The 68,543-nt window shown below is 44.9% G+C and overlaps 1 protein-coding gene across 1 annotated transcript; it reads right to left on the reverse strand.

Annotated features, from left to right (window-relative positions):
* Positions 1-18,419: 18,419 nt before the first annotated feature.
* LOC134582581 (butyrophilin subfamily 1 member A1-like) lies at positions 18,420-52,342 on the reverse strand. The gene is made up of 10 exons (XM_063439255.1): positions 51,913-52,342; positions 46,078-46,139; positions 40,101-40,171; positions 37,337-37,681; positions 35,558-35,833; positions 33,459-33,590; positions 31,570-31,587; positions 21,717-21,734; positions 18,811-18,828; positions 18,420-18,445 (listed from the first exon to the last, which is right to left on the reverse strand). Exons 2-10 carry the CDS (start codon positions 46,101-46,103, stop codon positions 18,420-18,422), a joined length of 930 nt encoding a protein of 309 aa, XP_063295325.1. The 5' UTR covers positions 46,104-46,139; positions 51,913-52,342.
* Between the last annotated feature and the right edge of the window lie 16,201 nt (positions 52,343-68,543).

Below are 68,543 nucleotides of genomic sequence, written 5' to 3' on the forward strand. Positions count from 1 at the left end.
ACAGTAACCCTGCCCGATTCTAACCTGAGGGGGCTTTTGGACTGTACACCATTGGGAGCGTTGAGTTTCGTCCTTCCTCCCCAACCACCAAGCCCATCATCAGTAGACCTGGAGTCTGTACCATCTACTCCCCAACCAGCCCCAGAAATGAGGGACCTCATAGACTGGTCCTGGGAAGACCCACAGAGGGCAGGTGGAGATGGTACCAAGGTCACTCTACCGGCCCTTCAGGGATGCTGGGCAGTCGTCCCAGATCCCCAGCGGCAGTGTGTGTTACAGGGGGCTGAAGGTGCCGTCCTTGCTCCCCAGCAGCAGTCTAGCACACCAAGGGGAGACAGTAAGCCCCACAACAGTGCAGATGGGACCACAGTCTCTGTACCTACACCACCGGGGATAAGGACAGTCTGTCCTGATCCCCAACAGCAAGACAAGGTATTGGAAGGGGAGGCAGTCGGTTTCCCCCTCCAGCAGAGAGAGCGTCAGGGAGAGGAGCCTGTTAACCCCTCTCCCCAGCGGCAGTTTACAGTGCAGAGAGAGGAGCTTGGTACACCCTCTCTCCAGCGGCAGCATAACCCACTAAGGGGAGATGTTAAGCCCCACAACAGTGTAGATGGGACCGTAGTTTCTGCATCTGCACCACCGGGGAGAGGGACAGTCTGTCCTGTTTCCCAACAGCAAGCCAAGGCATTGGAAGGGGAGGCAGTCGGTTTTCCCCTCCAGCAGAGAGAGTGTCAGGGAGAGGAGCCTGTTACCCCCTCTCCCCAGTGGCAGTTTACAGTGCAGAGAGAGAAGCTTGTTACACCCTCTTCTCCAGCGGCAGCCTAACCCACCAAGGGGAGATGTTAAGCCCCACAACCAGGCAGATGGGACCGTAGTCTCTGTACTCGCAGCACCAGGGGTAAGGACAGTCGGTCCTGTTCCCCAACCACAGAACGGTGTAGCCAGAGGGAAGACAGTCGGTCTTCCCCTCCCACAAGCAGGCTCCAACCGGGCCACTTCCGGGGTAGCGCTGGAACCAGGGCAGTCTAGTAACACTAGTACCACTAGTCTCTGTCCACTCAGCAACCCACCAAGGCAGCATACCAGTCCCCCACACAGCCGTGGTGAGGCACCTGGACATGGACCAGTTTCTACTTCATCCAGGTGCAGTAACTATTTATTGTGGGTGGGCTGTACTGCTGTTTGTGTGTCGTGGGTGGGTTGCTGGGCTAACCAGGGCACTGACCGGCAGGAGGTCAGGTACCCTGTTAGTCTAGTTGGTAAAGGGGAGAAATGTGGCAGAACTACCCTCGCCACTGTGAACTGGAGAAGCCTGATTGCCCGCCTGCTCCCTTTGGATTATGGCCCTGCAGTTCAAACCTTTATGTTCCCTGCAGAAAGGCTTATTCGTGCCTTTCTGCCAGAGTGTTCGGTAGATCTAATCTACCGAACAAAGTACCGATCTAAGGACCACCTGAGAACTGGAGTGTGCCATCAATTGACCACCCAGCAGCTGCGGTTAATCGCAGCTTAATTGACGAGCGCTGGGTGGCCTTTGTTCGTAAAACAAACACGTGGCGGCGGCCATCTTTGACTCCCGAACAGCGGTATTTTGCCACCGAGTTTCTGGAACTAAAATCGGACACTCAACTAGGCAAACACCGCTGAGACTTCCATGGATTCGTGCCACAAATACCGAACGAGCCGCCGTTCGGTAGAAAGACTAATGTACATATGGGGATTCGTCCGGACTTCGGTATAACTCTGGATGGCAATCCGTTCAGGACTTTTAACGCACGATCTGGGACCGACCGCAAAGCCAAACCTCATGGAACTATTTTCGGTTACTTTGCCTGTGCGGTCGGTCAAAACATTAAAGTCCCATGGCTCCCGAACCCTTTATCCGAATGGGCTGATTTTCACATAGGTTGTTCCTCCAGACTAGGGCTATCTGGAGATACTGGATTTGTGGATGTACCCCAAGTTTTTAGGGTACATCCAAAACTCGGGTAAAACTATGTCCATGTTAATTATGTTAACTGGTTATCTGAGGGGAGGGAATCTGTGGGTTGTAACTGTTATGCTATTAGTATACTGTAAATCCCTCCCTTGCATGGGAGAATGTCTTAAAAGGAGGTGATGTGAATAATCTTGAGTTCCTGCTTAACCCTCAAAGTGAAGTGTCGTCTCATTGTTGGGGGAGGATTTATTGTAGGCTGTTCCAGTTTGACTGCTAGGAGTGCAAACCTATTTGTAAGGTTCCTATTCAACTGTCTACAGCATTCAGAGGCTTGAGAGGATTCATATGCTTCTCCGATATGGTGATTGTGGTGTCTGCCAGAGTGCTTGGAGTCCTCAGGAAACGCTAGGAGCATCCTTTAACAGAGGTACCCAGTCGGGGTGCCCGTCGATCCGTTACATTGGTGGCAGCGGTGGGATGGCGTCCTGGTGTGAGAGGAACAACACCCTGGAGACACAGGAATTATTATGGAGCGGCATAGAACCAGTGAGTCCCTGGACAGTGCTCCTGGTGGAAGAGGAGTTTAACTGGAGATTACAGAGCATCTTGGCCACACTGGATAAGCCGATAGCAGAGGCATCCAGGTTGGCATGCAGAGAGGACGTCCGACAGGGGATGTGGGAAGAAACCCTGGGGGGTGTCCAGCGTTGGCGAGGTGAGCCTCTTCCCAACAAGGAGCAGCGATTACAAACCAGAGTGGCCCTACGGATACCTATGCTGGGAGAACAGCCCCAGGAGGAATTAGTGATACAACTTAATTCACTGGCATGGAGGGAACTGGGTCTCGATGATGCGTACCAAGCACTACGTTGGTACGCGGTTCAGCGGGTCCCTGAAATGTCCAAGTTCGACAAACCGGAGGGCCAGGAGTACAATGGCCCTGGTTTATTATGGGGGGCCTTTGCGGAACCGGACTTTGGGTGTGCAGCAGAATCCCGGTTCTGGGACATTTTTAACTATAGAGGGGCCATGCTGGATCTCCCTATGGCTGGAGACCTGGAGCCAGACTTGATGGAATTGGCCGTCCAGGAATGGGAGCTTGAACAGGATTACCAGCACCTGATCAGTTCCAGCCAGTCATCTTATACTTTGCAGGTACCACCAGAGCAGGGGGAGTTCGAACAGGATTATACCCTTTTATTTGATACAGTAACCCTGCCCGATTCTAACCTGAGGGGGCTTTTGGACTGTACACCATTGGGAGCGTTGAGTTTCGTCCTTCCTCCCCAACCACCAAGCCCATCATCAGTAGACCTGGAGTCTGTACCATCTACTCCCCAACCAGCCCCAGAAATGAGGGACCTCATAGACTGGTCCTGGGAAGACCCACAGAGGGCAGGTGGAGATGGTACCGAGGTCACTCTACCGGCCCTACAGGGATGCAGGGCAGTCGTCCCAGATCCCCAGCGGCAGTGTGTGTTACAGGGGGCTGAAGGTGCCGTCCTTGCTCCCCAGCAGCAGTCTAGCACACCAAGGGGAGACAGTAAGCCCCACAACAGTGCAGATGGGACCACAGTCTCTGTACCTACACCACCGGGGATAAGGACAGTCTGTCCTGATCCCCAACAGCAAGACAAGGTATTGGAAGGGGAGGCAGTCGGTTTCCCCCTCCAGCAGAGAGAGCGTCAGGGAGAGGAGCCTGTTAACCCCTCTCCCCAGCGGCAGTTTACAGTGCAGAGAGAGGAGCTTGGTACACCCTCTCTCCAGCGGCAGCATAACCCACTAAGGGGAGATGTTAAGCCCCACAACAGTGTAGATGGGACCGTAGTTTCTGCATCTGCACCACCGGGGAGAGGGACAGTCTGTCCTGTTTCCCAACAGCAAGCCAAGGCATTGGAAGGGGAGGCAGTCGGTTTTCCCCTCCAGCAGAGAGAGCGTCAGGGAGAGGAGCCTGTTACCCCCTCTCCCCAGTGGCAGTTTACAGTGCAGAGAGAGAAGCTTGTTACACCCTCTTCTCCAGCGGCAGCCTAACCCACCAAGGGGAGATGTTAAGCCCCACAACCAGGCAGATGGGACCGTAGTCTCTGTACTCGCAGCACCAGGGGTAAGGACAGTCGGTCCTGTTCCCCAACCACAGAACGGTGTAGCCAGAGGGAAGACAGTCGGTCTTCCCCTCCCACAAGCAGGCTCCAACCGGGCCACTTCCGGGGTAGCGCTGGAACCAGGGCAGTCTAGTAACACTAGTACCACTAGTCTCTGTCCACTCAGCAACCCACCAAGGCAGCATACCAGTCCCCCACACAGCCGTGGTGAGGCACCTGGACATGGACCAGTTTCTACTTCATCCAGGTGCAGTAACTATTTATTGTGGGTGGGCTGTACTGCTGTTTGTGTGTCGTGGGTGGGTTGCTGGGCTAACCAGGGCACTGACCGGCAGGAGGTCAGGTACCCTGTTAGTCTAGTTGGTAAAGGGGAGAAATGTGGCAGAACTACCCTCGCCACTGTGAACTGGAGAAGCCTGATTGCCCGCCTGCTCCCTTTGGATTATGGCCCTGCAGTTCAAACCTTTATGTTCCCTGCAGAAAGGCTTATTCGTGCCTTTCTGCCAGAGTGTTCGGTAGATCTAATCTACCGAACAAAGTACCGATCTAAGGACCACCTGGGAACTGGAGTGTGCCATCAATTGACCACCCAGCAGCTGCGGTTAATCGCAGCTTAATTGACGAGCGCTGGGTGGCCTTTGTTCGTAAAACAAACACGTGGCGGCGGCCATCTTTGACTCCCGAACAGCGGTATTTTGCCACCGAGTTTCTGGAACTAAAATCGGACACTCAACTAGGCAAACACCGCTGAGACTTCCATGGATTCGTGCCACAAATACCGAACGAGCCGCCGTTCGGTAGAAAGACTAATGTACATATGGGGATTCGTCCGGACTTCGGTATAACTCTGGATGGCAATCCGTTCAGGACTTTTAACGCACGATCTGGGACCGACCGCAAAGCCAAACCTCATGGAACTATTTTCGGTTACTTTGCCTGTGCGGTCGGTCAAAACATTAAAGTCCCATGGCTCCCGAACCCTTTATCCGAATGGGCTGATTTTCACATAGGTTGTTCCTCCAGACTAGGGCTATCTGGAGATACTGGATTTGTGGATGTACCCCAAGTTTTTAGGGTACATCCAAAACTCGGGTAAAACTATGTCCATGTTAATTATGTTAACTGGTTATCTGAGGGGAGGGAATCTGTGGGTTGTAACTGTTATGCTATTAGTATACTGTAAATCCCTCCCTTGCATGGGAGAATGTCTTAAAAGGAGGTGATGTGAATAATCTTGAGTTCCTGCTTAACCCTCAAAGTGAAGTGTCGTCTCATTGTTGGGGGAGGATTTATTGTAGGCTGTTCCAGTTTGACTGCTAGGAGTGCAAACCTATTTGTAAGGTTCCTATTCAACTGTCTACAGCATTCAGAGGCTTGAGAGGATTCATATGCTTCTCCGATATGGTGATTGTGGTGTCTGCCAGAGTGCTTGGAGTCCTCAGGAAACGCTAGGAGCATCCTTTAACAGAGGTACCCAGTCGGGGTGCCCGTCGATCCGTTACATTGGTGGCAGCGGTGGGATGGCGTCCTGGTGTGAGAGGAACAACACCCTGGAGACACAGGAATTATTATGGAGCGGCATAGAACCAGTGAGTCCCTGGACAGTGCTCCTGGTGGAAGAGGAGTTTAACTGGAGATTACAGAGCATCTTGGCCACACTGGATAAGCCGATAGCAGAGGCATCCAGGTTGGCATGCAGAGAGGACGTCCGACAGGGGATGTGGGAAGAAACCCTGGGGGGTGTCCAGCGTTGGCGAGGTGAGCCTCTTCCCAACAAGGAGCAGCGATTACAAACCAGAGTGGCCCTACGGATACCTATGCTGGGAGAACAGCCCCAGGAGGAATTAGTGATACAACTTAATTCACTGGCATGGAGGGAACTGGGTCTCGATGATGCGTACCAAGCACTACGTTGGTACGCGGTTCAGCGGGTCCCTGAAATGTCCAAGTTCGACAAACCGGAGGGCCAGGAGTACAATGGCCCTGGTTTATTATGGGGGGCCTTTGCGGAACCGGACTTTGGGTGTGCAGCAGAATCCCGGTTTTGGGACATTTTTAACTATAGAGGGGCCATGCTGGATCTCCCTATGGCTGGAGACCTGGAGCCAGACTTGATGGAATTGGCCGTCCAGGAATGGGAGCTTGAACAGGATTACCAGCACCTGATCAGTTCCAGCCAGTCATCTTATACTTTGCAGGTACCACCAGAGCAGGGGGAGTTCGAACAGGATTATACCCTTTTATTTGATACAGTAACCCTGCCCGATTCTAACCTGAGGGGGCTTTTGGACTGTACACCATTGGGAGCGTTGAGTTTCGTCCTTCCTCCCCAACCACCAAGCCCATCATCAGTAGACCTGGAGTCTGTACCATCTACTCCCCAACCAGCCCCAGAAATGAGGGACCTCATAGACTGGTCCTGGGAAGACCCACAGAGGGCAGGTGGAGATGGTACCGAGGTCACTCTACCGGCCCTACAGGGATGCTGGGCAGTCGTCCCAGATCCCCAGCGGCAGTGTGTGTCACAGGGGGCTGAAGGTGCCGTCCTTGCTCCCCAGCAGCAGTCTAGCACACCAAGGGGAGACAGTAAGCCCCACAACAGTGCAGATGGGACCACAGTCTCTGTACCTACACCACCGGGGATAAGGACAGTCTGTCCTGATCCCCAACAGCAAGACAAGGTATTGGAAGGGGAGGCAGTCGGTTTCCCCCTCCAGCAGAGAGAGCGTCAGGGAGAGGAGCCTGTTAACCCCTCTCCCCAGCGGCAGTTTACAGTGCAGAGAGAGGAGCTTGGTACACCCTCTCTCCAGCGGCAGCATAACCCACTAAGGGGAGATGTTAAGCCCCACAACAGTGTAGATGGGACCGTAGTTTCTGCATCTGCACCACCGGGGAGAGGGACAGTCTGTCCTGTTTCCCAACAGCAAGCCAAGGCATTGGAAGGGGAGGCAGTCGGTTTTCCCCTCCAGCAGAGAGAGCGTCAGGGAGAGGAACCTGTTACCCCCTCTCCCCAGTGGCAGTTTACAGTGCAGAGAGAGAAGCTTGTTACACCCTCTTCTCCAGCGGCAGCCTAACCCACCAAGGGGAGATGTTAAGCCCCACAACCAGGCAGATGGGACCGTAGTCTCTGTACTCGCAGCACCAGGGGTAAGGACAGTCGGTCCTGTTCCCCAACCACAGAACGGTGTAGCCAGAGGGAAGACAGTCGGTCTTCCCCTCCCACAAGCAGGCTCCAACCGGGCCACTTCCGGGGTAGCGCTGGAACCAGGGCAGTCTAGTAACACTAGTACCACTAGTCTCTGTCCACTCAGCAACCCACCAAGGCAGCATACCAGTCCCCCACACAGCCGTGGTGAGGCACCTGGACATGGACCAGTTTCTACTTCATCCAGGTGCAGTAACTATTTATTGTGGGTGGGCTGTACTGCTGTTTGTGTGTCGTGGGTGGGTTGCTGGGCTAACCAGGGCACTGACCGGCAGGAGGTCAGGTACCCTGTTAGTCTAGTTGGTAAAGGGGAGAAATGTGGCAGAACTACCCTCGCCACTGTGAACTGGAGAAGCCTGATTGCCCGCCTGCTCCCTTTGGATTATGGCCCTGCAGTTCAAACCTTTATGTTCCCTGCAGAAAGGCTTATTCGTGCCTTTCTGCCAGAGTGTTCGGTAGATCTAATCTACCGAACAAAGTACCGATCTAAGGACCACCTGGGAACTGGAGTGTGCCATCAATTGACCACCCAGCAGCTGCGGTTAATCGCAGCTTAATTGACGAGCGCTGGGTGGCCTTTGTTCGTAAAACAAACACGTGGCGGCGGCCATCTTTGACTCCCGAACAGCGGTATTTTGCCACCGAGTTTCTGGAACTAAAATCGGACACTCAACTAGGCAAACACCGCTGAGACTTCCATGGATTCGTGCCACAAATACCGAACGAGCCGCCGTTCAGTAGAAAGACTAATGTACATATGGGGATTCGTCCGGACTTCGGTATAACTCTGGATGGCAATCCGTTCAGGACTTTTAACGCACGATCTGGGACCGACCGCAAAGCCAAACCTCATGGAACTATTTTCGGTTACTTTGCCTGTGCGGTCGGTCAAAACATTAAAGTCCCATGGCTCCCGAACCCTTTATCCGAATGGGCTGATTTTCACATAGGTTGTTCCTCCAGACTAGGGCTATCTGGAGATACTGGATTTGTGGATGTACCCCAAGTTTTTAGGGTACATCCAAAACTCGGGTAAAACTATGTCCATGTTAATTATGTTAACTGGTTATCTGAGGGGAGGGAATCTGTGGGTTGTAACTGTTATGCTATTAGTATACTGTAAATCCCTCCCTTGCATGGGAGAATGTCTTAAAAGGAGGTGATGTGAATAATCTTGAGTTCCTGCTTAACCCTCAAAGTGAAGTGTCGTCTCATTGTGGGGGAAGAATTTATTGTAGGCTGTTCCAGTTTGACTGCTAGGAGTGCAAACCTATTTGTAAGGTTCCTATTCAACTGTCTACAGCATTCAGAGGCTTGAGAGGATTCATATGCTTCTCCGATATGGTGATTGTGGTGTCTGCCAGAGTGCTTGGAGTCCTCAGGAAACGCTAGGAGCATCCTTTAACAGAGGTACCCAGTCGGGGTGCCCGTCGATCCGTTACATTGGAGGCAGCAGTGGGATGGCGTCCTGGTGTGAGAGGAACAACACCCTGGAGACACAGGAATTATTATGGAGCGGCATAGAACCAGTGAGTCCCTGGACAGTGCTCCTGGTGGAAGAGGAGTTTAACTGGAGATTACAGAGCATCTTGGCCACACTGGATAAGCCGATAGCAGAGGCATCCAGGTTGGCATGCAGAGAGGACGTCCGACAGGGGATGTGGGAAGAAACCCTGGAGGGTGTCCAGCGTTGGCGAGGTGAGCCTCTTCCCAACAAGGAGCAGCGATTACAAACCAGAGTGGCCCTACGGATACCTATGCTGGGAGAACAGCCCCAGGAGGAATTAGTGATACAACTTAATTCACTGGCATGGAGGGAACTGGGTCTCGATGATGCGTACCAAGCACTACGTTGGTACGCGGTTCAGCGGGTCCCTGAAATGTCCAAGTTCGGCAAACCGGAGGGCCAGGAGTACAATGGCCCTGGTTTATTATGGGGGGCCTTTGCGGAACCGGACTTTGGGAGTGCAGCAGAATCCTGGTTTTGGGACATTTTTAACTATAGAGGGGCCATGCTGGATCTCCCTATGGCTGGAGACCTGGAGCCAGACTTGATGGAATTGGCCGTCCAGGAATGGGAGCTTGAACAGGATTACCAGCACCTGATCAGTTCCAGCCAGTCATCTTATACTTTGCAGGTACCACCAGAGCAGGGGGAGTTCGAACAGGATTATACCCTTTTATTTGATACAGTAACCCTGCCCGATTCTAACCTGAGGGGGCTTTTGGACTGTACACCATTGGGAGCGTTGAGTTTCGTCCTTCCTCCCCAACCACCAAGCCCATCATCAGTAGACCTGGAGTCTGTACCATCTACTCCCCAACCAGCCCCAGAAATGAGGGACCTCATAGACTGGTCCTGGGAAGACCCACAGAGGGCAGGTGGAGATGGTACCGAGGTCTCTCTACTGGCCCTACAGGGATGCTGGGCAGTCGTCCCAGATCCCCAGCGGCAGTGTGTGTTACAGGGGGCTGAAGGTGCCGTCCTTGCTCCCCAGCAGCAGTCTAGCACACCAAGGGGAGACAGTAAGCCCCACAACAGTGCAGATGGGACCACAGTCTCTGTACCTACACCACCGGGGATAAGGACAGTCTGTCCTGATCCCCAACAGCAAGACAAGGTATTGGAAGGGGAGGCAGTCGGTTTCCCCCTCCAGCAGAGAGAGCGTCAGGGAGAGGAGCCTGTTAACCCCTCTCCCCAGCGGCAGTTTACAGTGCAGAGAGAGGAGCTTGGTACACCCTCTCTCCAGCGGCAGCATAACCCACTAAGGGGAGATGTTAAGCCCCACAACAGTGTAGATGGGACCGTAGTTTCTGCATCTGCACCACCGGGGAGAGGGACAGTCTGTCCTGTTTCCCAACAGCAAGCCAAGGCATTGGAAGGGGAGGCAGTCGGTTTTCCCCTCCAGCAGAGAGAGCGTCAGGGAGAGGAGCCTGTTACCCCCTCTCCCCAGTGGCAGTTTACAGTGCAGAGAGAGAAGCTTGTTACACCCTCTTCTCCAGCGGCAGCCTAACCCACCAAGGGGAGATGTTAAGCCCCACAACCAGGCAGATGGGACCGTAGTCTCTGTACTCGCAGCACCAGGGGTAAGGACAGTCGGTCCTGTTCCCCAACCACAGAACGGTGTAGCCAGAGGGAAGACAGTCGGTCTTCCCCTCCCACAAGCAGGCTCCAACCGGGCCACTTCCGGGGTAGCGCTGGAACCAGGGCAGTCTAGTAACACTAGTACCACTAGTCTCTGTCCACTCAGCAACCCACCAAGGCAGCATACCAGTCCCCCACACAGCCGTGGTGAGGCACCTGGACATGGACCAGTTTCTACTTCATCCAGGTGCAGTAACTATTTATTGTGGGTGGGCTGTACTGCTGTTTGTGTGTCGTGGGTGGGTTGCTGGGCTAACCAGGGCACTGACCGGCAGGAGGTCAGGTACCCTGTTAGTCTAGTTGGTAAAGGGGAGAAATGTGGCAGAACTACCCTCGCCACTGTGAACTGGAGAAGCCTGATTGCCCGCCTGCTCCCTTTGGATTATGGCCCTGCAGTTCAAACCTTTATGTTCCCTGCAGAAAGGCTTATTCGTGCCTTTCTGCCAGAGTGTTCGGTAGATCTAATCTACCGAACAAAGTACCGATCTAAGGACCACCTGGGAACTGGAGTGTGCCATCAATTGACCACCCAGCAGCTGCGGTTAATCGCAGCTTAATTGACGAGCGCTGGGTGGCCTTTGTTCGTAAAACAAACACGTGGCGGCGGCCATCTTTGACTCCCGAACAGCGGTATTTTGCCACCGAGTTTCTGGAACTAAAATCGGACACTCAACTAGGCAAACACCGCTGAGACTTCCATGGATTCGTGCCACAAATACCGAACGAGCCGCCGTTCGGTAGAAAGACTAATGTACATATGGGGATTCGTCCGGACTTCGGTATAACTCTGGATGGCAATCCGTTCAGGACTTTTAACGCACGATCTGGGACCGACCGCAAAGCCAAACCTCATGGAACTATTTTCGGTTACTTTGCCTGTGCGGTCGGTCAAAACATTAAAGTCCCATGGCTCCCGAACCCTTTATCCGAATGGGCTGATTTTCACATAGGTTGTTCCTCCAGACTAGGGCTATCTGGAGATACTGGATTTGTGGATGTACCCCAAGTTTTTAGGGTACATCCAAAACTCGGGTAAAACTATGTCCATGTTAATTATGTTAACTGGTTATCTGAGGGGAGGGAATCTGTGGGTTGTAACTGTTATGCTATTAGTATACTGTAAATCCCTCCCTTGCATGGGAGAATGTCTTAAAAGGAGGTGATGTGAATAATCTTGAGTTCCTGCTTAACCCTCAAAGTGAAGTGTCGTCTCATTGTGGGGGAAGAATTTATTGTAGGCTGTTCCAGTTTGACTGCTAGGAGTGCAAACCTATTTGTAAGGTTCCTATTCAACTGTCTACAGCATTCAGAGGCTTGAGAGGATTCATATGCTTCTCCGATATGGTGATTGTGGTGTCTGCCAGAGTGCTTGGAGTCCTCAGGAAACGCTAGGAGCATCCTTTAACAGAGGTACCCAGTCGGGGTGCCCGTCGATCCGTTACATTGGAGGCAGCAGTGGGATGGCGTCCTGGTGTGAGAGGAACAACACCCTGGAGACACAGGAATTATTATGGAGCGGCATAGAACCAGTGAGTCCCTGGACAGTGCTCCTGGTGGAAGAGGAGTTTAACTGGAGATTACAGAGCATCTTGGCCACACTGGATAAGCCGATAGCAGAGGCATCCAGGTTGGCATGCAGAGAGGACGTCCGACAGGGGATGTGGGAAGAAACCCTGGAGGGTGTCCAGCGTTGGCGAGGTGAGCCTCTTCCCAACAAGGAGCAGCGATTACAAACCAGAGTGGCCCTACGGATACCTATGCTGGGAGAACAGCCCCAGGAGGAATTAGTGATACAACTTAATTCACTGGCATGGAGGGAACTGGGTCTCGATGATGCGTACCAAGCACTACGTTGGTACGCGGTTCAGCGGGTCCCTGAAATGTCCAAGTTCGGCAAACCGGAGGGCCAGGAGTACAATGGCCCTGGTTTATTATGGGGGGCCTTTGCGGAACCGGACTTTGGGAGTGCAGCAGAATCCTGGTTTTGGGACATTTTTAACTATAGAGGGGCCATGCTGGATCTCCCTATGGCTGGAGACCTGGAGCCAGACTTGATGGAATTGGCCGTCCAGGAATGGGAGCTTGAACAGGATTACCAGCACCTGATCAGTTCCAGCCAGTCATCTTATACTTTGCAGGTACCACCAGAGCAGGGGGAGTTCGAACAGGATTATACCCTTTTATTTGATACAGTAACCCTGCCCGATTCTAACCTGAGGGGGCTTTTGGACTGTACACCATTGGGAGCGTTGAGTTTCGTCCTTCCTCCCCAACCACCAAGCCCATCATCAGTAGACCTGGAGTCTGTACCATCTACTCCCCAACCAGCCCCAGAAATGAGGGACCTCATAGACTGGTCCTGGGAAGACCCACAGAGGGCAGGTGGAGATGGTACCGAGGTCTCTCTACTGGCCCTACAGGGATGCTGGGCAGTCGTCCCAGATCCCCAGCGGCAGTGTGTGTTACAGGGGGCTGAAGGTGCCGTCCTTGCTCCCCAGCAGCAGTCTAGCACACCAAGGGGAGACAGTAAGCCCCACAACAGTGCAGATGGGACCACAGTCTCTGTACCTACACCACCGGGGATAAGGACAGTCTGTCCTGATCCCCAACAGCAAGACAAGGTATTGGAAGGGGAGGCAGTCGGTTTCCCCCTCCAGCAGAGAGAGCGTCAGGGAGAGGAGCCTGTTAACCCCTCTCCCCAGCGGCAGTTTACAGTGCAGAGAGAGGAGCTTGGTACACCCTCTCTCCAGCGGCAGCATAACCCACTAAGGGGAGATGTTAAGCCCCACAACAGTGTAGATGGGACCGTAGTTTCTGCATCTGCACCACCGGGGAGAGGGACAGTCTGTCCTGTTTCCCAACAGCAAGCCAAGGCATTGGAAGGGGAGGCAGTCGGTTTTCCCCTCCAGCAGAGAGAGCGTCAGGGAGAGGAGCCTGTTACCCCCTCTCCCCAGTGGCAGTTTACAGTGCAGAGAGAGAAGCTTGTTACACCCTCTTCTCCAGCGGCAGCCTAACCCACCAAGGGGAGATGTTAAGCCCCACAACCAGGCAGATGGGACCGTAGTCTCTGTACTCGCAGCACCAGGGGTAAGGACAGTCGGTCCTGTTCCCCAACCACAGAACGGTGTAGCCAGAGGGAAGACAGTCGGTCTTCCCCTCCCACAAGCAGGCTCCAACCGGGCCACTTCCGGGGTAGCGCTGGAACCAGGGCAGTCTAGTAACACTAGTACCACTAGTCTCTGTCCTTATTCGTGCCTTTCTGCCAGAGTGTTCGGTAGATCCAATCTACCGAACAAAGTACCGATCTAAGGACCACCTGGGAACTGGAGTGTGCCATCAATTGACCACCCAGCAGCTGCGGTTAACCGCAGCTTAATTGACGAGCGCTGGGTGGCCTTTGTTCGTAAAACGAACACGTGGCATCGGCCATCTTTGACTCCCGAACAGCGGTGTTTTGCCGTTGAGTGTCTGGAACTAAAATCGGACACTCGACTAGGCAAACACCGCTAAGACCTCCAGACTTCCATGAATTCGTGCCACAACTACTGAACAAGCCGCCGTACATAATGTACATATGGGGATTCGTCCGGACTTTGGTATAACTCTGGATGTCAATCCATTCGGGACTTTTAAAGCACAATCTGAGACCGACCACAAGGCCAAACCTCATGGAACTATTTTCGGTTACTTTGCCTGTGCGGTCGGTCAAAACTTTAAAGTCCCATGGCTCCCGAACCCTTTATCCGAATGGGCTGATTTTCACATATGTTGTTCCTCCAGTCTAGGGCTATCTGGAGATACTGGATTTGTGGATGTACCCCAAGTATTTAGTCTACATCCAAAACTCGGGTAAAACTATGTACATGTTAATTATGTTAACTGCTTATCTGAGGGGAGGGAATCTGTGGGTTGTAACTGTTATGCTATTGGTATACTGTAAATCCCTCCCTTGCATGGGATAATGTCTTAAAAGGAGGTGATGTGAATAAATCTTGAGTTCCTGCTTAACCCTCAAAGTGAAGTGTCGTCTCATTATTGGGGGAGGAATTATTGTATGCTGTTCCAGTTTGACTGCTAGGAGTGCAAACCTATTCGTAAGGTTCCTATTCAACTGTCTACAGCATTCAGAGGCTTGAGAGGATTCATATGCTTCTACGATACGGTGATTGTGATGTCTGCCAGAGTGCTTGGAGTCATCAGGAAACGCTAGGAGCATCCTTTAACGGAGGTACCCAGTCGGGGTGCCCGTCGATCCGTTACAGTAAATATCTATAAGATATGTAGAATTTAGGAATTAGTTCAATTATCTGCGTTATGTTTTTTTAGTCTTAATAGTATTTGATTATTAGTTGAGATATTATCCATTAAAGTAATGTAATTTCAAGAGTTATATCCAAGAAAGAGTTTTAAGAGTTAGAAGCTTACAAAGTTGTTAGAGTAATACGAATTAGAGGGATATATTCAATATAAAGATTTAGGTATTTTGAGTTATAAAAAGAAGAGTATTTTATCTTTTCTTTTTTTTCCCTCTACTATCTTTTTACCCCTTTCCTTCCTTGTATTTGCCTGCCCCCCAACTCCCCTCTCGTTTGCTTAAACCCCCCCCCCCCCCCAAAAAAAAGGGAGAAATTAAATAAATAAATATCTTCGGTATAACTAGAAGTAGTCTTGATTAGTAGAATAAGTACAGTGAGCCATTCTCTTGCTATGGGTGCTCACATGCCATTATGTAGAAGAAATCCGATAAAATGGCACAACGTTATGTAGAAAAAATATATACATTTATTATAATACAATTTACAAAATAAACAGGAGTGATAATGTGCTGAAAGGATGTTCAGAGATCAGAAGGACACAATGCTTAGACTCCTTGCACCATAACAACTACAATATGCTGCATTCATAACGTCTCTTTAACAACATGAATCTTCACCAAAGAATCAATAGTTGAAAGAATAAAATGTCAATACTGTACAGGCAGCTTTTTTGGTGTAGCACCTTTAAAAAAAAAAAAAAAATCCAGAAGATTTTATACAAGTTTATAGATATTGTAAAGCAATTTATGGGTTGAAAAAAAATGCCATCTTGGACAGCAAGTTCCTTATTTTATGGTGAAATCCTCATGGAGTATATTGTAAAGAGATACTCTACACTGTGATCTTTGGCATAAAGATTTTTTTTTTTCCTACCGTTAACATAATTTAATTGTATTATTTCCCTTTAGTGCTATAAAGAGGTATATGTCTTCATCATAGTTTAGGAATTTTTCTGTTGTTTGGTATTCCAAGGTGTCCAGACTAAGAATTGTCAGGTGTTTTAGTTTAAAATGTAAATACATTCGTAACCGATGAGGTCCTTCATTAGTGTCTGAGTTATTAAGGTTTGAGATTTGTATTTCACATATCTTGTCATTGGTGTTTACTACTCTTGATTCTTCTCTCTCTATGAATTTGCAAATTCCAATAGTGCACAAGGTATCTTCTATCTCCAAATCCAAATACAAAATTCCTTTGGGTAATGCATTAACACTTCGCACACACAAAACTTCGAGGCTTGTGCCAGACGGTTCTCTCTGATATATGGCACATGTTCCATTTTCTGATACGGTGATATTACCATGTACAGTTGCAGGATCTAGGTTCACCGACACTGTTAATCATAATAAGATATATTATTATTCAGGCTCTAAACATCATTGCATTGTTTTGTTTTCTTGTTTTTTTTCTTATGCCACAGAAATATATAATTAACGTTTGGTACAACTTTGGACAATTGGGTATTATATTAAATATGATATATATATTTAAACCATAGTATGCAATATTTAAGAGACATTGACAAAGACTTGTGTGCAGATCTAAAGGCCATATAACAAGGCGGTAATAATACATATTATTAAATAGGTTCGGAGTAAGACTACATTTCCAAAAACGGAACATAAAGCAGGATTGTATTTTGCAAAACTCTCTTGACCTAAATGCCTTGTCTGCTTATCTTATTTGATCCTAAATGCTTAAACAGCTGTCACCAAGTGTAACCAAACTTTGACCACCCAGTGTAAAACTGAACACATCCCCTCATCTTTAACTATGTCCGATATTAAAAAATATCTTGATGGTATGATAAAATACATAGGTCAGATGGGGACCCTTAAGCTTGTTTATGAACGTCTGTGGGTGTCTACATGCAGTGTAGATCACTTGATCAATGTTTAGATCACTTGGAAACCACAATTCACCTTTAGATGCAGCATAGTATCTCTTAAGTATACCTGGAAAAAATACAACATATTTAATTAGTGATACAAAAATTTCTGAAATTCATTCATGTTTTTAATGCTATGAAAGGACCAAGTCAAACACGGCTACTTAACTTCACTTTGAATTCTCACTTTGGTAAATAACCTGGAAAAGGCCAAATGAGACAAATGTCCATAGTTGACAGATTCACTGTCCGTTAATTATTATATATAGAGAGAGGGGGAAGGGTACAAAATAAATCTGGAAGAATAATAAACACTGTTATTCACTAATGTGAGCATTCAGAGTGAATTCAAAGGCAATTTCAAATTTAAGGCCAGAGCTGAACTGAGAATTCCTGACCATATAGTGTTAAAAACACTAGACAAAAACACTATTTGGGGGGGGGGGGGGGGGGAGGGGGGGAGGAGAGTAATTAATATATTGTATGTGTCAGTAATATAACAAGATCAAAATGGTCTTTATTACACATGGACCGTCAGATATGTCCTACTGATGATGGGGCCCAAATGTGCATGCCACGTGCGCATGCCACGTGCATTAGGTCCTCCCCATAGCAAAGGATTGAATCAATGCTTTCCTATGGGGATATAGCGGACGCTTGATGTCCTCATACAGAGCATGAGGACGTCCAGCGTCAGTAACCAGACCAAAAGTCCGTTAACATCTAGGAAGCGGTCCAGTGGCTGTCTAGCAGACAGCCACTGGAGGCAGACTTAGAGCTGCAATGTAAACATTGCAGTTTCTCTAAAACTGAAATGTTTTACATTGCAACACTTAGTGCAATAGGGACACCGCACCCAGACCATTTCAATGAGCTGAAGTGGTCTGGATGCCTATAGTGTCCCTTTAATGTCTAATGCGTCTCCTTCCCTAAATATCACTTGTTTGCAATTCAGCCTTTAGTGAATAAACTTATGAAAGAATGTAGTTTCATTCATGAAGGGACGGCAAAATGGATTGCTGCCTAGGGCGGCAAGAATCCTTGCATTGGCCCTGCATTAGAGAAGTTAGGAGAAATAGCTATCTATGGTGTAGACAACCTATAAACAAAATAGGCTGAACAAAGGAGTAGCAGGGATACAAGTGGATAAAGGTAAGAAACAGACATAAAGCAGAGTATTTACTAAACCTCTCACTGTCCCTAGGTTAGCACAATATCCCAGAGACACAGAAAGGTTACCTGCCTATCTCTCAGCACACCTAAGATCAAGATGCCAAGGAAAAGATAATAAACCTCTATAAACAAAGAAAAGATAATAATTAAGGCAGGAATATATAACAGAAAGTGCACTATAGATTTACAAGCTTGATAAAGGCCCTAAGGGGTTGAAACGTTGCCGTTTGGTTCCTGGTTCTAATAAAATTGCCTTTGCTTTGGAATTCGTTGGAGTGCCAGGATTATTTTCTACATTTAAAATTTTACATTTGGTCCATTTTGGTACTGGGACTTGTCCATTTGAGCACCCTGGATTCCATGACGAAGGGTTGAGTGCACTTCCACTATCTATATATGGCTACCATAGAGTACATATCCACTATAAACAAGGAAAGGTTACTGCAACCTAGGGCCAACCTAGCAATACTTCATATCTGGAACATTGCTATGGTTTAACTTTTTTTTTATATATTTTTTAGCTTTTTTGGGGCGAGGAAGGTGAGATCAGTAAAGAAAGGTTACTTTGACCAAAAACAGTGTTTCCTAAAAACATTTTAGTGAACACAGAATGCAAATCTGTCATATTTTATAAAGTTATCATACTTTATCTTACTTACTTATTTCACGTTTATTTTCTGAAGAAAAGAAAAATAGAAAGTAATTATAAAACCAAAAGAAATCTTTTGTTAGTCAAGTAAGATTTATCTACTGAAGTCAAACCAATCTTTGATGATATTAGTTCAGTAAAATAAAAGATAACTGTTGAACATTTTGCTTATCTGGTCCTTCTGATATTATTATTTAGAACAGTTATCGGTTTCTTATTTATGCCCTAAATATATCATTTCTAGATACATTTAGACTAATTCTTCACAAATACGTAATGCAGATTAATATACTTTTAGCCCCTCATGCAATAAGTTTGTGTTATTGTAAATCTTTTACAGAATGTGATTGTGTCATATTATTTTAAATGCTTATCCCACTTTATATTACTTACGTTTTTCACGTTGCTTTCCTGAAGAAGAAAGAGAAAAAAAAGAAAGTAATTATAAAAACAAAAGACTTCTGCAATGTGATAGGCACATTTCTGCCAATCAAGTGTGGTTTAGGGAGGTCAAATCAACTTTGATGACATCCTTTCGATAAGTGTGTCAGCTGTTGAACATCTTGTTGATTTGGTCCTTCTTATATTCTTTAGAACAGTTATCTGTGTAGGTTTCTTATACGTGGCCTTACAATCACATTTAATAACATTAGACTATTTTTCCATTAATACAATGCTTCAACAATACCTAATATCTGTAATTTATCCTAATAAAAACGGGGTCTTGGCAGACCCCACGGCAATGTCAAATGCCCTGTAATTAGATTTCTGGTTTAGATAAAGGAGGAGATATTCCACATCTGTGATGGATCTTGTATGGACCATAATGTTTCAGCTACACTGGTTTTTAAAACAGAAAACAAGGTGCAGTCCCCTCAAATTACTGTTAAAGGGGTTGTGGAGGCAGATGCTCATGTTACCATATGTGTTGGGGATGTGTGGAAGTGATCAGATTTTGGGCTTCCATATGATTTGTCCTGTTGGGCATACTCTCCAATTCCTCCTCTCTACATATACTGGTAGACTCTTTTATGTACCACGAAAATGGACTGATAAGCAAATCCACCCTGGCTCTGGATAGGGTCTGGCTGAGGGTTTGAGGAATATTTACACCCTTAGAATTTAAAATGTGAATCTAATAGATAATCTAATGGCTAAAGTCTATGATACATCTCGGTCTTACTGGAAAGTCCTTACTATAATGTTGCCCAAGTTCTTCTGATTTTAACCTTTACAATGCTTGTAGGGTTCCCATAGACATGAGGTACCTTTCTCACACTTACTACCCCTTATTGCTTCTCTTGCCCTTCAATTACCACTTCAAATCATTGAGTGGTCAGTATGCTTGTAGAAATCCTTTAGCTTCAATCACCCCAAGTATGCTGTATTGAACGGATTGACGTTTCTGGTGCGATGTTAATCACGGATTTCCTTAAGTTACCACTAAACAACAGCCACACATCGGCACAGACCAGCACAATTGTAGATTATTATTTACTATTCATTACATTGGGTGCAAAGTGCAAACTGGGTGGAAATTGAGGTCACGAGTTGCCACCTGGCGGGTATTTGATGCCATGTGGCTGGTGCCGGTATTCCACAAATACCGACAATACAAGTCAATTGCCAGTATTTTTCTGTGAGGAGAATGTTCTGCAATATGGGCACTGGCAACCAGAGTGTTTAGTGCTCTCAGGCCTTACCAAGAAAACTTGTTGGAGCTTGGCTGGAAGGAGCAGTAGCTATCCACAAGGGAGGAGTGGGAGGAGCAGTAGCTACAGGACAAGCAGATGGAAGCATGGCAGCAAAACCTGAGTCCTGAGAGTAGGTACGTACGTGTGTGTGTGCGTGTATATATATTCAGCCGTCTATGTGTGTGTTTATATTCAACAGTCTGGATGTGCATATTCAGCAGTCTCTGTATGTATTCAGCAGTCTGTCTGTGTGTATTCAGAGGTCTGTGTGTGTGTATTCAGCAGTCTTTGTGTGTGTGTCTATTCAGAAGTCTGTGTGTGTGTATATACAGCAGTCTGTGTGTGTGTGTATTCAGCAGTATGTAGATTCAACAGTCTGTGAGTATGTATTCAGCAGTCGGTGTGTGCATTCAGAAGTCGGTGTGTGTATTCAGAAGTCTTTGTGTACGTATTCAGCAGTCTCTGTATGTATTCAGCAGTCTGTGTGTGTGTTTGTATACAGCAGTCTCTGTATGTATTCAGCAGTCTGTGTTTATGTTTTTAGCATCCTGTATGTGTGTTTGTATTTACCAGTCTCTATGTGTGTTTTTAGCAGCGTGTGGTATCTATTCAGCAGTTAGATTGGAGAATGATGAGAGAAATAGAACCAGAATATCCATCTCTGTTGATAAATGGTATTTACACGCATTGTTATATACTATATACCGATACAATAACATATACATGCATAATAGATACACGATCAGACAACAGGATGCATATACTGTTATACACATTTAGACAACGACACACTGTTATAAACACACTACTACACACACACTTATACAGACAGTATATACACACTGCCTTACATACACCATGCTATATACACAGTCAAAGTATAAACATTGTGAGTTGTTTAGTAAATTAGAGAATTTTCTCCTTACAGCTGTTCTCATTCTCTTCTATACATAGTGTCCTATGATGTCATGCATATATAATTAATTATGCAAATTAGAATGAACTGTTTTTTTTTCTTAAAAAAAAAAAAAGAGTGGCAACCCTAGTCACATGGCTTAAAATATGTGTAATATATCTGATGCAAAACTACACAAATGCTTTTTTGAGAGGCAAATCAGCACAAACAAATGGAAATGTGTATTCACATTTTAATTACAAGGGTGAAAAGTGCGTGGAGCCAGATCAAAAATAATATGCAATATCTTTTAAGTGAAACTGGCACAAATGTTCATTTGTGCAGCAAAAATCAGCACAAATGAATGATGTACTTTTATTCACCTTTCAAAGCCATAGGTTTACAAATTCAGACAGGGTGGTACTCGCCCTGAGTAAGTAGGTTTGACCACTTACCTGGAGTTCACTAGGCGCCTGTCACCACCACCCTAGAGTCAGATGGTCCTACAATGGGTGATCTATACTGGTTAGGGTGGTTTACATTTTCCTTTAAGACTACATTTTTCAGTTCAGTTTTAATTTGCTTCCATTCGGTGTGTTTAATGAATAAACCTCAGTGTAATAAATGTGTGTTATTATAGTAAATAATTTACAAAATGTGATTGTGTCATCATGTTACTTTAAAAGGTTATCCCACTGTATATTACTTACTTGATGCAAGTTGTTTATCTGAAATAAAAAAAAGGAAAGTCATTAAAAAAAAGAAAAAAATAAGAGACTTGCAATGTGATTGGCACACATCTGTCAGTCAAGTGTGATTTATTTACTAAAGTCACATCAACCTTTGATGACATCAGTTCAATAAAATATGTGACAGCTATTAAACATCTTGCTAATCTGTCCCTTTTTTTATATTATTTAGAACATCTATCTGTATAGGTTTCTTATATTTTGCCTAAAAAAACATTTTAGTTGCATTTAGACTCATTCTCCATATGTAAAATGCTTACAATGCACAATACATATATATATATATATATATACTGTATATATATATATATATATATATATATATATATATATATATATATGTATTTACATACATACATACACACACACACACACATACACTCTGTTCCAAATTGTTCCTGTTCACAAAGATTAAATATTTTGTTTTTCAGTTTAATTCTTGGATGGCATTGTGTCTCATGGTTCTTTTGATCACTGAAAACAATCTCGGACACCTGTGATAATTAGATTGCCAGGTGAGCCCAATTTAAGGAAAAACTACTAAAGGAGGGTGTTCCACATTATTAAGCAGAGCACCATTTTCATGCAATATGGGAAAGAAAAAGCATCTATCTGCTGCCGAAAAGAGTGAAATAGTTCAATGCCTTGGACGAGGTATGAAAACATTAGATATTTCACGAAAACTTAAGCGTGATCATCGCACTATTAAGAAATTTGTGGCTGATTCAGAGCACAGACGGGTTCGTGCAGATAAAGGCATATTGAGGAAGATTTCTGCCAGATCCATGCATCGGATCAAGAGAGCACCTGCTAAAATACCATTACATAGCAGCAAACAGATATTTGAAGCTGCTGGTGCCTCTGGAGTCCCACGGACATCAAGGTGTAGAGTCCTCCAGAGTCTTGCAACTGTGCATAAACCCTTTATTCAGCCACCACTAACCAATGCTCACAAGCAGAAATGGCTGCATTGGGCAGAAAAATACAGTCCTGTTCACTGATGAGTGCCGTGCAACCCTGGATGGTCCAGATGGATGGAGTAGTGGATGGTTGGTGGACGGCCACCCTGTTCCAACAAGGCTGCGACGTCTGCAAGGCAGTGGTGGAGTCATGTTTTGGGCCGGAATCATCGGAAGAGAGCTGGTCGGCCCCTTTAGCGTCCCCGAAGGTCTAAAGATGACCTATGCAAAGTATGTGGAGTTTCTGACTGACCACTTTCTTCCCTGGTACAGAAGGAAGAACTATGCTTTCTGTAATAAAATCATCTTCATGCATGACAATGTACCATCTCATGCTGCAAAGAATACCTCTGCATCAATGGCTGCTGTGGGGATAAAAGGAGAGAAAGTCATGGTGTGGCCTCCATCCTCCTCTGACCTCAATCCTATTGAGAACCTTTGGAGCATCCTCAAGCAAAAGATCTATGAGGGTGGGAGGCAGTTTACATCCAAAACAGCAGTTCTGGGAGGCTATTTTGACATCTTGCAAACAAATTCAAGCAGAACATGTCCAAAAACTCACAAGTTCAATGGATGAAAGACTTGTGAAGCTATTTTAAAATTAGGAGTCCTAAGTTAAAATGTAACGTGACCTGTTAAAATGTTTAAAAAGTTAAAATGTTGTTATAAGTTTGATTAAATAGCTTTTGATTTCAGTAAATATGCTGCAAACACAACCAATTACAATTTTCTTTTTTTTTGTAAATATGTTTTTATTATATTTTTCAATAAAGAAGGGTATAGGCATAAACAAAGTTGGGACACGCAGGTCCCTAAAGAAGAAACATTGTGTGATGAGGCGCGCAGGCCTCCACTTTTTCTGGATAGGCTTTATAGTAGACTCTGGTGGTTAAACATTGTGTTGTCTACCTGGGACTCGCAGGTTCCCTTCTGATAGCTTAGATATATATATTGAAACCGTAACAAATGACAATTTTCAGTTCTTTACAACCTATAAAGTGTTTTGAAACTTACTGTGGGTAATAATTTGGAACAGTGCAAGTTTTTTATGTTTTGAAGGGAGTTCCACAGAATAGGTGCAGCCCTGGAGAAGTCTTGAAGGTGGGGATCAGAGGTGGGGATCCGGGCAGAGGATAGGCGTAGGTCTTGGGCTGAGCGCAGTGGTCTCGACGGGACATACTTGTGTATGAGGGAGGATAAGTATGTTGGAGCAGCATTATGTAGGGATTTGTAAGCAAGCGCCAGAATTTTGAATTGGGCCCTATATCTAACTGGAAGCCAATGCAGGGACTGACAGAGCGTGGAGGCGTGGGAGATGCGACCGGACAGGAAAATAAGCCTCGCAGCCGCATTCATTATAGATTGCAGCGGTGCAAGCTGGGAACATGAAAGACCGGTGAGAAGGGGATTGCCATAGTCAAGGCGAGAGAGAACAACAGCATGAACCAGTACCTTAGCCGCGTCCGGCGTTAGATATGGGCGGATGCGCGCTATGTTCTTGAGTTGGAAGCGACAGGATTTGGCTATCGATTGGACATGAGGAGTAAAAGAGAGGTCAGAATCAAAAAGAACCCCTAGACAGCGAGCCTGCGAGGTAGAGGTGATAGTAGCGCCGTTGACTTGGATGGAGACAGACACAGGAGTAGCAGCACTTGAGGGAGTAAAGACCAGAAGTTCTGTTTTGGACAGGTTGAGTTTAAGGAAGTGAGCAGCCATCCAGTTGGAAATAGCAGAGAGGCAGTCAGATACACGAGTCAAGGTGTGCGGAGAGAGATCAGGGGAGGACAGGTAGATTTGCTTGTCATCTGCATATAAATTATATTGGAAGCCAAAGGAGCTGATGAGTTTACCAAGGGAGGCAGTATAGATAGAGAACAGTAGGGGGCCGAGGACAGAACCTTGGGGAATGCCGATAGAGAGGGGTTGGGGAGAAGAGGCAGAGCCAGAGAAAGAAACACTGAAAGAGCGCTGGGAGAGGTAGGAGGAGCACCAGGAGAGAGCAGTATCCCGTAGATCAAAGTTACGGAGAATGTGAAGAAGCTGTTGATGATCAACAGTGTCAAAGGCGGCAGAAAGATCAAGGAGGATTAGGATAGAGTATTGGCCGCGAGATTTAGCAGCAATTAAATCATTGGATACTTTGGTCACAGCAGTTTCGACAGAGTGATCAGCGCGGAATCCAGACTGAAGGGGGTCAAGCAGAGAGTTGGATTCGAGAAAGTCTGTCAATCTGGCGATTGAGATCTTGAGGAAGGCCTGAATAGGTCGAAACGTCGATCATATTTATGTTGTGAAATTGGATAATAAATACCAGTGATTTCGTTCAAAGACCATAGAGTGCATCTCTTTTCTACCAACTATATATATATATATACACATACACACATATTTTATATATGTGTATATATATGTGTGTATGTTAAAAGGCCATTAGACCTGAATTTGTGGGAGGAGTTATGGCCCCAACTTAAACTCCTAGCCCCTACTCCCCTCTGCCGTTCAAGCTCATTGATTCCTTAGCAACCAGCACTTCCGGTCCGAGTTCCCGCCAAACAGTTCCAGTTTCCAGCAGGAGTCCTGTCGCCAGCAGTATCCTCTGCCTCTGACCTCCGGTCCTGCCACTCGGCCTCTCCCTGGTCACGGTACCCGGCTTCCGGTCACGAGACCAGCACGTCCATGTAAGCATAACGTAGGAAATAGCGTTCGGCTATTTCCTACGTTCGGGCCTAAAAACGTGGGGGTAGGCTCCCTTTACTTATACTATACCTTTTGTGCATACTTACCCGTTCGTGCACTTCAGCTGTTCGTGCTGCTAAACAGCCGACTGCATGGTATACTTACGTTCGTTCATTCTTTTGTGCGGTCAAACAGTCGACCGCAGTCACCATGTATGCATGCAGTTCTTACATTTCGTTTAATTTAGCCGAACAGCAGCCTGTTTCCCTGCTTAAAAATCCCCTTATCTTGTACTGCATTGTTCCTGTTATACCATTTGTTCATGCGAACGAACAGAGCACCACATCTTATAATCATTCACTTAAATTACTGCCAGTTTTAAATTTTATACAGGTTTAGGTGTCCTTCATTTCATTTCACTTTTGCAAGTAAAATTTTGTCACACACAGGTTATCATTAATCCACTCTTACTTTTTATGGCTGCATGATTAGCCTTTAATTAACGACAGTTTGACTCCTACAAAGGTCATACGTTTATTACTTTCCGTACCATGCCCATGCACAACTTTTCACGTCTATTCAACCACCTCGGTTCATTTTACGTCAGGCACAGTACTGACCAAAGGCACGTTTGCTCACTCACTGTTTCTCTCAGCTTTATACTTGTTACAGTAATTAGCTCTATGTTATGATGTTAGGCTTGTGAAGGATTTGTATGTATTTACCTGTGTACCTTCGGTTATGCCTTCTCCCTGCAGTTTAAATTCGTATAATAAGTTCCTTTCATTTATGTATGTTGAGCAATGTATTCATCTACCGAACCGAGACCACCCTGGGTAGCAATCAGAACTTAGAACGTTGAGAAAACCGCATTTAATTGCTCCTAGGTGGCCGCCATTCGGCATACGAACACGTGGCAAGAACAAAGGATGGCGGCCATCTTAAATCTCCCGAACGCGGTCAGCGGGACTTATGCATGATTTGCCTGGAACTGTTTTCGGCATGGCAATTCCGCGAACACCCGGTCATCATGGAAGTCCCGGCTGACTACTTTCCACTTCACGAATCAAACCGGCATTCAGGAGGTGGAATCTACCGAACAAGGAGAGCAGTTCTATATAACCAAATACAACGTTCGTATGGTAGTTTTCGTGTAATTAGATGCGAACGGAGACCGGCTTTTGCTGCTGATTTCATGGAACTGTAAAGCAGATACCACCACATGGCGAGCCGGTCAAACTTCCACACGATGCGACACGGAAACTACCAAACGGAATTTTGTGAGATTTGGATATGTGACTCCCAGTATCCTCAGCTACCCAGGGATGCAAATATTATAACTGTATGTATTATGGAAAGTTATTTTCTGAAAATGCTGTAAATTTTAATATTTCTGGCCAGCAGATAATTGAGTTTAGTATGTTGCTGAAACTCAATTATCTAGCCTGGCCCAGAGGAGGAGTCTGTTACTGTTTAAATTGAATGCCTGTTGCTTCCAGTAAATCAGTCTTGTTCCAGCATTAAGCCTTGGCTCATGTGTGGATTATTTTGTGTTACCAGAGATATTCATTCCTGTGGATTATTGGGAATATTCTTTTATGGGGAAAAAGGGAATACTGGACAGTGATATAAACTACTACCGTCACAAGGCTTATAGGCATTTAAGTTATAGGCATTTAAGTTAATTTAAAATATGTGAAATGTTGCATGTTCTTGCATGTATCTATCATAAAACAATGGTCTGTCAATATATCCATAACAATTTAAAATTTGCTTTTCACTGTCTTGACTGCATTCACAAGTTGTAGTGAACTGAATTGCAAAATTAGGCAAAAAAGATGCTTAAAATTTTTTTAAAAAAAAACTTAAACTATAATCATACCATAGTAATTAAAAGGAATACTCCAAGCACCATAACTTCACCTATCTTTCACCTATCTGATCCTTCCTATCTTTTTATCCCAAATGTTATCTCCTTTTAGTTTTTCATCTCTAATTAATTACCTCAATAGCCCCATGTCTCCCCACCCATAATAGTGTGTTTTATTTCTTTTTTTCCTAACCTCAGACCTTATATTTCAGACTGGGCCCCTTAAAACAGCATTAACACCCAGCACTCCCAAGCAACCAAGTCCTGCAAAATCTTCAGAGCAGAGGTATCATCTCTGGAAGATTGCCCACCCTACCCTCCCCACACCATCCCACCCCATGGTCAACAACTTACTTATAGATAGTGCACATCAGCTGGTTTCCTTAACACACCAATCAAGTTACCAAACCTCTCCTCACCTGAATTTATTTAACACACTGCATCCTTACATTGGTTTAATCACTCATTGATATTTGTGTGTTTGTATATATGATCTACATATATATATAATACACATTTTTTTCTAATGTTCTCCCTTCTATTTTTCACTTTAACACTAACTTCTCTCATCACTAAACTATCCCTATCCTTTCACTCACCTGTCCCTAGCAACACCATAATTATTACTTCCACCTTACTCCCCTCCCCTCTCTATTCATCCCATGCACTCTACACATACCTTTCCAGCCTATCTCCATCAACTCCTCCAAAATCCTCTACATACATACCCTCCTACAAAACTTTCAAATCCTACTCCCACCTTCACTTCCTTTCTATCCTTCTGCTCCTAGCTGCTGGTGATGTCTCTCCTAACCCCGGCCCCCTCGCAACAAACTCAGCACATACTAACCCAAGGATCCCCACTAATCTCATACCCATCTCATGTTCCTCTAAATCCTCCTTCAATACTGCCCTCTGGAACGCACGCTCTGTTTGCAATATAACTAAATCCACTGCTGTCCATGACTTCTTCATCTCTCGTTCTATAGATTTACTAGCCATAACAGAAACCTGGCTCTCCCCCTCTGACACTGCCACCCCTGCATCTTTGTCCTTCGGTGGTCTCCAACTTACCCACAACCCAAGAAACTCTGAATGTAAAGGTGGTGGTGTTGGGTTTCTCCTCTCCCCTCACTGCTCTTTTAAACCTCTTCCCACCCCCCCTTCTCTCTCTTTCCCATCATTTGAAATACACTCAATTCGCCTTTTCAAACCCTTCTCTGCTAACATTGCTGTTATTTACCGTCCCCCTGGTTCCCCTCTTCTCTTCCTTGACCACTTTGCTGCCTGGCTACCCTATTTCCTCTCTTCTAACATTCCATCCCTAATTCTCGGGGACTTCAATATTCCTATAAACCCACCTTTGACCTCTGCAGCCACTAAACTACTTTCAATGACTTCCTCCCTCGGGCTATCGCAGTGGGCAAATTCTCCCACCCATGTAGCTGGCAATACCCTTGACCTAATCTTCACCTATGCATGTACAGTATCTAATATCTGCAACACTCCATATCCACTCTCTGATCACCACCTCTTATCATTTGCTCTCACATACCCCCTCACCCAAAAACCTCAGCCTAACCCCCCTCAACTCAGGAGGGACCTTAATTCTCTTGATCTCCAACAGTTGTCAGCTGACATTGATTCACAACTGCTGTCCATCCCTTCCCTCTCCTGTCCTTCACAGGCCATCTCCATATATAACTCTACTCTTACATCTGCCTTGAACACTGCAGCGCCACTCCAAACAAGCACCTCGAGGAGGACCCGCCCCCAACCATGGCATACTAAATCAACGCGCTACCTGCAAAGATGCTCCCGTTGTGCTGAACGCTCCTGGAGGAAGTCTCGTACCCAATCAGACTTTCTCCATTATAGATTCATATTGTGTTCATACAGTGCAGCCCTTGCCCTTGCCAAACAGTCCTATTTTTCCGCTCTCATTAGTTCATGTTCCCGCAACCCCAGGCGTCTCTTTCACACCTTTAATTCTCTTCTTCGCCCTGCTGTGGCCACCCCCAAAACTAACCTTACTGCTGATAACTTTGCATGTTACTTCACTGACAAGATTGAACAGCTAAGGAAAGAATTCTCCCCTCCTTGCCTTTCTGTTTCTCAATCACACATAGATCATGCCTTTCCTACCCTTCAGACATTCTCCCCAGCTACTGACCAAGAGGTGGCTGCTCTTCTTTGCTCCTCTCGCCCCACCACTTGCCCGCTCGATCCTGTCCCATCTCACCTTATTAGATCTCTCTCCACTTGTCTTGTGCCTTCTCTAACACACATCTTCAACTGCTCGCTCTCTTCTGGCATCGTCCCTGCTGACCTTAAACATGCCACTGTAGTACCTATACTAAAAAAACCATCCCTCGACCCATCCACCCCCTCTAACTACCGTCCCATATCCCTGCTCCCTTTTTCCTCAAAGCTTCTGGAAAGACTTGTCTTTACCCGTGTGTCTCATTTCCTCAATTCCAACTCTCTCCTTGACCCCCTTCAATCTGGCTTCCGCCCTCTCCACTCTACAGAGACTGCCCTTATCAAAGTTACTAACGACCTAATCGCAGCTAAATCCAAAGGCCACTACTCCATACTAATTCTTCTTGACCTCTCAGCGGCCTTTGACACCGTTGATCATGCTCTCCTTCTTCAAACTCTTCAATCACTTGGTCTCTGTGACTCTGTCCTCTCATGGTTTTCCTCTTATCTCTCCCAACGCTCATTCAGTGTCTCCTTTTCTAATGATACCTCCTCCCCTTGCCCTGTCTCAGTTGGCGTTCCCCAAGGCTCCGTCCTTGGTCCCCTTCTATTTTCTCTTTATACTGCCTCTCTTGGCAAACTTATTACCTCTTTTGGATTTCACTACAACCTGTACGCTGATGACACCCAGCTATATCTCTCCTCCCCGGACCTCTCCCCTGCCGTCCTGCAACGTGTCACTGCTTGCCTTTCTTCCATCTCTGACTGGATGTCCTCCCGCTTTCTGAAACTCAATCTCTCAAAAACTGAGCTCCTTGTCTTTCCTCCTCCTAATACTGATCCTCATCTTTCGCTCTCCCTCCAAGTTTGTGGTACCAACATTAGTCCATCCTTGCAAGCGCGCTGTCTTGGCGTCATACTTGACTCTGGTCTCACCTTTGAGCCTCACATCCAGCATGTTGCCAAATCCTGTAGATTCCATCTTAAAAACATAGCCCGCATCCGCCCCTTTCTTGCACCAGATACTACCAAGGAGCTTGTCCATGCTCTAGTAATTTCCCGCATGGATTATTGTAACCCTCTCCTGATTGGTCTTCCCAATAGCCGTACTGCACCCTTACAGTCCGTAATGAATGCTGCTGCTAGATTGATTTTCCTCTCTAGTCGTTTCTCTCACACCTCACCCCTCTGCCAGTCCTTACATTGGCTTCCTGTATGCTATAGGAGTCAATTCAAGGTACTAACTCACACCTATAAAGCACTGAACAACTCTAGCCCCTCTTATATCTCCTCACAGATCCATAGGTATGTCCCTTCTCGGTCTCTCCGTTCTGCCCGTGACCACCTCCTGTCCGTTGTCCGCACTCGTACGGCCAACTCGCGCTTGCAGGACTTCTCGCGGGCGGCTCCCTTCCTATGGAATAGCCTGCCTACCGCCATCAGACTCTCCCCTAGTCTTGCATCTTTTAAGAAGTGCCTTAAAACCCATCTCTTTAGGATAGCTTATGGCCTCCAAGACTAACCCTTACCTCACATACCTGTCTCTTGCCCTCTCCTAAAGGGCAGCCCACCTTATTTGAGTGTAAATTCCTGTCCTAATGTGTTTTACACCCCACCTCCTATAGAATGTAAGCTCGTTTGAGCAGGGTCCTCTTCAACCTATTGTTCCTGTAAGTTTATTTGTAATTGTCCTATTTATAGTTAAATCCCCCTCTCATAATATTGTAAAGCGCTACGGAATCTGTTGGCGCTATATAAATGGCAATAATAAATAAATAAATAAATAACAACTGCAGCCCACTGTAGGGGCTAAGGTGCTAGAAGTCTCCTGGCACGTTCCCTAAGTAAGTAGTCAAACACTTTAAGAATGGTTTGACAGATTACATGGGGCTCACTGGGCGCCTGTCGCCTCCATCCATGCAGGCAGACGTTCCAGCAATGAGCGGGCTGTAGTGTTTATGGTGGTTGGACTGTTTCTTTTGCAGTTCAGTTTGCTACAATTCAATGTTTAGTGCAATAATCACTGTTATCATAGTAGATACTTTGTTAATGTGATAGTTCCATCATATTATTATATAAGGTTATGTTTATATTTTATATTACTTACTCATTTCATCTTCTTTTGCTGTAAAAAAAAAAAGAAAAAAATATGAAAAGAGAACAGCAATGTGATTGGCATACACACTTCTGTAAATCTACTAGTTACAGGACATGTTGCAATTATATTCTATAACAGCCAAAAGTAAATGTTTTCTGTTCTATTATTTCTTACCTTCAGTGAGAAATAATAGAACACATTTATCAGTAATGTGAAATCCTTGCTGGGCTAGTTATTTCTACCCAGTCAGCACACTTACCTTTTTCTAGTGTCAGTCAACGCCAAAAATAACAGGCAGTCTATTATTTACGACCAGAGGCATTGCTAGAGCCTAGAAACACCTGGGGCTTGAGCCCAAAAGACAAACTCAATGACCCCTACACTAACTGAGCAGTGGGGATATATCTTGACTTTCTGTGTTATGTCTGCTGCTCTCTATCTAAGATAGAGGGTTGTGTCGTTCTACCAATCTTTTTATTATAGCAAACTTCTTTAAGGAGCTCCTGTCTGATGTAAAATAATAGTGAGAAAACTATATATATCCTCCTGTACATACACTAAAGTGCACCAAATCTGGAACTTTAGTCCCCTGAGCTTCCTGCCCAACGACAACTAAGATTATTTCATATGATAATTCAATCATTATTACAAGATCACATTTTCAAATGCTGTATTGTGCAATATGATATCAATTCATATATTCTATAGTGTAAAGAGAGGGAGGGGGGGGGGCAGGGCCAAAGGCCGGGTGGCCAGTCAGCATGTTCCCTCTATGTCTCTATGGACAGCATGGAAACGCTGAAAATCAGTGCTGCAAAGTCCCAGGAAGCACCTTTTGTAGCCATCTGATGAGTGGCCACTGGAGGTGTCCCTAGGGAGCAATGTAAACACTGCCTTTTCGCTGAAAAGACAGTGTTTACAACAAAACTGTCCTTAAGCTACCTTCCAACACAGGACCAGGATCAACACATACATAGATGGGGATTGTACCGTCCAAGCGCATATATCTGGAGCTGATTTTAAGTTACAGAAGACTAAGTGCATTTCCTTTCTCTTATTTATAATCACTATGTAAATACTACATTATATTCTGTTTTATTGTCCTCCTTTTTTTTCATATTGTTTAATCTTTAATTGGATTTGAGGACATTACTGAAGGCGCTGCTTCCCTGCATTCCCTTTCTATACATTGACATATATCTAATCTTGTATGGCATTTTATACACATACACATGCATTGCAAAACTGCAAGTATTAAGAGCGGTAAAGCTGAATGTTCCATTCCAGTCATTTATATGCCAGATTAGAAGCTAAAGAGAGGGTCTCACCCAGCACATGTTCTGGCACATCAGTAAGAGCAGATTGACAGAATTAAAGATTGTTGCCAATTTGCCAACGTACCTTTGAGAGGGTCTCCAGTCACTCTCAGACAGCTGTGAACTCCGAAAAAAGCACCTATGAGCATGAGGGATTATGTGTGTGTGTGTGTGTGTTTGTATGCATAATTGTATGGTACTTATAGTTTTCTGATTGTTCTTTCAGCAATCGTTTAGCAAATACAAACTTTTTTTTATCATGTATAGCTTACTAGTTTGAAGTAGGTCTTGTAAACGTATAAAAACAATTAATTAATTAGGAAATAGAGCTATAAAGTCAGTTCCAATAAAGCATTCTTGGATATGATGTTAACTCTGTGTTTTTTTTTTCTATTGTTGACATCAGGGACAGCATGACCTCCAACACCAGAGCAGCACAGAAATAGAGTGATATACTAGGCTAGATCAGAAAAATATAGGTGCATATACACGTACATAAACAAGAATTTAAAATTGAGGAAACAAATTCCATTATTCTCTGTTGATGAAACCAACACCGGTTTGTCTTGTTTCCAGTTTTACCTCTCAATGTTTTGTGTAAACGTTTTTCCCAAATGGATACAAATATCATAGATGAAACAGGAAGAATGAATACTAAAAGACAAGTAAAAATCCGATACATCCCACAGCAGTCCATTTTTTTGTACAAAGTCTCTGGAGGAAAGGAAGAAAAACAGAAAACCTAAAGTTAGTGATACGATATTAAGCCATCTGCTACAATAGCCAGGCTCCCTTCTACCCCAAAATGCTCTTAGTGCAGGGCATCCAGAACTTACCTTCAAGCACAAACCAGAGTACAGGAGAAATATAACCCACAAACTGTATTCTCTCTTATCTGTAGAATGTAAGCTCGTCTTAGCAGGGCACTTAACGCCCTCTGTTCCTGTGTGTTTGACTCGTCTTGTTGCAAATACTGTTAGTCCACTTATTGTACAGCTCTGCCTAATTTGTAATAATAATATTACAGCTATCTGGTAGAACCTCAGTGACATTTCTCTAGGTTGACTATTTTATCTTTATACAAGAAGCGGTTTTCCAGCTCACAGATTGTCAATAGTAGCCCTCTTGGATTGTTGTATTATTTGCTTTATTTATTTTATGTCTGAAAACCCAGGGCATACTTGAAAACCAGAGAAATCTTACTGTATCCTTCCTGGTAGTGGCGGAAATACCTAGGTCGCACGGGCCCGTCACTCCAGGGCTGCCGGATAAGTACAGCGCTACAGAATGTGATGGCAATATATAAATAATATAATAATAATAATAATATCTGTCTGTGTGTCTCAATGTATGTGTGTGTGTGTGTGTGTATGTGTGTATGTGTGTGTCTCTGTATATGTGTGTGTGTCTATGTTTGCATGTGTGAGGGAGGCGGGAATGTATGGGAGGGGAACGGTAGACATAGGGTGGAGGGTGCGGGGGGATAGACATACGGGGAGGGTATTCTTTCATTTAATTGTTGGATGCTTTCATCAATGTAACGTTCCAGGTCTCATTTACTGCATTCAGTTACGAATACAACATTTCTGTCACGGTGTCCGGGGTACGCACATAAGGGCGGTGCATTCCTGTGCGGCTGGTTGGTGTCTCCGTCTCCTTCCTCCTTGGTGACGCACACATCCAGCGTTCTCACTGCCGCTGGCCGGTGCGCATTGGAGCCATTAAATGGCTCTGCCTATCTCTGACCTAACGTGCGTGTGTCATCGTGCATACATCATGTACGCGCATTGTCTCATGATTGCTACTGACCAATCACAGGCCTCTTAGATCTATTTTAACTTATTCTGGCATCTGTACTGTGCCCTGTTGTGGTTTCATTGTGGTAATCCGAGAACTCCTGATATCCTATTGATTCTATTGTGTTTAGACTCTGGCTTGTACCTTGACTATTCTGAATTCTCTGTTCCTTGATCTCTGGCTTGTCTTACAGATATGTACATTCTGTTTTCCTGACCTCGGCTTGTTCTGTACTATATTACTTATTAACGTTAAATCCAGCCGTTCTAAGGTCCGGCAATACATTTTAGGATTTGTTTTTTATATTTAGTTAGTTTTACTTTTCTGTGTGTTGGGTAATAGTTCATCCTGACAATTTCTTGATGTATAGCTTTGATGTTATAAGTTTTACTGTTGTGAGTGGCTAAACCATTAATTCAGATATGTTGACAGATTTTTAACATGGTTTATTGCAGGGAGTGGACCCATTCTGTGAGTTAAACCTCTCTTTGGGTAGCTTTCTACTGACATCTTTTCTGAACCCCTATCCTTGTATTTAGACAACCAAATAAAATGCTTTAAACATCTGCTCAGTATTAATTGAATCTGCTCGTCATATCAGGGAGATGCTGTGATTGCTCTTGTGAACCTGGCCAGCAGTTGGTCGGATAACAGCAAAATCCAACCCAAGATGGCTGCTCAGCCAGATACAAAGTGACATTAAAAAAAGAAAAAATAAATATAAATCTTGTTAAAAAAATAATTACATTTCATAAAATATTATGAACTTGTAAAAAATGAGTAGTAAAAATGTAATGACAGTTGTACTTTAGGAAAAAAAAAAAAACTTTAATAAACTCTATGCAAGTGTTTGTAACATTTTTTTTAAGATATTGTTTACTGACCAGATATGACAATTTCTGTTTTTCTTTTTTCATTTTGCTGAATATTTTGGACGGTGCAAGATAAAAAGCCTCCAGATGTGACAATCATAGAAGACTGGACAGTAAACAGTCCTGATGGTTTTTCGTACTTTTGCTCACTTAAAGGTTGCAATGTATCTCCCGATCCACTCTTCCACAGAATTGTAGGCTCAGGGTACCAACCTTCAGATTCACAATGCGCTGTGAAGTCTTTATTATGATTTTTAGTCATTCGAATTAGAGGGTCAGTGCCCAGAGCTGAAATTACAGAAGAAAATTTATGTAAGCTCAGGTTCTCAGATCATTAAAAGGTGCATGGGTTAAGCTTTAGCAATAGCAATATGCGAAGGAGATGAACATAGCTTGCTCTATGAGTAGTGCTCTATGAGTAGTGCTCTATGAGTAGTGCTCTATGAGTAGTGCTTGTTTGGGACTTCAAACAATCAGCTCACTTGTGCAATTATAATTAATAGCAATAGAGGAAACTTGCTAATGTTATTTAAACATCAATTCAGGGGAAAGGAGAGGGGAATAAATGAGGGCCCACCAAACTCCCCTGATACCCTTTAGTCCAGGGGAATTCATGTCTGGCTGGTAGCAGGACACAATGTAGAGGTTACCCTCTCTCTGTCCCCAAATGCCTGCATCCAAGTTGTTTTAAAATGTCATGGCACCACATATTAAGCTTGCTACACATACAGGGGAAAGGGGACATTTAATTGACTTGTCAAGCAGGACTCAGAGTGTGTGTCATGACAGAAGCTGCATGCCTAAATGTGTGGAGGACGGTGTTTGTCACTACATGCATATTTGTAAATTTGTGCATCTGTATTTTTGTGGATGTATAAGTCCTCTTAGAATTTTAGAATTTGTCACAAAATCAAGCAGTGCCCCTGAGTTCATCAAGATCATACAATGTCCTCTTGGCTGTTAGATGGAACTCGATGATTCGCAGAAACTCATTAAACCATTAAGCAGGAGGAAAAAGTAGGATGAAATTGAAAATTAATAACTAATTCAGTCTATTGAGTTCAAACTTAAATGGCTTAATACAAAAGAGAGCATCGATAAAGAGGTAGATAAAGGTATAAACGTGAGCCTAATATACCAATACATAGAGGGACCTAACCGGATATAAATAAATAAATATCCTATGACCTTGGTCACACAATAGAGAGAGCATCTGCCTACATAAGTAATAATAACAATAAGTAATAGAACTCTCCAGAAAAGTAGAAGCCAAAAGTGTTTGCCTGCTGGTTTGAAAAAACATAGTTAAGTGATGAAGGCCCCTTTAAAAGGAAACTCCAAACACCATAATTACTACAAGCTTATTGTAGTAGTTATGGTGCTAGGAGGCTGTAAGGGTAGTACCCCCTAGTGTTTATCAAACCATTTCTAAGTGGTTTGACAAAACCCAGAGGTCTCACAGGCACCCAAAATCCATCTTTCTGCAGTTAACTTGGTAATAAAGAAATATCCTCAATATGTTTCCAAAATATTTGTATGGATTTGCAGGATTCGAATCTCTGTTAACCTCTTCAGGGATGCTGATTTGCTGTTTGGGCACGGGGAGACTCTGAGAGATCTGTACCCAAAGACTGTTGCACCAAAACCATGGCGGAGTTTCAATTTAAATGCCTGAAATAATTATGTATTTTCTTGAAGCACTTTCATTAATTTAACACCAAATAAAGGAACAGACTTTGATGAAATGATATGTAGACAGATGTTCCACAGAAAATTTAGGGATAAACTAACCTGTTACCACCAGATCCAAATCACCCTCTTTGGAGTTGATACCCATCTTAAATAAGCAGCGGTATGTGCCATTATCAAATGGGACTATATCACGGATCAGCAAAGAGACTTTCCCCATGGTTAAATGTTTTGTCACAAGCTGTATTCTTTCTTTATATTCCTCCATTGGACTTTGAATAACCCCATGGCTCGAGTGATACACTATGAACTGTGAAGAAAATGATCTGGAAATTTGAATATCTAGATTTACAGCACTGGTTTCAGGAGACAGGTGGAAAGATAATTCGACTGCCGAGCCAACCGTAATATAGATGGGGGTTTTAGTAGCAATGACATCAAATTCCTCTGTGGACGACAGCAAAGAATAAAGTGTGTAGAGACAGCTGTTGCGGCATTTCACATTAAAATACACACTATACTAATAACTGTCTGCAACTTTAAATACCTAGTAAACAATACTGATATAATATTAAAGCTCTTAAACATTTCAGTATCAGTAAGGAAATCAATGTATGGATTTATGTAGCATATACACATCCCAAGTTTTAATTCTATATGCCTTAAATATGGTGGGGCAGTGGAAATGGGTAGACCCACCTAGCCGGGTTGCTTGAAAAGAGGCATGCTGGCCTAACATACACTGACAAACCTCTCTAACCAGTCCCACTTAGACATGCCCATGCGCAAAGCACTTTCTAACTGCTCTGCCATTAATTGCTCTGAGTGTTCTGTGCATAGTGTAAGCTCGGCCATTGATGCACTACTGAGGACATATTTTAAACACTTCAAACAAACCCAAGATGGAGAGACAAGAACCTAAAATTGGGTCTGTCCCACTTAACCCATAACTGTTGGAAAGTATTGTGTTTTAGAAAAAAACATTCATACAGTAATATTGTGTGGAGAGATAACAATACCAAAATAACTCACTAGGTACTATTCCTCACAGGGACTCCCTCAGGTACCAACCAAACATAAATATTTCAAAAAAGAGAATGCACACTAGAACCACCAATATAGGTTATGCAAATTTTAATAACCCAATAATAGGCATAAATTGTATACAACAAAACAATATAATGTGACAATATAAAGGCATATTAATAACACAGTAACAATTTACCAAATCTCTCAAAAGCCTATCCTGGCAGAAACACAGGTCCCCAATAGCCACAACGTTTCGGCACCAACTGGCTGCCCTTTTCAATAAACCTCCTTGAAAAAGGCAGCTAGTTGGTGCCGAAACGTTGGAGGTATTGGGGACCTGTGTTTCTGCCAGGATAGGCTTGTGAGAGATTTGGTAAATTGTTACTGGTATTTTTATGCCTTTATATTGTCACATTATATTGTTTTGTTGTATACAATTTATGCCTATTATTTGGTTATTAAAATGTGCATAGCCTATATTGGTGGTTCTAGTGTGCATTCTCTTTTTTGAATTAGAAAAATAACATATCCTGTTAAACATGTTTTCCATTTACATAAACAGAAGGTCACGGTGCAGTTCTTACAATGAGATACTTTTAAACCTTCCTTTGCTACCTTATAAGGTAAATAAAGGTATGACCTACAAAAGAGTATTGTAAATTCTCTTAGCTGTTTTAAGCCCTGGGGAATTCAACCAGGAAGCTTATATGAGGGCTCAAGTTACTGTTTCAGGAAACAAGGTCCCAGGTAGCTGAGAATAGGCTAGGAACCCCGGGCAGTTGGAGAATTTCCCTAGGTAGAATCTGGACCCATAGCACTTAGCCCTGAATGCAGATTCCTGGTGAATGGCATACCTTCAGTGCCTAGTGTATGTCCGTTCCTCTGTGTAAAGGATCCCTGGTATGACTATCCTATGACTGTCAAGTATATATCAGTTAGGAAATAACATATATCTTATTTTTAGTTTAATCGTACATAGAATCTAGGATTTGTTTTCTAAACAAATTTGAAAGAATAAACAATTGCAAAATTTAGGCTAACATAGCCGCGCTATGAATATAGTGGAGTGGGTAAACTATTCCAAATCAGCAATTTTTATCCAAGGTCCAATCAAATACTTTTCTACAAGGAAGGGCTTAAATATATGTGTGTGTGTGTGTGTGTGTGTGTGTGTGTGTGTGTGTGTGTGTGTGTGTGTGTGTGTGTGTGTGTGTGTGTGTGTGTGTGTGTGTGTGTGTGTGTGTGTGTGTGTGTGTGTGTGTGTGTGTGTGTGTGTGTGTGTGTGTGTGTGTGTGTAAAACAGAATTCGGAAGGAAGGAGGCAGGAATGGATGGGAAGCAGAGGACTTTGAAGCTTTCCCTTTTTCCCTTTCCGTAGGCATGCTCCCAGTTCCACCTGCAAGGGTAAAAACTATTGGTGAAAAACATGGTGTATGCTGACAATAGACCTAGTTTTCGCACATTAGGCATCCTGGAGCAGAGTTGCCAAAGTCACATGTGCCGCAGGTGCACCTATCCTTCCGTATAAAAATGCACAATGCTCGGCATGTGCAGTGTTTCAAGCTACACATACAGATTCATACCATCATGACTGCTTCTAAACCAACTTTTGCTGCATGGTGGTTGGAATAACCCAACAATCACAGCTTTCTCAGCTCTATAAACATATTTATGGTTTATGTAATAATTCACATTATGTTTCAGGTATTGGCTTTCAATAAACAGTCCAGGTTCTGAAATGTTTCCATAAGTAACCAAGATCACCGATTTGGGCTTCGTGCACAATATTAAAGTTCTGACACTGATTAGAGATCAGCTGCTGTATAAATCCCACTTACCTAATGAGGAACCCAAGGGCAGATACAAAATAAGCAGCTGAATCAACAAGTTGACTGAGAGAGAGGTAAACCTAAAGGGAACAAAAATTAATTGGAATCACTAAGAAAAAAGAACTCAAATACTAATAATCCTAACAAAAACAAATGTATTGTGTTCATACAATTGGGGGATGTTGGCATGGAGAAACCAGAAAGAGAAAAAAATAAAAAAAAGTAAAACCTGCAAAAAAACACCTCCCTACATTGCTGTTCTTTTTACGGACATGCAGGGGTCTCAATAGGTGGTTGATTGGTGATGGAGAAGATTTGTCCAAATGCAGGCAAAGCGATTTGAGTGTACCTTCAATGAACCTTCAACTCACACTGCAGATGGCGGGGCGGAGATGTGGATGCGTGCTAGGCATAATAGCCTTACTGAGAGGAAACTAGAAGCTGGAGATAAAGGTCTGATACCATCACAAGGTATTCTAAATATGTTGTTGGGTGAATCATGCTACTTTGAACATGTTGTTGGGTTTGTTCCCCCCTCCGCTTCTTCCCCTTTTTTGCTTTCTGTATTCTCATATTACAGATGTTTTCAGTAAACTACAAACCAACAAAACAAATTGTTTGTGTATTTCAATCAGGGGTCAAGTCCTGGGGAAAAAAGTGTGGGAACTCAAGATTCCCACACCTCCCCCCATCCCCTTAAAAAAAAAAATTACACTCCTATGCATATAGTGCAGTGCAGGGTGTGTATAATGAATGTAGTGTGTTTGTAGTGAATGCAGAGTATGAATAATGAATGTAGTGTGTTTGTAGTGAGCACAGTGTGTATAATAAATGTAGTGTGTTTGTAGTGAGTGCAGAGTGTGCATAATGAATGTGGTGTGTTTGTAGTGAGTGCAGATTGTGTATAATAAATGTGGTGTTTTGTAGTGAGTGCAGAGTGTGTATAATGAATGTAGTGTGTCTGTAGTGAGTGCAGGGTGTATAATAAATGTAGTGTGTGTAGTGAGTGCAGTGTGTATAATGAATGTAGTGTGTTTGTAGTGAGTGCAATGTGTGTATAGTGAATGTAGTGTGTTTGTAGTGAGTGTAGAGTGTGTATAGCGAATAATGTGATTTGCACTAAAAAATGCAAAAAAAAACCTCTGTGGGGCAAAATATAAAATTTATATAAATACCCAGAAATAGGAAGTGCGAAGACTCCTCAATGTCTTCAATATCTTAAACATAAAACCATAAAAAGCACGACCTAAAAGTACAAAGGGAGACCAATAGTGCAGACAGAAAAAACTAAATACATAAAAAGAAGAACTATAAAGCACTCACAAACATAGAAGTAAAAAGGCAGGGTATAATCAGTCTTCTTCAAGTGCTTCTTCTCTTCTTGTGTATGAAGATGAGTACTTAGAACAAAGCACAGAAAAAACCCATAGTGTATAGCTGTATGGTATTCGAAAAATTGCTTTATTATATACACTTACAAAATAAAAGAAGTAAGAGGGCTCATCAATTCAAATCAACATCAACTGTCTGCCTCCAGGAATAGATAAAACCGCCAGGATAAGGAGACAAAGTGGATAGAAAGAGTCCACAGTAAAAAAAAAATCCAATAGTGAAATAAAGCTTGCCACCCTACGCGTTTAGTCTGGAAGACTTTGTCAGGGGCTTGTGGCAACAATACATACTACACATACACATACATTTAAATACCCTGCCAAGAAAAAACTTTACAATCCTTTAACCAATCACAAAACAAAGCTTCTGAGTAAATCCACCTGAAGGTAATTTCTTCCATCTCGTTCCGTTCATTTTTCGCGCTTCTTGAAAGCGCTTGCGTTCCAAGCCTCGCTCTCAATAATGCCGGAAATGGCCGCCAATCCGTACTCAGAACGCTTGTGTTCCGTCATTTCCGGTGTCTTCCGGTGTCATCCAGAAATGACGGAACACAAGCGTTCCGAGTACGGATTGGCGGCCATTTCCGGCATTATTGAGAGCATTATTGGAACGCAAGCGCTTTCAAGAAGCGCGAAAAAAGAACGGAACGAGATGGAAGAAATTACCTTCAGGTGGATTTACTCAGAAGCTTTGTTTTGTGATTGGTTAAAGGATTGTAAAGTTTTTTCTTGGCAGGGTATTTAAATGTATGTGTATGTGTATTATGTATTGTTGCCACGAGCCCCTGACGAAGTCTTCCAGACGAAACGCGTAGGGTGGCAAGCTTTATTTCACTATTGGATTTTTTTTTACTGTGGACTCTTTCTATCCACTTGTCTCCTTATCCTGGCAGTTTTATCTGTTCCTGTAGGCAGACAGTTGATGTTGATTTGAATTGGTGAGCCCTCTTACTTATTTTATTTTGTAAGTGTATATAATAAAGCAATTTTTCGAATACCATACAGCTATACACTATGGTTTTTTTCTGTGCTTTGTTCTAAGTACTCATCTTCATACACAAGAAGAGAAGAAGCACTTGAAGAAGACTGGTTATACCCTGCCTTTTTACTTCTATGTTTGTGAGTGTTTTATAGTTCCTCTTTTTATGTATTCAGTTTTTTTCTGTCTGCATTATTGGTCTCCCTTTGTACTTTTAGGTCATGCTTTTTATGGTTTTGTGTATAGCGAATGTAATGTGTTTGTAGTGAGTGCAGAGTGTGTATAATGAATGTCGTGTGTTTGTAGTGAGTGCAGTGTGTATAATGAATGTAGTGTGCTTGTAGTGAGTGCAGTGTGTATAATGAATGTAGTGTGCTTGTAGTGAGTGCAGTGTGTATAATGAATGATGTGTGTGTGTTAGATGGTGGCTGGATGATGTGTGTGTGTTAGATGGTGTGTGTGTGTGTGTGTGTGTGCTGGATGATGTGTGTGTGTGTGTGTGCTGGATGATGTGTGTGTGTGCTGGATGATGTGTGTGTGTTGGATGATGTGTGTGTGTGCTGGATGATGTGTGTGTGTGTGCTGGATGATGTGTGTGTGTGCTGGATGATGTGTGTGTGTGTGTGTGTGTGTGCGCGCGCTGGATTGTGTGTGTGTGTGTGTGTTGGAGGATGTGTGTGTGTGCTGGATTGTGTGTGTGTGTTGGATGATGTGTGTGTGTGCTGGATTGTGTGTGTGTGTGTTGGATGGCGTGTGTGTGTGTTGGATGGTGTGTGTGTGCTGGATGATGTGTGTGGTGCAGTAGACATTGCTTACCTCGATTTCAGTAAGGCTTTTGACACTGTTGCACATAGAAGGCTTATCAATAAACTACAATCTTTGAGTTTAGATTCCAATATTGTTGAATGGGTAAGGCAGTGGCTGAGTGACAGGCAACAGAGGGTTGTAGTCAATGGAGTATATTCGAAGCTTGGGCTTGTCACCAGTGGGGTACCTCAGGGATCTGTACTTGGACCCATTCTCTTTAATATTTTTATTAGTGATATTGCAGAAGGTCTTGATGGTAAGGTGTGTCTTTTTGCGGATGATACTAAGATATGTAACCGGGTTGATGTTCCCGGAGGGATAAGCCAAATGGAAAATGATTTAGGTAAACTAGAAAAATGGTCAGAGTTGTGCAACTGACATTTAATGACATTTAATAAGTGCAAGATAATGCATCTTGGACGTAAAAACCCAAGGGCAGAGTACAGAATATTTGATAGAGTCCTAACCTCAACATCTGAGGAAAGGGATTTAGGGGTGTTTATTTCTGATGACTTAAAGGTAGGCAGACAATGTAATAGAGCAGCAGGAAATGCTAGCAGAATGCTTGGTTGTATAGGGAGAGGTATTAGCAGTAGAGAGAGGGAAGTGCTCATGCCATTGTACAGAACACTTGGAGTACTGTACACAGTACTGGAGAACCTATCTTCAGAAGGATATTGATACCTTAGAGAGAGTTCAAAGAAGGGCTACTAAACTGGTTCATGGATTGCAGGATAAAACTTACCAGGAAAGGTTAAAGGATCTTAACATAGGAAAGAAAATGTTACTTGCGCTTTTTCCTTAATCCCTATGTATATTTAGACAAATGGAGGTCATTTAGTTGCTCCAATGGCCATTGGAGGGATGCCCGCCTGCCAACGTCAAGGCAGACCCCCCCTAAGCGGGTCCTAACACTGACCCTTCAGCCTGCTTCCTTGAGCTTCTGGCAAAGATATCTCTAATGAGACAGAAAGGAAGGTTAAAGGATCTTAACATGTATAGCTTGGAGGAAAGACGAGACGGGGATATGATAGAAACATTTAAATACATAAAGGGAATCAACACAGTAAAGGAGGAGACTATATTTAAAAGAAGAAAAACTACCACAACAAGAGGACATAGTCTTAAATTAGAGGGACAAAGGTTTAAAAATAATATCCGGAAGTATTACTTTACTGAGAGGGTAGTGGATGCATGGAATAGCCTTCCAGCTGAAGTGGTAGAGGTTAACACAGTAAAGGAGTTTAAGCATGCGTGGGATAGGCATAAGGCTATCCTAACTATAAGATAAGGCCAGGGACTAATGAAATTATTTAGAAAACTGGGCAGACTAGATGGGCCGAATGGTTCTTATCTGCCGTCACATTCTATGTTTCTATGTGTGTGTGTGTGTGCTGGATTGTGTGTGTGTGTGTGTGTGCTGGATGATGTGTGGGAGAAGCCTTTTTATTTTAACTTTATGTGTTTATATATTTTTTATTTTATTCCCTCCTCCCTGCTTCTTACCTTGTCAGGGAGGGGGGAGATCGCCTGGTGGTCCGGTGTAGGGAAGCAGCCGCTGCACACAGGGGCCATCACACGCTGTGTTCCCTCTCCAGCACTAACTCTTGCGAGACTCGCCTGTGCGGAGCATTACCATGGTAACCCGTGGCAACGCTCTAACGGCCAAGGGTCTCGCGAGAGTTAGAGCTGGAGAGGGAACAGCGTGTGATGGCCCCTGTGCGCAGGTAACAGGGCAGGTCCTGCAGGGCTGGTAATGGGAACAGCGTTCCTGATTTGGAAAAAGTGCAGGAACGCCGTTCCCATGCGTTCCTGCAGGACTCGAGCCCTGATTTCAATTATATGTGCATTATGTCCCATGGGTATATGGTGATTTAAATGCCATTTGTTTTAATATTTACTTATCTGGAATTTACTCATCTGTTGAATCACACACATAGGGTTAATCACTAAACTGAGAATGGTCAGGAATTAATCTTATTAACATTTATATAGCACCAACATGTTCCACAGCGTGCAATTATAGAATGGGGATATTTGACAAGTAATTGACATTCAAAAAGTATCAGAGACAAGAAGAGGGTATTGAAGAGAGCTAATGGAGTAGCTGGCGTTTCATAACAGCAGCAATATTTAATAGAAAGCTAAAGTTATTATAGCAGGGGCACTACTGATGATGAGATCATGTACAGGGTGGGTATCTCTGTATAGTAGCTCTGTCTAATCCATCATAGTGATCCACCGTGATCCTGACTGTGTAGTATCTCCTTATTCTGCTCAGCACTGTGGGTTATTTCTCTGTATTTTACTCAGCTCTACCTGTTGTATGGTTATCTCTGTAGTCTACCCAGCTCTGTGTATTATATTGGTATCTTTGTCTTGTGCCCAGCACTAAGTATCAGGTCTCTATTTTGTCTCAGCTCTGTTTGTGGTATGGATATCTCTGTATTGTACTCAGCTCAATGTATGTTATAGGTATCATGTTGTGCCAAGCTTGTTTTATTGCATCTCTATAACATGCTCAGCTCTCTGTATTGTATTAGTATCTCTGTACTATATAGGGACAAATAAAAGTCTGGGGGTGTCTGGCGCCCCACCATCTTAAAACTTCACCAGCTGCCACTGCTCTCTCACTCTCTCTATATCATTTTAGTACATACTAGCATAAGAAATGTAGAAGCCAACATGATAGCATATATATATGTATATTTTGTAATAAACATACAAACAGTATTGATAATTGGCTTGCATAATCAATATCACAGACTCTGTAATCAGTCTGAATTCATTGGTTTAATTTCCACTGTACCTTTGATATGTGCCATTCAGCAGCATTGTAATAACTGTCTCCAAAATGTACAAAACATGAGCCTATAAATATAGAAAATAGACGGTTTAGTAAAGATAAAGGAACAGCAGGCGACTGTAAATTAGTAGCCTGCATTCTTAGTAAGTTACTAAAAGGTTCTCAAGATATGAGCTTTGAACTCATCAGAAACAGAATCATCCCCCCAAAGATATACAGATATTTACAGACATAGCATTCTTGATTAGTGATGTCCCGAACAGTTCGCTGGCGAATAGTTCCTGGCGAACATAGCTTGTTCGCGTTCGCCACGGATGGCGAACATATGCGATGTTCGGTCCGCCTCCTATTCGTCATCATTGAGTAAACTTTGACCCTGTACCTCACAGTCAGCAGACACATTCCAGCCAATGAGCAGCAGACCCTCCCTCCCACCTCCTACACAGCATACAATTTAGATTAATTCTGAAGCTGCATTCTTTTTTCTTTTTTTTGTATTATTTTTTGTATTTTTTTTTAGACAGAAGTGTGTTATATTTGAGCAAGCTAGGCTGAACGTGTGTATATCATGGCTAGTTGCACTGAGGGTATGAGTATATAGCAGTACATTGTTGTGAAAGATGGCTGTCATGTTTAGGGTGTAGCTTGCACGTTATCAACTGTGTATTTATATCAGCAGCTCCACCACTAGTTATAAATCAAGTGTGAGTCGCCCCATGAGATGAGACTAGTGAATAACATAATACATGAACGGTTAAGGTAAAGGCATGTAAGGAACTACGACAATAAACTCTTTAGGAGGTGAAATAATGACATGTTTAAACGCTTTGCTACTTTACGATTAGTTAATATGCAAAGAGCAGTTCATGTGATCAAAGGCATGGTGTGGAGGATCGGCTATAGTGGGACATGCTTGGCAGGCTGCTGTTTACTGCTTGTGCTCATCCGATCCCTTCTGGGCGCCAGGTGCAGACCCTGGGAGTCCCTGATACCTGGAACAACAAAGGCAAGTCTCTGGCTGAGTGCCGGGTTCGCGGCTTGAGGTGGTGGAAGCTTGTTTTGTCGGGTGGTCGGATCTGTCCCGGTGGTGCTTCACGTCCGGTGCGGGATTGTGGTGGCTTAAGGTGGAGGCGAGTGCTTGATGTGGGGCGGGCTCTGCATTTCTGTTTGTGCCTCCGGTCCCGTCTTCAACGCCTTTTGCGTTGGTGGATTTTAATGGGGACTGCTTCGCTTAGCTGTGGTGGAGCTTGTTGGGGCTGTGGTGGAGCTTGTTGGGGCTTCCTGCTTGTTATTTGCTTCCAAAATTGATTAAAGAGTCTGTCCAGCTTAGACTCAATATCCTGCCATGCTTTGCTGGTACCAGGAGGACACGCGGCTGCCGCCATATTGAGAGAGTTGCAGATGAGCAAGAGTTGTTGCAGATATGTCAGCCTGGGCGGCTGTGCTCGGTGCGTCCATTAGCTCCAGATAGCCTCTCAGGGGTGGACCGGGATAACCCCCACCGGTCTGAGGGGGGGGGTAAAGGAGCTCCTGCCGGGAAGTAGCTGCTCCAGGGCATCCCAGGATCGGGAGATCGGCAGCCTCTCCCGCCCGGTGAGCACCAGACCACACTTGCCACGTGTAAGACTCTGTCGAGTTGCTGACCGCTATTAAGCATGTCGGGTCGGTCAGGTAGGAGCAACATTGCTGGGTCATCCCCTTCTGGGGTGAAATTCGCTTGTTGATAGCTGCTTAAAGTGAGATATTGAGGGAGCTCACACGAAGTGCGACTTTCCTCCATGACAGCTAGGCCCCGCCCCCCGGAAGCTGCATTCTTAGTGAGAGGAGGGACAGTGTAGCTGATTTAATAGGGAATTTGATAGCTAGGCTAGTGTATTCAGTGTCCACTACAGTCCTGAAGGACTCATCTGATCTCTGCTGTAAGGACAGCACCCCAAAAAGCCCTTTTTAGGGCTAGAACATCAGTCTGCTTTTTTTTTTTTCTGTGTAATCTAATTGCAGTTGCCTGCCTGCCAGCGTGTGTGTCAGGCTCACAGCGTATACTGTGCCCACTTGCCCAGTGCCACCACTCACATCTGGTGTCACAATGGCTTGCATTTAAAAAAAAGCAAACTTTTTTGACTGTAATATAATAGCAGTCAGTTTCCTTCACACATGTGCGTTTCAGGGCCTGCCAGGGCACAGTGTCACACCAGTGCAACTCATATCTGGTGTAACAGTAGTGTACATTTAAAAAAAAAATACAGGGGGCTTTTTGTCACCTTTCGGGGACCCTTGGTGTTGTACGTGGCTGGGTGGAGGAAGAGACCTTCAATGACATCAGTGAGGACAAGGAACGGGACATGGCTAGCTTGGTATCCAACCTTGTGCAAATGGGGAGTTTGCGGTTGTGCAAATGGACTGTTTGCGGTTGTTTGCGGTGCGTTAAACGGGGAGTTTGGTCTGTCACTGAGAAGCGGGCGTAACCTTTACACTACCTGATCGATACAACATCATACCTGATGTTTTAAAGCACGTTATTCCAAACAATTTAGGAATGTTAGGTGATTTATGCCCTTTATGGATTAAAACCAGACTCTGCATCAACTATGTAATTTTCCATGGGAGTTTTGCCATGGATCCCCCTTCGGCATGCCACAGTCCAGGTGTTAGTCTCCTTGAAACAACTTTTCCATCACTATTGTGCCCAGAAAGAGTCCCTGTGGGTTTTAAAATTCGCCTGCCTATTGAAGTCTATGGCGGTTCGCCCGGTTCGCCCGTTTGCGAACATTTGCGGAAGTTCCCGTTCGCGAACGGAAAATTTTATGTTCGCGACATCACTATTCTTGATAGTACAATTAGTTTCTTATCATTATATCATTGCTATCCCTGGCCTTTTTAAAAAAAAAAAAAGTATTTAGCTTTTAACAAGTACAAAATCGTTCAGTACAGGAGTAGTCAGGAAACAAAGTTCAGGACATAACAACATAAATAAATAACCAAAGAAGTAATAAACTTGCTAATCAAAAACAGATACTGAGGTAGTGTTAAAGCTACCACACTTCATGATTACAATGTTTTCCCAAAGATAGGAAGCCCATTAGGCCTGGCCATCTATCAGTCAGCTATCACCTAAAGCTGAGGATGAGGTTGAGGGGAATATTTTACCCTTTACATTAAGGGGAAGGTTCCACAAATTATGGTTTCTATGGCGAAGTTCACCAACGTAAAAAGCAGAACCAAGATGAGATGTGCTTCCTGCCAGTACACCCACATCGTTAGAGGTTCAACAAAGTGCCCTTATATAGGTTGAAGTAACGTCCATAGATACTGTTTTGCATAAATTCTGGGGTCCCTTCCAGTGTAGTTTACTTCAGCAGTTTTCCAAGCCACCAAGACCTACCAACTGTCCAGGTTTTGTCAGGATTTCCATTGGAATAAAACCGGGAAATACATAAATCCTGAATTGTTGGTGGGCCATGAGGACTGGTTTGGGAAACGCTGTACTAGAGAGTTTAAAAGACTCAAGGGAAGGGTACTGAAAAAGGCTGTTGAAGGATTAGGGTGATTAGGTGATTATATACCTGCTTTTAAAGGGGGGTGGAGATTTAAAAGGGACCATTTACTAAATTATGAATTTGCAGTCACAATTATTTTTTATTTAGCTGAATTCTTGAGTCCGCCCACAGGACCCCCCTGAGTCTGCTCACAGGGATGCAGTATGTGTGTGTTTGTGTATAGTGAATTTATATACCTCCAACATATTCCACAGCAGTACAATAGCAAACAAGACAAAACATGATTGACATACTGGAACAGTTGATGAAGAGCTCACAAACAAGCTCACAATCGACATACTGCGCCCACTATATACACCAGTGGTAGTCAACCTTTTTCTTCCTACCGCCCACTAATGCATCTTTCTTGATGGAAAAATTTCCTTACCAGCCACCACTTTTCGCGCAAGTGTGGAATATTTTTTAGAAAGGAGGGCGTTTTTAAAAAAAATAAATGTACGTACATTTATCTTATTATTTCTACTTAATGCATGTTTATAATGTTTTTAACTTTATAAAGTTTAATGAGAAAACAATAAAGTAAATTGAAATTACCTTTACTAGTGATTAATGAGATCCTTGAGGTTGATGCTGCGAGACTAAATATTTGATATCTAGTTCGATTTTCGTAAGGAACAAACGAAGGTCTCCTCTTTCGGTGATATTCAGACAACTTCTCTGTTTGCGCATAATATGATTTCTCATCTCCCCTCCTTTCCCTCCTCCATTCCCCTCCCCACCTTTTTTTTTTCCTTTTTTCTATTTTTTTAACCTTACTTATAGCAATGCCCAGTAGGAAGGCTGAGCTAGGTAGCCCACTTACTATAGCCCACTATAACAGACAGGCACACATACATACAGACACACACAAGACACACGTACAGACACACACACAAAACACACATACACACACACACGACACATACATACAAACAGACAGGCACACATACAGACACACACACACAGACATGCACATAAGACATACATACAAAGACACACACACATGCACACAGACACAAGACACACATACATACAGAGACATACACACACAACATATACATACAAAGACAAGACACACACAACACATACATATAAAGACAAGACACACATACACACACACAAGACATACATACAAAGACACATACATAAGAAACACATGCATACAAAGACACATACACACACATACAGACACACACAAGACATACATACAAAGAGACACACACACACACGAGACATACATACAAAGACACACACAAACAAACACACACATATTTAAGTCACCCTCCTGTTTCCTACATTTAAGGTGCAGGAGGGTGACTTTCCCTGGGGTCCAGTGGTGGCTCAGGTGGATGAGAGTCAGAGTTCCCACTCTGACTCCCTGATCTTCCTCCCGCGCGGCTCTCAGTGTTAGCTGGGAGGAGTGACGTGCAGTCATTTCCTCCCAGCGTGTGATGTAATCCACATCCATCGGGTGGCCCTGACAGCATGGGCCACCCGATGGACCCCTTGGACGGCGGCCCAGGGGGTTTGCCGCCCGGGCCTGGGCCGCAAATGGTGATGGCGGTACCTGGTCGACCCATGATATACACAAACTGCATCCCTTCCAAACACACTGCATAAGAAAAAACAACCAACACCTTGTGTAAAAGTGAACCAAATAAAAGTAAATAACATGTATAATGTATATACATAGTTATTAAATTAAGGTGTTGATTGTTGTTGTTTTCTTTTCTGCTGATATATTTTTTATGTATATAGTTTACGAATTAGAAGCTAGTTGTTGAAACAGGAGTAGTCTAGCAGACTAGTTCTGTCCTAAGTAGTTTTTATTTTTTTCTTCCTTTATGTCACTTCATTAGAGGGACATTAAAGTCACCCAGACCACTTCATCTCAATGAAGTGACACTTTCCTTTTAACGCTGAAAAGTTTTTTTTAGAAACTGCAATTTTTGTATTGCATGGTTAAATCCACCTTCTTCCTGACTGCCTATAAAGGAGCTTCCTTCTCCTCCTCCAGAACCGAGTGAAACTTGGTCCTTGAATCAAATGCTGCTTATTTTATACAGTACTAGAATTATTATATGTCTTTTAACTAATATAGAAAGTTTTCAACAGTACAAATGGAGAAAAGATACAACAAAATGAAAACAAGACATAATCGTGTGTATATCATTTCTATCATTAGCCATTGAACAGGGAATTTAGGGCAGATTCATTTTTCTGATCAACATGCAACCACATCACACTGTTTAGTAAATTGACCCCCAACCTAATGCATTATGACAAATAAAATACAACTTACCAGGTGTTACGGTAGATATTCTTTAACTTCTGAGCCACACGGAACCTGTTAAAGGAAAGCTTTTTTCACACAGCTATTAGTAGGTTTCATTTTCAGTTTTGAATATTTCTGGGCACACCCACATTTGCTGAACTACAAACTGGGCTTTACCTTTCCAGGGTCAGTAAAACCAGCAGGAGACTCCTGACCTGTCATTGAACCTGATAGGGTTGAAACAGGGCTCTCAAACCAATTTACCTGGGGTCACTGGTCTATACTGTTAAGTGCTTGTGAGTACACATAAAGCAGTACTCCTATATACATAGAATTGTGTGTACCAGCCAGTCTCATCTCTGAAGCCCTGGCATGTGATTGCCAAGTACTAGAACTTTACTAATGATTTTACAAATTATTTTGACAGGACAGTTTGAGTTTTTGAGTCCTGTCCTGCCGTTCCGACTTTAAACCCCAAAAGCGGGATACCAGGGAATAGACACGCTACACTCTAGGACCCGGTAGAGACCACTGTGTTACGACACTCACCGCCAGGGGAATGAAGCCGCCGTTTAGTCGATAATCCCCTTTCTCCAGAAATGCAATTTCAGTCCAACCGATCATAAAACTCCCGAACGGAGCATACGAATGCGGTAACTCCCGATCAGCAATCCATCCGAAATCCTTCCACAGCTAGAAATAAACGAAAACGCTGTCCCAATAGTAAATCCCTCCACAAACGAGACAAAGCTCCGTCTTGAAGGTCAAGCAGTAATGTGTTTAATGGGGGCTACCTGCCCAGTATTTATGCAGGTCTCCACAAGGTAGACACTCCCCTAGGGGACCTTGTGGAAGACTGTAAAATATATTATACAGTAGCCAATCGCAGTGGCTATAACATAAGCCCTTCCCATTTTACCCATAAGTCATTCTTTCCTATCCCGGAGATAATTAGGGAGAAACCTAATTAACTCCGAGGATAGGGACCATCGCCATTTTAAAATCAAATACGAAAAATGCAATAAAATACATAAAATCAGAAGTACCGAATGTATAGTGTTCGTGCAACGTATCCCCAGATAGCCTGTATCTGAGGGCATATTCCTACCGAATAGCGCTCAGGTCCGATGTACACAGTCCAATCGCCATGGAGTCAAAGTCTCTCATAAGTCCTTCGGTATACGAATTACTCCATGGGACGGCTATCTGGGTAAGTCCATACGAATGAGAGAAACTCCCGAACTGACCGGTGTTTGTACGCCTCCAAGAGAATAGAAGGGGGCGGCCGTCTCCAGCGGTGTTCGGTAGATAAAGAGTCCGTTTTTAGATCCATAGGTTTTGCACCGAACACCGCTGATTCGCCTCGTGTCCAAAATGGCCGCCGCCTCGTGTTCGGCATACGAACGACGACCACCCGTACGAATGGAATGGAGAGGTGTTTGCGGTTAACCACAACGTTCTAATTGTGGTCAAGGTGTTAATGAGCCGCACACTCCTCTCCTGGGTGGCCGATGGTTCGGTAGTTTCAATCGGTACTTAGGGAAACGTACGAACAAGAGCATACGGACAGGAAATCCACGAATCCAAGGCAAACAGACGAACCAGCAATACAGGTCTATGCAGCAGGGTTCGTCACACGGCTCCCCCCTTGTGGAACACTCCGGCAGACCCGGCTTGGCCCTTTAGCGGGTCAACTTGGGGATGACCGGACTAGGAGGTAGCAAGAACGTCGGTTTGCCGTGACAATCCATCTGCATTCCCATTCTGCTTACCGGGTCGGTAGCTGATGGTGAAGTTATACGGTTGTAATGCTAAACTCCACCGCAGCAGTCTACCATTGTCTCCTGAGACCCGGTTAAGCCAGACAAGGGGATTGTGGTCCGTGACAAGGGAAAATTCCTGTCCATACAAATAGGGACTCAACTTTTTCAATGCCCAGACCAGGGCCAAACATTCTTTCTCCACTGCCGCATAACTCACTTCTCGGGGTAACAGCTTTCGACTGAGATATGCGACAGGGTGTTCTCCTCCATCTTCCCCGACCTGGCTTAGCACAGCCCCCAGTCCATACATGGAAGCATCTGTATGGACGAGAAAACTTTGTTAGGAACTGGGGCAGCCAGGACAGGGGCATTCACGAGAGCCTGCTTAAGTGCTTGAAACGCAGCTTCACAAGCTGGAGACCACAGGACCTGCTTAGGGAGGTTTTTCTTAGTCAGGTCAGTCAGGGGTTTAGCGATAGAGCTGTAGTCGGGGACAAAGCGTCTGTAATACCCTGCTGTCCCTAGGAAGGCCAATACCTGGGTCTTAGTGATAGGTGTGGGCCAGTTCGCTACTGCCTCTATCTTGGCTGGCTCTGGTCTCTGGCTCCCACACCCCACTCTGTGACCCAAGTATTGTACCTCAGCCATGCCTAGATGACACTTCTCTGGCTTCAATGTCAGGCCAGCGGCCCGAATTTTATCCAGTACTACCCCTACATGCACCAGGTGTTCCTCCCAGGACCCACTGTAGATCGCAATATCATCCAGGTATGCACAAGCAAATTCCTGGAATCCATCAAGGAGCCTGTCCACCATACGTTGGAAGGTAGCTGGGGCATTCTTCATCCCAAATGGCATGACCTTAAATTGGTATAAAACAAATGGGGTAACGAAGGCCGACATGGGGATAGCGTCCTTGGCCAGGGGAATCTGCCAGTAGCCCTTACACAGGTCTATGGTGGTCAGATAGCGTCCCCTGGCAATGCGGTCTAACAATTCGTCTACCCGGGGCATCGGGTAGGCGTCAGTGGTGGTCCGCTCGTTGAGCCTCCTGTAGTCCACACAGAACCGGGTGGTCCCATCCTTCTTAGGCACCAGGACTACAGGGGAGGCCCAAGGGCTATCGGAGTGCTCGATGACCCCAAGCTGGGTCATCTCCTCTATCTCCTTCCGCATTCCTTCTCGAACTGCTTCAGGGATACGGTAAGGGGGCTGTCGTAAGGGGTTCTGTCCAGGGGTCTCTACTTTATGTACAGCTAGGGTAGTGTAGCCGGGCTCTTGGGAGAACGTCGCCTGCTTCTCCCACAGAAGCTGTCTTGCCTGTTCTTTCTCTGCGGGGCTTAACCTGTCCCCTAGCTGTACGAGGCTAGTCATGTCCGTCTGGGAATCTCTTGCTAACAAGTCGGGTAAGGGTAAACTTTCAGTATCGTCTGCAGCGGGGGCACATACTGCAGCTACATCCTCAGGTCGTTCACGTTACTCCTTTAGCATGTTCACATGTAAGGATCGCTGGATCCTGTCATCTGAACAGCTGGCTATAAGGTAGGTAGTATCACACACCTGAGCTACCACTTTATACAGGCCCTGCCAAGATGCCTGCATCTTGTTCGCCTTCACAGGTTTGAGCACTAGCACCTTCTGCCCAACCTGGAAGACTCGCTGTCGGGCACCCCGATCGTACCATTCCCTCTGTCTCCCCTGGGCTACCTGGAGGTTCTCTCTTACCATCAGAGACAGTTTATCCATGCGGTCCCGGAGTTCCAGAACATATGGCACTATGGGGGTCCCTTCCTGCTCTGTCTCCCCCTCCCAGTGGCCTCTAATGAGATCTAGGGGTCCGCGGACCCTTCTCCCATAAAGCAGCTCAAAGGGGGAGAACCCAGTAGATTCCTGGGGCACCTCTCTGTAAGCAAACAACAGATGAGGTAGGAATCGCTCCCAGTCTCTGCAAGTGTCAGAAAAGGTCCTCAGCATCTGTTTGAGGGTGCCATTAAATCGCTCGCAGAGACCGTTAGTCTGTGGATGGTATGGGGAACTAAGTATCGGTTTAATGCCGCATACCCTCCACAGCTGCTGGGTGAGCACAGCGGTAAATTGGGTTCCCTGGTCAGAGAGGATCTCTTTAGGGAACCCAACCCTGGTAAAAATCCTAACCAGGGCATCAGCAACTGTCTCTGCCTCTATGTTAGACAGCGCTACTGCCTCTGGATAGCGAGTGGCATAGTCCACCACGGTAAGAATGTATTTCTTACCGGATGGACTAGCCCTGGCCAGTGGACCCACAATATCAACGGCTATGCGGGCAAAGGGCTCCCCAATAATAGGCATTGACATAAGCCTAGCTCTTGGGTGGTCCCCCCGCTTACCTACCCGTTGACAAGTGTCACACGTGCTACAATATATCCGCACAGCCTGGTTAATCCCTGGCCAAAACAAAGTTCTGCATAATCCTATGGGCTGTGCGGCGGGACCCTAGATGTCCGGCTAGCGGAACATCATTCCCTATCCGCAGAATCTCCTGCCGGTATTTTGCGGGCACTACCAGCTGTCGATTCGGCGGAGGGGCAACACTTTTCTGGGACGGCTTAGGGATCCGGTATAACCTGTCCCCCACCCACTCATACCGCTCCCCCTCTGCTCCTTCTTCTCCAGTATCTGCTCTGCCCCTATATCTCTGGAGAGATGGATCTGTCTGGGTTTCCCTCCCGAACTCCTCTGGGGAATCCCAGCTAACTAAAGTCTGCCCTGGGGTGTCAGTCGGGGAATCGGTTCTTACCTGGGTCTCAGCAGCAGGTGGGCCGGTTCCAGCAGCATGGGTCTGAGCACGGGTAGTCACTGGGTTGGCTTCGGCAGGTCCCATGGAAGCATAGGCAGAAATCAGAGGGGCCAAATCATTTCCCAGCAAAACATCAGCAGGCAAGTCCTTCATAACTCCCACATTCACATGTCCGGATCCCACTCCCCAGTCCAAATGAACCCGGGCAACAGGCAGGCGGAACACGGCGCCTCCTGCCACCCTTACTGCTACAGTATTCCCAGTATGCTGGTGTTCCGAAACCAGGTTCTTTTGGAGCAGGGTCATAGTAGCTCCGGTGTCTCTCAGACCAGTGACCACTTTCCCATTCAGCTTAACGGTCTGTCTGTGTTGTTGGCGGTTGTCCTGCTGAGCTGCTTGTACTGGGTCTGCTTCATGTAGGATACCCCAAAACTCCTCCTGCTCAAGGCAGTGAGCAGAAGGCTGAGGTGGCTGCTGGGCTCCGCCGGCTGGTCTTCTCCAGGACTGTGCTTGGCTGGCATTGTTTAATGGGCACTCTGGTCTTTTATGCCCCAGTTGCTTGCATCCATAGCACCGGATTTGATTTGAGTAATCCCGGGCGTTGAATCGGGCTGACTGCCCATAGTTGGTTGCTGGCGGCATAGTGGGGGTACGTTGTGCTGGGGGGTGATATACATTGGTGGTTGGAGGTGCTGCCGGTTTGTACTCCACTCGGGCAGGGACCTTGGCTGCTGTCTGATCTAGCTTACGTGCATCAGTGTATTCATCGGCCAGACGAGCAGCTTCATGGAAGGTAGCGGGTTTACGGTCCCTGACCCACTCACGAACTCCTGCAGGTAACCTGTCAAAGCAGTGTTCTAGCAGGAATACTTGCAGCACCTCTTCCCCAGTTACCGCTTGGCACCCTGTCATCCAGTGGGCTGCCGTGCGGTGTACCCTGCATGCCCATTCCACATAGGAATCACCAGCCTGTTTGTTAGTGTCCCGGAATCGCCTCCGGTACGCCTCAGGAGTAACAGCGTACCGGGCCAAAAGGGCATCTTTTACTGCCCGGTAGCTAGTGATTTCCTCCTCTGGGATGGCCCGAAAAGCTTCACTGGCCCGGCCGGATAATTTCCCAGAGAGGATAGTGACCCATTCTTCTGCGGGCACCTGGTGTAAAGCACACTGTCTTTCAAAGTCCGCCAGGAACCCGTCTATCTCTACCTCAGTCTCAATAAAATTTCTAAAAGCAGCAAATGGTACCTTTTTCTTTCCATTATTATTATGGGGTACCTCTGCTGCTGCAGCTCCTTTCCTCTGGAGCGCCTGTTGTGCTGTCACTGCGGCTTGCACTTGCACCACAATATCCGCTGCAGGGTTGGGGCCAAAGTGTGCCAGCCTTATCTGAACTGCCCGGTTAAACGATATCTCCTCGGGTGTTAAATCCAGCAGGCCAGGCACATTAGCTCTCTCCATTCCCTGTGCTGTATCCATCTCTACCAATATAGCAATAATCTCTCTTTTCTTGAGATTGCTCGCTGATCGTCCTCTGCGCTCCAAAATGTCTTTAAGGGTAGCACGCCTTAATTCCTCATATTGCATTTCCAATCTGGGGTGTGTAGCTGGCCTTCAGGGCGGTGGGATTCATCCCGTCGCTTGCCACCAATTGTTACGACACTCACCGCCAGGGGAATGAAGCCGCCGTTTAGTCGATAATCCCCTTTCTCCAGAAATGCAATTTCAGTCCAACCGATCATAAAACTCCCGAACGGAGCATATGAATGCGGTAACTCCCGATCAGCAATCCATCCGAAATCCTTCCACAGCCAGAAATAAACGAAAACGCTGTCCCAATAGTAAATCCCTCCACAAACGAGACAAAGCTCCGTCTTGAAGGTCAAGCAGTAATGTGTTTAATGGGGGCTACCTGCCCGGTATTTATGCAGGTCTCCACAAGGTAGACACTCCCCTAGGGGACCTTGTGGAAGACTGTAAAATATATTATTCAGTAGCCAATCGCAGTGGCTATAACATAAGCCCTTCCCATTTTACCCATAAGTCATTCTTTCCTATCCCGGAGATAATTAGGGAGAAACCTAATTAACTCCGAGGATAGGGACCATCGCCATTTTAAAATCAAATACGAAAAATGCAATAAAATACATAAAATCAGAAGTACCGAATGTATAGTGTTCGTGCAACGTATCCCCAGATAGCCTGTATCTGAGGGCATATTCCTACCGAATAGCGCTCAGGTCCGATGTACACAGTCCAATCGCCATGGAGTCAAAGTCTCTCATAAGTCCTTCGGTATACGAATGACTCCATGGGACGGCTATCTGGGTAAGTCCATACGAATGAGAGAAACTCCCGAACTGACCGGTGTTCGTACGCCTCCAAGAGAATAGAAGGGGGCGGCCGTCTCCAGCGGTGTTCGGTAGATAAAGAGTCCGTTTTTAGATCCATAGGTTTTGCACCGAACACCGCTGATTCACCTCGTGTCCAAAATGGCCGCCGCCTTGTGTTCGGCATATGAACGACGACCACCCGTACGAATGGAATGGAGAGGTGTTTGCGGTTAACCACAACGTTCTAATTGTGGTCAAGGTGTTAATGAGCCGCACACTCCTCTCCTGGGTGGCCGATGGTTCGGTAGTTTCAATCGGTACTTAGGGAAACGTACGAACAAGAGCATACGGACAGGAAATCCACGAATCCAAGGCAAACAGACGAACCAGCAATACAGGTCTATGCAGCAGGGTTCGTCACACACTGAAACAGTGCTTCCAGCATGGTCTGTTTTCGGTGAACTTACCTGTTTGATTGGCAAGTAGCCAGGAGTGCACGCTCTTTATTCCTTGGTGTCCTGCTTTTGGGGATTAGATACGCTACACTCTTGGACCCGGTAGAGACCACTGAAACAGTGCTTCCAGCATGGTCTACCATCGGTGGATTTACCGGTTTGATTGGCAAGTAGCCTGGCATGCACGCACTTTATTCCCTGGTGTCCCGCTTTTTGGGATTAGACACACTATACTCTAGGACCTGGTAGAAACCACTGAAACAGTGCTTCCAGCATGGTCTGCCCTCGGTGAACTTACCTGTTTGATTGGCAAGTAGCCAGGAGTGCACACTCTTTATTCCTTGGTGTCCTGCTTTTGGGGATTAGATACGCTACACTCTTGGACCCGGTAGAGACCACTGAAACAGTGCTTCCAGCATGGTCTGCCATCAGTGGATTTACCTCTTTGATTGGCAAGTAGCCAGGCATGCACGCTAGGCTGATCTGCCTGTAATTTGTGTAGCCCTGTCCCCTTTCCAATTGCGTCTGACTCCCCTGGTTTGGAGAGAGTGATGCCATCACATCACTGGCATTCCCCATTATCCCCCCCTCCCTTCCACTGGTGTCCCGCTTCTTTGGATGCTGATGGGGGATATGCAGCACAGCACCCTTGCCAGCCATGATGTGGATGTGGCTACCAGCAATCTGAGACTTAAAAAGGTGTGCCTGGGGGGGCGGAGCCTGGCATCCATGCAGGAGAGACGTGTGGGGCTCAAGCTCCCGGGCTTTCTGCACTCTTTGGGGTGATAACCCTGATTAATCGTACGTACCCTGACACTGGGGGGATTCACCGGGAAGCCGAGCCCGTGTGATACTCACAGATACCTGAATCTAGCCTGTAACCCCTTGGAGACCTGAGCCACGCTGCTGCGGCCTACTGGGAGAAGGCTGGGGAGAGGCGGACAATCTCCTCGCCTTGAAAACCCCCATCTGGCTCGGCGGCGATCCAGCCCCCCCTCCCCCCGGGGATATCCCGGTCCATACCGAACACACTGGGGCAACAAGCACGACTCCAGTCTCCTGCCACAGACTGGCTTCCAGAGGAATGTCTGATACACCAAGCCACAAAATGGCGGCTACCTGCTTGCCGACCACGCAGCACTTACACGCCTCCATAGAGAATCAACGCAGCCTGGAATCTACACTGCAGCGTCTGGATGACATTTTTCAGAGATTCTGGCGGAGGATCCTGGAGCGGGAGCAGACTGTCATGGCTGAGAGGGAAATCCCTCCTAAGAGCACAGAGCAGTCGAGAGGAAACTGGCCTCCCCCGGGCAAAGCACACAAGCCTGCGCTCACTCATCTGCTCGCCTGCCCGGGCTGAGAACCCCTCAGAGCACAACCCCCAAGCATCAGGCGCCAAAGCGGAGGATAACCCGCCGGCACAGGCGCATTAAATCTAAACCCACTACTTACCCAGAGAGAAGGAAGAGCCTGGCTCCAGCGAACACCAGAGTCAGCATAAAAATGAAGCAGGCACTCGTCCAAGCCTGGGGCGGAAACGAAGCCCTGCATTGGTATGCCAACACCGATCACCGTAACGCTCAAGCACAGGCCACACATATGCCACAAGCGGGGATCGGATGAACCAGACGCAGCACAAGCTTCGCTCCCAGGGTGGTGACCACAGAGTCGTCTCATCTTGGACTGGCGCTCACTCACTAACAATACCACACTGCCTGCCATTGTGTAATTATATCATTAATGCTTCGGTTTTTTTTTTTGTTTTTTTTTTGTTTTTTTCTCTCTCTTTCCCTTATACTTTCCCTCTCCTGCCAATAACACAACTATTTACTGTTTACTACTCCAATTTTGAGGCACCCCGGAGGCCAGTGGTCCAATACCATCTGACAACCTAGAGCCTACGCCAGAACCCATCATTAGCCTGGCATAACCTTGCTGTCTCACTGCTTTAACCCAGTACCAATAGCATGTCTCACAATCTACGTTACAAACATTATTTACCTACATGTCTATGAACTTGCATGCATAGAATAGAAGATCTTGCTTAGAATCTCCTCTAGACATGCTCTGCCTAGCCTGTACTCCCTATCACCCAAAAAAAATGTGTAGTACAATCAAATGCCTTATAACTGTTATGCATTGTTCAGCTCATTATCTTGCCATTGCTGTTGGGGCACTGCAAGAATGTCTGTCACTCTCATGCACACAAAAATAAAGAATTAAAAGAATAAATTAAAAAAAGGTGGCCTGGGACTTGGACATGCCTCTCTATTCCAAGATGGCCAAGCGCCGCATTAAAGTATTTAGGGGGCTGTAAATTGTCCCCAGGGCGGCCAGTGCTATGAAACCCTTGGGATAAAGGGGGTGATTATGAAAAATATATCCTCCACTATTGTATTCAAATAAATGTTACCTTAGTAGTATAAATGTGAGTGTTTTTAATCTTTGGCTTTAATACATTTTCAATTCTACATTGAGCACTATAGACTACTCCTTTTAATTGCAGGTACTCCGAGCCACCATGTGGAATTTTGTGGTAATGCATGCAGTTACATTTTACTATATTTAACAGCATTACAGATTAGAAACATAGAATGTGACGGCAGATAAGAACCATTCGGCCCATCTAGTCTGCCCAATTTTCTAAATACTTTCATTAGTCCTTGGCCTTATCTTATAGTTAGGATAGCATTATGCCTATCCCACGCATGCTTAAACTCGTTTACTGTGTTAACCTCTACTACTTCAACTGGAAGGCTATTCCATGCATCCACTACCCTCTCAGTAAAGTAATACTTCCTGATATTATTTTTAAACCTTTGCCCCTCTAATTTAAGACTATGTCCTCTTGTTGTGGTAGTTTTTCTTCTTTTAAATATAGTCTCCTCCTTTACTGTGTTGATTCCGTTTATTACTTGTATTAATGCCCACACAATTCTAGCAAGTGGGCTGGTTTACAGTTACCTTTATATCCTGCCGGTAAAGAAAAGGGTAAGCAACTCAAAGCAAAAAACTAAATTGTATAAAAATTATATTTACGGGGCGGGGCCGGGCCGCCGAGCTGAATGGTCGCAGGACAGACCAGCTCCTGCAAACCAAATACTATTAAGCCTAAAAACCGGGACTTTTGATAACTTACATGACTCACAACTGCGATCCTCGGTGCTTGAGGGCCACCGGAGCCGAAGAGAGGCTTGCTCCTGGAGTTTTAGTCCCTCGGGGGAGAGATCTCTGCCGTACCATGCGGGACCTGCCTGGCGGTGAGTGGAGTGGACGGCTGCCGCTCCACTATCCTGCCCTACGGAGCCCAACAGAGATGCTGAACCATCGCGGGCCCAGTCCCGATCCCCCCCTCTGGACCGGGGGGGTTATCCCGGTCCTTGCCCCATAACAGCACTCGGAGGCAATACCACGCCGCCACATGAACCTAAGGCCCAAAACAAGATGGCCACCAGACCTGAGCCCGCTTCTCCGAAGGCCTGCTTACAGCCTACTCACCAGGAATGGCCTCAAAGAGGCACTGCACCAGGGCGGGCCGCGGCTGGGGCTCGTTGGAGCAACATGCTCAAGCATGATGGACTCAGTCCTACCGCACATCGCAGGGTGACCCTTGGACACAGGGATGTGGCTCCCACCTGGGCCTGGACGCGAAGATCGGCTCTGATGCACAGTCTGGGAGACCACCATTTCCTAACCGGTCTGGAGGGGGCAGGAGGAGGCCCAGGCTATGATATGGCGATACACTCTATCTCCTTACCGGACTGTGGTGTTGGCTGACTATCAGCTGTAGAAGTCGTCCTTCACCAGCTTCCAGTGCTGTAGAGTCTGGCTGCTAAGTAATGTAAAATTAAACATAACATAAGAAACATAGACTTTCTTATGTTATGTTTAATTTTACATTACTTAGCGGTACATATATATAAATGTCTCTAGCATGTTACCTACTGGTTATACTTACCCTGTAATACCTGATAAGCTTATCTACTAACATGCAACTTACAATAAGCCTGTTTTGATGCATTTAAATGTACCTTCGCACCTTTATGTATGCGTGATAACCCTATGGCACTCATAAGCACACGCTCGCATAGGTATTGCTACTCTACAGGCAACGCACAACCAACACACCGCAACCACACTGCAGCATGTCATACGACAACATACGTAGTCAACCAAGCGAGAATGTCTACTTGCAATGTTGCCCTAGCTATAAACATCTTCCCTTACACGTAAAGCAAAGTATTATACCACACTGTAACACCAAGCGACAACGACTTTAATATGTACACACTTAGCCTAGCATGTTTATCACAAACCTCTATTGTCTTATAGCTTGTTAATTTCACGATGAAAATAGAAAAAACTGTGCTGTTTAATCTGCCACGTTATGTGATATTATGAAACTGCTTGCAGCAGCTGTCGTGGCTCTGCATGCTCATTGTCAAACCATGCACAAATAAAATAAAGAATTTAAAAAATAAAATAAAAAAATTATATTTACAATGAAAAAAAAACCTTTATATCTAGTTTTCCTTATTGCACTCTGTAACATAACATGCACATGAAAACAGCAGCAAATATATATAAGTAATCACATATATATATATATATATATATATATATATATATATATATATAATAAAGTAAAAGTGTAAGTAACTCAGAGATAGTCATCCTCCGGTTCTGGAACAGGAGGCAACTAATTTTTCCTTTCAGAGCAGACGTGTGCAAGAGGAAAAAAATTATGTTTTTTGTTTCATTGAAATTCAGTAATTATCAAATCGAATGGCCAAAATGCATCCAAAATTTTTGTAACTTCGGACGTCTGTTATTCTCATAAGGCACTTTTTAGTAGATGGCTCCCCTGATGTTGGATTGTCTATTTAAGGATACAAAATAAAAAAAAGCTCTACTGAGAATGGAAGCAATATTTGCGGAATTGTGACTGAAATTACATTATCGACAAAGCATGATGGCGGTGAAGAGTGAAAGTTTAAGCCCACTGCATTACTCGCCTCCTGTGACCTCTAAACCTGGCCCCACATGATGGATCTCAGCTGCACAAACACGCCAAAAGACCAAGAGAAGGAACTCCCGAACAACCAATACATGGTGCTGGTCCAGGCTGTTGCTTCCCTCTACCTCTTTTTCAGGCGGAGGGTCTTGAAGTGGATATCCCCGTGCATGTCCTGCACTTTCAGAGGGACTCCCGTTCCATCATATTGTCAGCATTACTAGTTGATCCAGCACGTAGAACTGTGCCACACTGAGGACTAATAGGTAACGTATTACCGGGCCTTAGAATGGCCGGACTTAACGTACCAAAGAATAGTCAGGATACTTGCAGAGGTCGGGGGATACAGAAAGAGACACAACGATAAGGGAAAGCCAGAAGTTAGGGATACCAGAATACAGGGAAGTCAAAACGAAACCAAAGTCAAAAACCAGAATATAACCGCTCAGGAACACACTCTCAGACAACCACTAGGGAAACCACGACAGGGCAATGAGGAAAAGTAATTTTGAGTTTAAATACCTGTTTTACCGTTCTGATTGGCAGAGATCGATCTTTGACCCCAAAACTTGCGCGCGTCTCCCGCATGACATTACATGCACACAGAAGTCGTCAATAACGTGGGCATATAATTAGCCATGGATCCGCAACGACCAGCTTCCATCAACAATTCTCTTGATCTCCAACAGTTGTCAGCTGACATTGATTCACAACTGCTGTCCATCCCTTCCCTCTCCTGTCCTTCACTGGCCATCTCCATATATAACTCTACTCTTACATCTGCCTTGAACACTGCAGCGCCACTCCAAACAAGCACCTCAAGGAGGACCCGCCCCCAACCATGGCATACTAAATCAACGCGCTACCTGCAAAGATGCTCCCGTTGTGCTGAACGCTCCTGGAGGAAGTCTTGTACCCAATCAGACTTTCTCCATTATAGATTCATATTGTGTTTATACAGTGCAGACCTTGCCCTTGCCAAACAGTCCTATTTTTCCTCTCTCATTAGTTCATGTTCCCGCAACCACAGGCGTCTCTTTGACACCTTTAATTCTCTTCTTCGCCATGCTGTGGCCACCCCCAAAACTAACCTTACTGCTGATAACTTTGCATGTTACTTCACTGACAAGATTGAACAGCTAAGGAAATAATTCTCCCCTCCTTGCCTTTCTGTTTCTCAATCACACATAGATCAAACCTTTCCTACCCTTCAGACATTCTCCCCAGCTACTGACTAAGAGGTGGCTGCTCTTCTTTGCTCCTCTCGCCCCACCACTTGCCCGCTCGATCCTGTCCCATCTCACCTTATCAGATCTCTCTCCACTTGTCTCGTGCCTTCTCTAACACACATCTTCAACTGCTCGCTCTCTTCTGGCATCGTCCCTGCTGACCTTAAACATGCCACTGTAGTACTTATACTAAAAAAACCATCCCTCGACCCATCCACCCTCTCTAACTACCGTCCCATATGCCTGCTCCCTTTTTCCTCAAAGCTTCTGGAAAGACTTGTCTTTACCCGTGTGTCTCATTTCCTCAATCCCAACTCTCTCCTTGACCCCCTTCAATCTGGCTTCCGCCCTCTCCACTCTACAGAGACTGCCCTTATCAAAGTTACTAACGACCTAATCGCAGCTAAATCCAAAGGCCACTACTCCATACTAATTCTTCTTGACCTCTCAGCGGCCTTTGACACCGTTGATCATGCTCTCCTTCTTCAAACTCTTCAATTGCTTGGTCTCTGTGACTCTGTCCTCTCATGGTTTTCCTCTTATCTCTCCCAACGCTCATTCAGTGTCTCTTTTTCTAATGATACCTCCTCCCCTCGCCCTGTCTCGGTTGGAGTCCCCCAAGGCATCCGTCCTTGGTCCCCTTCTATTTTCTCTTTATACTGCCTCTCTTGGCAAACTTATTACCTCTTTTGGATTCCACTACCACCTGTACACTGATGACACCCAGCTATATCTCTCCTCCTGGACTTCTCCCCTGCCGTTCTGCAACGTGTCACTGTTTGCCTTTCTTCCATCTCTGACTGGATGTCCTCCCGCTTTCTGAAACTCAATCTCTCAAAAACTGAGCTCCTTGTCTTTCCTCCTCCTAATACTGATCCTCCTCTTTCACTCTCCCTTCAAGTTTGTGGTACCAACATCAGTCCATCCTTGCAAGCGCGCTGTCTTGGCGTCATACTTGACTCTGGTCTCACCATTGAGCCTCACATCCAGCATGTTGCCAAATCCTGTAGATTACATCTTAAAAACATAGCCCGCATCCGCCCCTTTCTTGCACCAGATACTACCAAGGAGCTTGTCCATGCTCTAGTAATTTCCCGTATGGATTATTGTAACCCTCTCCTGATTGGTCTTCCCAAAAGCCGTACTGCACCCCTACAGTCTGTAATGAACGCTGCTGCTAGACTGATTTTCCTCTCTAGTCGTTTCTCTCACACCTCACCCCTCTGCCAGTCCTTACATTGGCTTCCTGTATGCTATAGGAGTCAATTCAAGGTACTAACTCACACCTATAAAGCACTGAACAACTCTAGCCCCTCTTATATCTCCTCACAGATCCATAGGTATGTCCCTTCTCGGTCTCTCCGCTCTGCCCGTGACCACCTCCTGTCCGTTGTCCGCACCCGTATGGCCAACTCGCGCTTGCAGGACTTCTCGCGGGCGGCTCCCTTCCTATGGAATAGCCTGCCTACCGCCATCAGACTCTCCCCTAGTCTTGCATCTTTTAAGAAGTGACTTAAAACCCATCTCTTAAGGAAAGATTATGGCCTCCAAGATGAACCCCTACCTCACATACCTGTCTCTTGCCCTCTCCTAAAGGGCAGCCCACCTTATTTGATTGCAAATTCCTGTCCTAATGTGTTTTACACCCCACCTCCTATAGAATGTAAGCTCGATTGAGCAGGGTCCTCTTCAACCTATTGTTCCTGTAAGTTTATTTGTAATTGTCCTATTTATAGTTAAATCCCCTCTCATAATATTGTAAAGCGCTACGGAATCTGTTGGCGCTATATAAATGGCAATAATAATAATGCTGCAAGGCTCAGTTATGCAGACGCACGGAGGCTGGGTGCAGATACCGCAAGGTGAGGAGGAGTATGTTACACACATTCCGGGGCATTTTTTACAGTTCCAAGGGTATCTGTAACAACGGGAATCACATATTGGCTCTTACCAAAGGCCTGGGGCCGGCTGTGTGACCAACAGTGGAATGTTTAATCTTGCCTTATGACAAGCATGGGCATAGGGTGTAATGTCGCCGACATGCCTTGATGCAATGGGGGCAAAAGTTGTTTCAGTATTTATTTATTATCCCTTGTGTGCACCCTATAGAATGCCCCATTTATGCTGGGTTGGCAATTTCCCCACTATTGATCATTTCCTATGTTAAGCTTAATTATAGTAGTTGGTGAAAACCCTCTTATTATCATAGCATGTTGTGCATCATTATCTTATGTAAATTTTATTCTTCCTATTTTGTCCTAATTTTCTATAAACACCTGCAGTTTTACTTACCTGCATGGCTCTTTCACATTCGGATGCCAACATGTACTGCTCCCTCTTGGTAGAATTACCTCATGTGTTATATTGCTATGCAGTTAATGTTACTCCATGTCCACTATAAGGTTAACTAGATAACAGTACCTAGTCTACGCTAGAGCCTGATGTTGTACCGAATACCATCTGCAGATGTAAAGTTACTCATTTTTATTGTTTATCACCTGGTGGAACTATTATTTTAATTTTATTTCTAGTACCTGCCACTTGGCTTAGCTTAACTAAATCGTTAGGGCTATATTCCTTGGTAGGCACTTTGTCGTTGGATAATCTCTGTGTTATCAAAAGATCAAGCTTACTTGTGTTTTTGTTGGACCATCATTAGTCACACACGTGTTCAATTTACCTTGAATTATTAAAACACAAAAAAGTGCAGCTTTTCTTGACATTTGAAGTTACATACCTATGCATTTAATCACTGTTACTACACTTGTACCCGTTTGTATACTTACCTCTGCTCTGCAAAAAAATAAGAATGTAAAAATATTTATATATATATATATATATATATATATATATATATATATATATACACACACACACACACACCTCTAAATCAGTTTCCAGTTTGGCATAAAATTACCTTTGAATTTCCAACTACTCACCCTGAATGTAGGCATGTCTTATGATGGCTTGCTCGTAAAAGTGTGCATAAAAATACAACTGAAGTAGTGATCAGATTAGGTTTGACTACAGACAATGTGAGGGAGGGAGGCCAAGGGCAATCCTGCTACCATAAAACTTTTACAGTGAG

The sequence above is a fragment of the Pelobates fuscus genome, chromosome 13 (genome assembly GCF_036172605.1).
Source record: "Pelobates fuscus isolate aPelFus1 chromosome 13, aPelFus1.pri, whole genome shotgun sequence".
Lineage (NCBI taxonomy): Eukaryota > Metazoa > Chordata > Amphibia > Anura > Pelobatidae > Pelobates > Pelobates fuscus.

Excerpts from the sequence above, each read along its gene's own strand:
- LOC134582581 (XM_063439255.1), bottom strand. The coding sequence starts at position 46,103 with ATGCTGCTGAATGGCACATATCAAAG. Across the intron at positions 35,834-37,336 it reads TTTGGATCTGGTGGTAACAG|CTCTGGGCACTGACCCTCTA; the intron begins GTTAGTTTATCC and ends CTGTAATTTCAG. Across the intron at positions 33,591-35,557 it reads AACAGAAATTGTCATATCTG|AGACTTTGTACAAAAAAATG; the intron begins GTCAGTAAACAA and ends CCTTTCCTCCAG.